At 34.6% G+C, this 72089-nt stretch overlaps 4 protein-coding genes across 5 annotated transcripts; 2 read left to right on the forward strand and 2 right to left on the reverse strand.

Moving 5' to 3' along the window:
- The first annotated feature begins 20672 nt into the window (after positions 1–20672).
- LOC115724461 (glutamate receptor 3.3) lies at positions 20673–25683 on the forward strand. The gene is made up of 7 exons (XM_030653754.2): positions 20673–21071; positions 21677–22133; positions 22277–23622; positions 23729–24006; positions 24266–24297; positions 24400–24806; positions 25014–25683. Exons 2-7 carry the CDS (start codon positions 21821–21823, stop codon positions 25473–25475), a joined length of 2838 nt encoding a protein of 945 aa, XP_030509614.1. The 5' UTR covers positions 20673–21071; positions 21677–21820; the 3' UTR covers positions 25476–25683.
- Positions 25684–35537: 9854 nt separating this feature from the next.
- Positions 35538–36876, reverse strand: LOC133032809 (uncharacterized). Its single transcript, XM_061107326.1, has 2 exons — positions 35960–36876; positions 35538–35808 (listed from the first exon to the last, which is right to left on the reverse strand). Exons 1-2 carry the CDS (start codon positions 36237–36239, stop codon positions 35726–35728), a joined length of 363 nt encoding a protein of 120 aa, XP_060963309.1. The 5' UTR covers positions 36240–36876; the 3' UTR covers positions 35538–35725.
- On the reverse strand, positions 36543–37115 carry LOC133032253 (uncharacterized). Its single transcript, XM_061106133.1, has 2 exons — positions 37050–37115; positions 36543–36968 (listed from the first exon to the last, which is right to left on the reverse strand). Exons 1-2 carry the CDS (start codon positions 37113–37115, stop codon positions 36543–36545), a joined length of 492 nt encoding a protein of 163 aa, XP_060962116.1.
- A 947-nt stretch (positions 37116–38062) lies between these two features.
- Positions 38063–49225, forward strand: LOC115724500 (flowering time control protein FY). Of its 2 annotated transcripts, XM_030653801.2 has the most exons (19): positions 38122–38458; positions 38956–39047; positions 40602–40670; positions 40838–40942; positions 41715–41810; positions 41904–41986; positions 42107–42178; positions 42250–42347; positions 43441–43500; positions 43595–43655; positions 43733–43820; positions 43953–44016; positions 44588–44666; positions 45161–45250; positions 45427–45518; positions 45692–46221; positions 47708–47953; positions 48470–48538; positions 48781–49225. In XM_030653801.2, the coding sequence occupies exons 1-18, from the start codon at positions 38275–38277 to the stop codon at positions 48491–48493; spliced, it is 2133 nt and encodes a 710-aa protein (XP_030509661.1). In that variant the 5' UTR covers positions 38122–38274; the 3' UTR covers positions 48494–48538; positions 48781–49225. The 2 variants fall into 2 exon arrangements, with proteins under 2 accessions (XP_030509654.1, XP_030509661.1); XM_030653794.2 differs by lacking the exon at positions 48470–48538 and having other exon boundaries at positions 38063–38458.
- The last annotated feature ends 22864 nt before the right edge of the window (positions 49226–72089 follow it).

Here is a 72089-nt window from a genome sequence, read left to right on the forward strand (position 1 = left end):
GAGGAGGTGACCTTTTGGTTGTCCCATCGAGGGTTTCGAAAAATGACGGCTGTAATAATTAATTTTTATTATCTCTAGGATGCCACGTCACAAAACCCTTCGGTTTTCGTGTAGGCGTGGCCATAATTGGCCGTTAGATTGGGCGACCTTAGGCATTCTGACTGCCACGTGTCATAATCCCAATTAATAAGGGATATGGGTATTTAAACGCTTTGATACGAATCAAATTTCCCCATTTTCCCTCTTTTCTCTTAACTTTCCTCTAGTTCATACACTTTAGAAAAAAGTTCATCCCCAGATTTCTGCCAGCTTTCACAACATTTCCAATCTCAGACGTGATCGAGAGCAGTTCGCAGGAATCAAAACTAAAGGTTAGTTTTCTGAATTTTTCGTTTTTGTTTTTAGAGAAATTGCGCTTTACTTTCTGGGTTTGGATGTTTTCGAAGGCTTTTTAGGAGTGTATGCTAGTGGGTATTTATGTGTTTTGGGTCAATGAAACTGGGTAATATTCATAGTATAGGGCCTGTAAATTGACATAACCGCATACAATTCATAGGCACTGATTCACGTCTCGAATACTCGCGGATATTCGGATGAACAATTTGAATGTTCGCGGGTGTTCATATGAACAATTTGAATAATCGCATGTTTCCAAGACTTATTTCCGCTTAACTATTAGCTAGATCTTTTAGGATCTTTACATGTCGCGGGCTGAGTGGTGAGAGTATTAATTGCCATTCCAAATGGTGGGTGTATCACAGTATTCTAATGGCCATATATGCGATTATATGCCCCTTGAGATACTGAGATACGCCCAGCCATTTGTTGACGTGCGTTAATGCTCGAATGATCGTACTCTTTGGTTGATAGGTAGTCTCGAAACGGTGGGAGTCTCCCAGTAACTTCAGGGTTATGCTCGAAAATGCATACCTCTTGAGTCACTGGGATACGCCCAGCCGTTTCTGGAGGTATACCGCACAACCGAGGATGCGTGAATTACTTGCCCAAAGATAGCTATATTTCTTCTCGCATGTTGATAGGAGGGTCAGTTTTCGCATAGAGCTTGACTTTCCTGTCGAATGCGACTTTTATAATCTACTGCGGGTGAGATCACTTACCTTTATTTTTCACACATCCATCACGCTGAAAAGATCTTCTATCTTTCAGATGAGCGATCTATCGGATAGCCAGCAGCTCGGCTCAGGAGGTCGCGCCTTTGACGGGGAGTCGGACCAAGAGAGAGACAGTTTTCTCCCTACGGACATCTCCGAAATGGAGGCTGCGGAAATAGAGTTAGGTCTGATGTCTTCCGTAGACATCGAGAGGATGGTACAGGAGCTCGCTGAACCTGGGACAATCGATATCCGAGATAGCGAATCCACAGTGTCAGCACGCGACTACCTCATACATACGAGACATGCTCCCGACATCGAGGTCGAGGAGGTGGAGGAGGAATGGACCACTCCGGTCCGCGAGTCAGGTGGGGAAGAAGAGGAAGCGGAAGGGAGTGAGACGGATTCGGTCGACGACTCCCAATTGAACGAGCCCTTCTCATGCGAAGATTTAGTCTCGAGGGTCGCCAAATCTGACTTCACCACCTTTGTGAGGTTGAATTTGTTGCGACTCGCGTTTCAACGTCCTAAACCATCTCAGAGAGCGCATCTTCCGTTCACCAACCCTGCGATCATCCCTACAGAGGACGTGGTCATCTCAATACCCATCCTTCGATGTGGTGTATCGGTCCCATTTCATCCTTTCGTCGCAGCCATTCTCAGGCGATATGACGTATCGCCCTTTCAGCTAACACCCAACAGTTATCGCACTGTACTAACTTTCTATGCGATGTACATGGAGTATGCCCATAGGGCTCCGTCAGTAGAGGAGTTTAGTTACTTCTACGACATAAAGAGCGTGGGTCTTCATAACGGCTTCTATTGCTTTAGTAAATGGGCGACTTCTGAAATAAACGGTGTCGAGGGGATGGTATCGAACATGGGTGACTGGAAGTCGAAGTGGTTTTACGTTTTTAAGGTTCCTGGGATTAGAACTGACTTTAATCGCAGACCCAGTATGTCGCGTATTTGTTGACTTAGATATAATTTTTACTTTGTTCTCTGAGATCTTTTGCTAACTCGCTTTTTGTTGTCATCGCAGATAGACCAGCTCGACCAACTCTTGACGCGACTAGAAAGGAGACAGCTGAAATTCTCGGGAGTCTTCCGGTACAAGATCGCGACTGGCGATTACTGTGCACAACTGCGAAGTTGCGAGAACACCAGCTGATTCCTGAGAACGCGAGTCTTCAACGGGAGCCAGTATATAAAGAACCATCTGAGAAGCAGCAAGAGCGGATTGACAAACGTCTTTCTAAGCAAACTCCTCGGCAAATTTCAGGTAACTCGTCTTTTTGCTATAAACTGACGGGTAGGATTGTGATTTTTTACTTATCTGTCCTTTATGCTTGTAGACATGACTTTTTTGAAGTCTGCCCCCGTCCTGAAAATCAAGCAAAAGGGTGGAACACCGGGGACTTCGCCGGTCGTCGCCCAAAAGAGGAAGAGTGATGTGATGGCTTCGCTTGTCGCAGACTCTTCCAAGAAGTTGGCCAAGACTACTCAGGATAAGGGGAAGAAAGTCGTCATCGACTCTCCAGTTCGTGCTCGCGACTTCCTGGCCATGCAGGAAAAATTCCTGACTGAGATCCCTTATGAGGATCTCGTTGCTCGATCCACTGAACTGGCCGCGCAATCCATGGCTTTGTTCATAAAAGCCGCGGCTACTCCTTCTAAGGAAGCCGACTCGCTGAAGAGGCAGAACGCCCATTTTCAAGAAAATATAAAGAAGGCCGAAGCGGGGAGGTGGCGAGGATTGAGGAACTTAACAAGGCCAAGGAGAAAGAGCTCGAGGAACTCAGCAGGGCAAAAGAACAGGCGGAGCTCGAGGTGAAGAAGTCGCAGACAACGATCGCCGAGATGGCTCGCGACTTGGAGGCTGAGAAAGAGAATGGGAAGAAACAGTACGATCAGGCTGTGTCTGATTATATTTATACCACTCTTTCTAAAGTCCCCGACTTTGACTTCTCGCTTCTTGGAGCTGAAGCTGCTGAGATGGCTGAAGCCTTTCGTGCCATGTCGCCTACCCAGACTCAAGGTGGGGGAGGCAACCTTCCGGACGAGGTCGAGGGCGTACAGGCTGAAGAGGTCGAGAATGAGGTCGTCAGCAAGGTCGTGGACGAGGCTGCTCCTGATGAGACTACTACTGCTGCTCCAGATGCTTGATTCTCTTCCAATTTATGTTGTTGTTTAATTTCACTCTTCTCTTTTTTTTTATATATGCGGTACATGGGTACTCGCACTTATGTACTTGAACAAATTTATTTTACCTTTTGAACAAATTTCTATCCTCGCGGGGATAGCTTACACTTTAATATTTACGCAGTACACGGGTACTTGCGATTTTATATATTTTTAACTTTGATTACAGCTTGGTGTAATCGCAATTTTATATACATATGCGACTTTAATTACAGCTTGGTGTAATAAAGTAGGAAAAACTTTAAAGTTGGTAAAGTAAATTTAAATCACTCGAAAAACTTAGTAAGTAATTTTATTCATGCAATCAGTAGTACATGCGGGCATACATCCCCCTATACTTAGGATTTTTTTTTTTTTTTGAACAAAAAATATCTAAGTATAAGTACTCGAATTAACATAATCGAATAACGCGAATATTACTGATAATAAAATTTCAAGCTCTCGCTATTCCATGCTCGTGGAATCGCGGTTCCATCGAGTGTTGCGAGTCGATAAGTGGCATCACCAATTTGATCTGTGATTATGTATGGTCCTTCCCAATTATCCCCAAAGACCCCATGAGATGGGATTTTGGTGTTTGGCATTACCCTTCTAAGGACCAAATCTCCTACTCGCAGAGTTTTTATCTTTACTTTGGAGTTAAAGTACCTTGCTGTTCGTTGTTGATAAGCCGCGTTTTGTAGTTGCGCTTTATCACGCTTTTCTTCCAAAAGATCAAGGCAAAACAACTGATTCTCGTTGTTCTGCGAGATATTGAAAGTATCTCTGCGTAAGGAACCTGCCCCAACTTCTACCGGCAACATGGCCTCGCACCCGTAAGAAAGCGAGAAGGGTGTTTCGCCAGTTGTAGATCGAGGGGTTGTATTATAAGACCATAGGACTTGCGATAATTCATCTGGCCATGCCCCTTTGCGATCTTCTAATTTTCCCTTTATGGTGTGCTTAATTATTTTATTGATCGTCTACCGTCCATTACTCTGCGGGTAAGCGACTGCGGAAAAGGCTTTTTTAATCCCTAAATCATCGCATAGCTGTCGCATTTCTTTACAGTCAAACTGTTTTCCATTATCTGAAATGAGTTTGTGCGGAATGCCAAAACGACAAATGATGGAAGTGTAGACGAACTCGCGTAACTTCGTTGCAGTGATGGTCGCGAGTGCTTTCGCTTCAGCCCACTTCGTGAAATAGTCAACCGCGACTACAGCATATTTGACTCCGCCTTTTCCCTTGGGTAACTCACCAATTAAATCAATTCCCCATATTGCAAAGGGCCAGGGACTCGTGATAGAATGGAGGTTACTCGGGGGCTGGTGTGTGTAAGTGGCTATTCGCTGGCATCTATCACACCTTTTTGCAAATGCGAGGGCATCTTGTCGCAATGTTGGCCAGTAATACCCTTGCCGCATAATTTTTAAGGCAAGGGAATTACCTCCAGTATGATTGCCACAAATTCCCTCGTGCACTTCACGCAGTATGTAACCGCAACCTTCTCCACTGATACATTTGAGAAGTGGTTGACTAAAACTTCGGCGATACAAACTCTGGTCATATATCACATAACGGGCTGCTCGTTGTCGCAATTTCCTTGCTTCTATTTTATCATCAGGTAGGAGCCCCTTGTCAAGGTATGTGAGGATAGGAGTCATCCAGGTAATCTCCTGAACGTCATTGATCTCCATGATTGTTTCTCGATCTATGGTTGGATGAGACAATACATCTACCGGAATTACATCGAGTAATTCGGCTTCTCTGGTGGAGGCCAGTCGGGCCAATGCGTCTGCGTGGGCATTTTGAGTACGCGGTACTCGAGACACAACTACATGTTTGAACTTCTGCATTATTTCACGAACGATGGCTAGGTATTTAACCAATCTTCCGCCTCTTGCTAGGTATTCTCCACTCACTTGACATACCACGATTTGAGAGTCGCTAAATGCTTGTAGATACTCGACTTTCATCTCGAGAGCCAATTTCAAACCTGCGATTAAAGCCTCATACTCGGCTTCATTGTTAGATGCAGAGAATTCAAAACGCAGAGCAGCGTGTACCTTGAAATTATTGGGACTGATTAACAAGATCCCGCTGCCAGAACCTTCATTATTTGAGGCTCCATCGACATACAATGTCCATACCTCTTTGCCTGCCACGGCGATGTCATTTCCACCCTCTACAACTGCCACCTCCGTGCTTGGGAACTCAAGTATAAAATCTGCCAAGGCTTGCCCCTTGATCGCAGTTCTTGGTTTATACCTGATGTCGAACTGACTTAACTCCATCGCCCACTTTAACAATCTCCCCGATGCCTCTGGCTTTGCCAAAACCTGTCTTAAGGGGAAGTTTGTCAAAACTTCAATGCTGTGAGCCTGGAAATAAGGTCGCAATTTTCTTGAGGATATTATCAAGGCAAAAGCCAGTTTCTCCATTTGAGGATAACGCATCTCGGCGTCTAATAATCGCTTACTGACGTAGTACACCGGGTGTTGACGTCCTTGGTCCTCGCGGACTAGTACTGAACTGATCGCGTACTCGGAGACGGCTAAATAAATAGACAAAACTTCTCCGGGCAATGGTTTTGATAGAACTGGAGGTTGCCCCAGATGCGTTTTTAACGCTTGAAAAGCCTGCTCGCATTTCTCATCCCATTGAAACCTTTTGTTACCTTTCAAAGTCTGAAAAAACTCTTTACACTTGTCAGAGGATCTGGATATGAAGCGGTTTAAAGCCGCGACTTTGCCTGTGAGGCTCTGAACCTCCTTTGGCTTAGTCGGTGACGGCATTTCTACCAACGCTCTAATCTTCGCAGGATTGGCCTCTATTCCTCGCTGATTTACCATAAAACCAAGGAATTTTCCGGAACCCACTCCAAAGACGCATTTTAAGGGGTTTAGACGCATCTTGTATCGTCGCAATATGTCGAACATGGCCTGTAAGTGCGTAATATGATCCTCCGCATGTCGCGATTTTACGAGCATATCGTCAACATATACCTCCATTGTCTTTCCAATAAGATCTGCGAACATCATATTCACTAGCCTTTGATAAGTCGCACCTGCGTTTATCAAACCAAAAGGCATTACTTTGTAGCAGTATAATCCTCGATCGCAATGAACGAGGTATGTTCTTGGTCTGGTTCGTACATCGGGATTTGATTGTATCCCGAGTATGCATCCATGAAGCTTAAAAGTGCGTGACCTGCAGTGGCATCGACAAGCTGGTCAATGCTAGGAAGAGGAAAGCTGTCTTTGGGACAGGCTTTGTTCAGATCTGTAAAGTCAACGCATGTACGCCATGAGCCATTGGGCTTTGGCACGAGTACTGGGTTAGCTAACCAGTCGGGGTAAAATGACTCCCGTATAAAGCCGCAGGCAAGGAGGCGGTCAACTTCTTCTTTCAGCGCTTGGTACCTCGCGGGGTCCATTTTGCGGCGCTTTTGTCGGACACCTCGCACTTCTGGGTCAATGTTCAAGCGATGACACATGACCTGTGGAGATATCCCGACCATATCTGAATGTTTCCAGGCAAAAATGTCAAGATTTTGTTTTAGAAAAGTCGTCAAGCGTTCTCGCAACTGTATATTTAATCTAGAACCAATCTTTAAAACCTTATTATTGTCTATAGGATCTATAGGTACCTCGATTGTGTCTTCCGCGGCTTGGGCTGCGGCGGTGTGATCAAGGATTCTTGGGTCCAAGTCTGGTTTGTCCACGTGCGGTACCTCCTCGATCCTGAGGATCTCCTGGCGAGGTGGTGGTGCATCCAAAAGGTAAATAACATTAACTGTCCTTTTTTCTGCGAGCTTGACAGCTGCATTGTAACATTCTCGAGAGTCAGATTGGACTCCCCTCACTGATCCTACTCCAGAGGGAGTGGGGAACTTCATTGTTAGATGATAGATCGAGGTTATGATCTTCATCTCCTTCAGAATTGGTCGTCCAATCACGGCGTTATACGCTGAGTATTGGTCGATTACTGCGAAGTCTGCCATCGACTTGGCGCTATCGGGGCGATCCCAAAGTGATTGGGAGTTTGATCATTCCTTTGATTGTTATGACATCTCCCGAGAAGCCATAGATGCTCGATGTCATAGGCCGCAAATCCTTTTCTTGTAACCCCATTTGCTTGAAGGCTTGGAAGTTCAGTAAATTCACCGAACTTCCATTGTCGACCAATATGCGATGGACGTTGTCTCCACCTATATTGGCGACTATCACGAGTGCGTCAGAGTGCGGGTGGTGGACTCATCTCACATCGCTCTCCATAAAGACAATGTCCTCGCATTCTTTCTTGAAGAGCTTCTCTGGCCGTTCACCAAGATTGTTTACATTGGTTAACGGCCTCTCCTTAGCTTCTCTAGCATACCTTTCTTGTGACTTGCGAGAGTCGCCTGCGATGTGCGGTCCTCCGATTATGGTTAAAATGTTGCGAGGCGTTCTCGAGCCACTCGCGTTCTGACTATCTTCTTTGCCATCCGCTTGGGGATGTCTCTCCTCATTTCTCTTATACTTGTCGAACTTTCCTCTTCTGATCAGTTCCTCAATCTCGTCCTGCAAGACCCAACACTCAAGGGTAGTGTGACCAATGTCTTTGTGGTACTTACAGAACTTTTTGGGATCTCTTCGGTCGCGATTTCCCCTGATGGGGGGCGGCTTCTTGAAGACGCCGTTCCTTTCCTCAATCGCATAGATATGGTCTCGAGGTACGGCAAGTTCGGTATAATTGACGAAGCGAGGTCCCCCTTTTCTTTTTGGCGAGGACTCCCTTTTTGGGGGTGACTTAGCCAACTTCGGGCTCCGCGGTCTGCGTGGACTGCGTCTTCTTGGGCTTCGGCCCCTGGAATTCTTTCCTCGCGGACTGCGGGACCGCGACCGCGGTATGGGCGATCGCCGTTTGTTCTTGCCCTTCTCTAACTCTGCCAAGGAATTCTCGATTCTCTTATGAGGTTCGGCCATGGCGAAGAACTCTACCAAGGATTCTGGCCTTCGGACCTGTAGCTCTTTCCAGAAGTCGGTACTTGGCAAGATACCTGTTATTAGCATGCAAACAAGCGAAGACTCGGGGGCCTTCTCAACCTTTGTTACTTCGGCGTTAAAACGCTTGAAATAATTTTGCAAAGACACACCAGGCTCTTGTTTGATATTGGCCAAAGTCGTATAGGGTGGCCTATACGTCATCGTGGCCTGGAAATGTGTGAGGAATAAGTCGACGAAGTTTTCCCACGTCGATATCGATGCCTCTGGTAATTGGGTGAACCAATCATGGGCATTCTCCTCGAGTGTGGCCGCGAGAATGCGACACTTCGCAAGTTGCGGTACCTGGTCCACTTCCATTATAGTGTTAAACTTTTCTAGGTAATCTAACGGGTTAGAAGTACCTTTATATTTGAGGGATTCGGATAAACGAAACCCCTTTGGAAGTTGGGCTGCGCCGCACTTCGCGGTAAAAGGCGAGGTGCCGTGCGGCTTGTATATGGGCTTACGCCGCCGCTCGAGCATCTTCAAGGCTTGCGAAGCATGCTTTGATCGATTCCTCCTTTCGCAGGGGTTGGAGTCGCTACAACTGCGGGGCTTGCGACCCCGCGGCAAGGTTCGAGGGGATATTAATCCCAGTGGTCGCGATCGGCGCGATAGGCGGGTTGTTAACTGTATTGACACCCTGATCGCCCGTATGGGGATCATGGAGCGTCTCCGTGTTATGCGGCCCGCGGGAGCGCGCCCTAAAGACTGCGTTGAGGTGATCACGCAGATCACCTCGGTGTACACGATAGTGTCCTCCTTGCTGTGTCTGTACAGAGCCAGACCTCGTATACCTGCTCGGAGTGCGGCCATGCGAGGATGAAGAGGCTGACTCTGCGTCGTTATCTCGAGGTGGACGACTGCGAGGGTTGCGGCGCTCAGGATCCTCGTCGATTTGCGCGCTCTGGTTAGGCAACCTTGGAGATTGGTCTCTTGACGTCGGGTGATTCAAGTCCAAGATTTCAGGATCAGTTCTTCGTTCCCTGCGTGCACGGTTAGTTTGACGTCTGGAAACTGTTACCTGAGGGTTTTTGTTGCGAATGGCAGGAACCCGAGGAGGGCGTCGAGCTCGGCTCTGTCCATCTACTTCGGCTTGTAGTGCTCGCAGCTGATCCTGGATTGCAGCGTATTGATCAGTCGTGAGCTGGACCACTCCTTCGGACACGACCGCCGGGGTGACAGGGGGAAAGTGCATGGTTGCTGGTGGTGTGGACGTGCCTCCGACTTGAGGACCAGTTGTTTCTGGAAATAGGTTGAGAGGTCTGATGTTGCTCCTCCCTACCCCGCCGTTGATGACGTCTACAGGTGGCACTCCGGCTCCAGGCAATGGTACGCTCATCATTCCAATATTGATGGATCCGTTGTTAGCTCCATTAGCGTGATTTCCAGCCATGATGAGTGGTGTTCTTTGAAGTGAATAAAATCTTACAGTCGATTCCCACAGACGGCGCCAAATGTTGTCGAGCAAATTTCGCAACACCAAAAAGTATAATTTAATCGATAAGAAAGAGAATTATTTGAGAAATGACAAGTGCGAGTATTCACCCTAAAATGGCGAGTACTCGGAGGGGAATGCAAGAACAAACAACAAGGCTGGAAAAAGTAAACAAGACGATGAATTATAGTGGTTCAGTCAGATTTTGTTCTGCTTAGTCCACTGTAGCAAGGGATTCGTAGGTCCATTTTCATGGTGGATCACCCCTTTATATACAAAGTAGGTGTCCAATCGGTTACATGAGGATCACATTTATTGTTAATCTATTATTTACACATTGAATTGCAATGACTAAGCTCAAACAACGTTAACATTAATAAATGTATGACAGTTACTAAATTCATCAACGTATGCGTCTTCCGCATCTGCGAGTTGACCGTTCATGTTCCGTCTGTTGAGCTCGCAGGGTCGCCAATACGTTTGGAACGTCTGCGTCCTTAGGTAATCGCTCTTTGTAGACGTCGCATGTTGGAGCTAGTAAAGTCTGGACATGCAAACTTATATTGGTCTGTTAGGGCTATTGGGTCGCTGGGACCAAAACCGCATCATAGGGAATCGGTCTCTATACTTGTCGCGGAAATATAGAGGGGACACTCGCACATGTTCTGACATATGCGAATTAGATCTACCCTGCATGATGAGAATTATGGTTATGCGGTGTGACTTAAGTCGCACCTACAGTATCTCTCTATTTTTATCCTGAGCGAGGTCTAAACTTCGAGAAATCTCTCACGGACATTCAGCCTTCATTGGAAATCTGAATACACGTGTCCTTTAAAGAGGAGTCTGGTCTCGAGTTTCTAGGTGAGAGAAATCTCACTATAACAGCAAGAACCCCCTCGACCTTGGACACAAACTCATCGCTCACGAACTTGTCTTGGAGGGTTATGAAGTTGCGAGCCCTAACAGCAGGGTCGATCATGACTTTCTTCCCCTTGTCTTGGGCAATTTTTACCTACTTAGAGGAGTCAGCCATTGGAGTCACAATAACCTCGCTTTTCTCTTTTGCAAGATGACAGGAGAAGTTGTCACAGTTCTAACCTTAGGCTTTCAGTTGAGAATGGGGGCCTGCTTCAGGAACGTCATTTCTACGAGAAAGCCATAAGATAAGTATACCTTTATTATATGAAATAACCTGTACATATTCGATGTACTACCTGATGTTGGTTTTGAGGTTTGTTTAGATAGACGCTTGTCTATTTTTTCCTTTTGTTTTTCAGAAGGCTCCTTGTACACTGGTTCTCGCTGAAGGCTAGCTTTCTCAGGTATAAGCTTGTGTTCTCGCAATTTTATAGTAGTACATAACAATCGCCAATCGCGATCTTAAACGGGCAAGCTACCTAGAACTTCGGCAATTTCCTTGTGAGCAGAATCCAGTACAGGTCGAGTCGGCCTATCTGCGATCAATAAAAAGCAAACATTAGCGACTATGCAAGGTAAAACAATATATACTAAATGTTGAGATATGTGACGTACTAGGTCGACGATTGAAGTCAGTCTTAACTCCTAGTACTTTAAACGCGTAGAACCACTTAGATTTCCAATCTCCCATATTGGAAACCATACCTTCTACCCTGCTAATCTCAAAATTGACCCATTTACTAAAACAGTAAAAGTCCTTGTCGTGGCCAACATTTTTTATGTCATAGAAGTAGTTAAAATCCTCCATCGTTGGTTCCCCTTAGACATACTCCATATACATCGCATAAAGCTCCAGAATTATGTGATAGCTATTCGGGCTTAATTGGAAGGGAGAGACATCGTAATGTTTGAGGATAGCCTTGACAAATGGATGAAAGGGTAAAGTTACCCCACATCGAAGAATAGGGATCGAAACCACCATGTCTTGTGTGGGGATAATCGCAGGGTTGGTAAAAGGAAAGTGAGGTCTTTGAGATGCTAAAGGACGTAAGGTCCCTATTGGATCCAAATTCTACCGTGCAAATGTATGCAGGTCAGATTTGGTGACTCGCGAGACTAGATCCTCGCATGAAAAGGGTTCATTCAGTTGAGCGTCGTCAACTGAATCCATCTCACTACCCTCAACACCTTCTTCCTCCTCCGACTCGCGATTAGGAACCTCGAAGTCTTCTCCCATTTCTTTGACTTCGATGACAGGGGCATGTCTCGAATGAGTGAGATGCTCTTGAGCTGACGCCATAGATTTGCTATCGTGAATTTCAACCGTCACTGTTTCAGCGAGTTCCTAAACCATCCTATCTATCTCATTAGTAGATAGCAAGCTCTGACGAGCTCGGGCAGCAGGGGCCTCTTCCTCAGAAATCGAGGTGGGTATGAAGTTGTCGCTCTTCTCCAGCTCTTCAGCAAAGGCCCCACCTCCAGAGTCGAGCATTTAGCTATCCGACAAGTCGCTTATCTGAAAGATAGAAGATTTTTTCAATGTGGTGAAAGTGCGAGAATAACAAAGTGCCCTCACTCGCATAAAAAAGATTCAAAAGGATTAACCAAACATCTCAAGAAATGGTTGGGTGTATCTCAATAACATAATGATCATGTCGCTACATGAGAATTAAGATAATGAGACACACCCACCATTTCGAGAACTCAGCCAATCCTCGCAAGATATAAGTTGCACATGTACAACTAATGGTGTACCTCAAGAAATGGCTGGGGGTTTCCCAGTATCCCAAGTGGCATGCACTTCTTGCATAACCATTGAGTTAATGAGACACCCCCACCATTTCGAGAAACCTGGTTAGTCCTAACATGCGACTATAAAGTAAAAAAAAAGTGAAAGTTGGCCGCATGTCTCAAATGGTTGACCCAAGGAACATGCGTATGCCTGCATGAACATTAAGTTACTGTGACACACCCACCATTTCAAAGACTTAGACAGTTTTCACGACAAAAGCACATATAATCTGAAGGATAAAAAATAAACCCTAAATTTTAATAGGGATTAAAATAGCCAAAGTACATATTTACTAAGTTATTTCTGGTGTTCAGAAGTGTTTATGAATATTCAAGATGTTCATCACGAACCTCACGAGTATTCAGAATACTCAACGAGAAATGTGCAAACACTCGAGGTGTTCTTCCTAAAACTCGTGATTATTCAAGTTTCAGGTCTATATTTCCCAAAGAAATGCATAGTTTGTCAAAAAGCAAATAAAGTCTCATATATATATATCCTATTGTCTCATGTATTTTCTACCTCTTGAAACACAAAATACAGATTGATTTTCAAAATAAAAGGAAATAGTAGCAAAAACTTTTCCACTAACCTTGAAAATGTAGATCTTCTTCAAACAATTCTGTAAAAGTCAAACACTTCTAATTTCTTTTCTGGAAAAAGAAAAGTGAAAAAGAATGTAAAGGAAAACTTTTAAGGATTTGAAGATCAAAGAAGGAGAAGGAAAATGAAATGAGAGGGAAAAGAAATGAAAGATCATTTTGTATCAGGAGTTTTAAATACAATTATCCCTCATTAATTGGGATGGAGACACATGGCAAGAGAATGCCTAAGGTCTCACAATCCAACGGTTATCCATAACCATGCCTACACGGACTCCGAAGAGTTTTGGTGACATGGCACCCCAAATGGGTTAAGTATAATGATTACAGTCGTCTTTTTGAAACCCTCGATTAAACAACCAAAAGTCACCATCTCATGACAACCTCTCGCCTGCCTCTCGCTTATAGTTTCCCTCATGACATAGCTATCAATTGTGAAACTAGGGGCGTGTGTTATAGCGAGAATTTCTTACCTAGAAACTCGAGACCAGGCTCCCATAAAAATGACACGTGGACTCGCTCTCCTCGAGGAGGGCTGAGATGTCAGCAGGAGACCTCTTGAGTGTAAACCTCGTCTAAACTAGACTCGGCGGGATGATTTGACCTTGACAGAGTCTAGTCGCATTCGAATAGCTCGCACGAAGCAGGACTGAAGATCGGGTGAAGACTCACATATACCAAGATATCAAGAACTATAAAGATCTCCCTACGAGGTGGTAAAGATCGCTTCTATACTCAACGAGCTGGTCCGGATGACCCAACAACCCGATAAGGACTCGCATGTCTTAGGTTATCGACTTATTGCAGGATGTCCGTATAAGCGACTCGAACAGGACGAAGACATCTCAAAGTTGAATAGTCTTGTGCGAATCTTAAGCCTGGGAGCTTATGCGAGAATATGAACAGAAAACTCTTACTATAGAAGTCGCATACGTTGCTGTATTTAGTGAATTGCGCCGAAACTGTTCTTCATTTATTGTATTTACATTTTTTATTGATTTAAATGTTATATTGAATGTACAAATGGGTTGATAATGAAATCAATCTCTGTGTAATCAAAGGACACTTGTTTTGTATATAAAGGAGTGATCCAACATGAAATGGACAAGACAGAAAACCCTTGCAACAGTGGACTAAGCAAACAGTGATCTGACTAAACCACTATACTTCCTTTGTGTTCTTTATATTTCCAGAATGTTCATGTATCCATAGTTTGAATACTCGCCATTCGCGTAATTCTATTTATATTTTAAATATATTATTTTATTTGGTGTTGTTTAAATTCCTCCAACAACAAAGAGTGTTATTTCAGGTAATCCACTCCATTAAAGAAAAAATCATAATTAAATCCTCAATTGGGCCCATATTAGTCTGCCTGAAGATGCATGACTGCCTATGAATAAAGTCATTACATCTCTTCAAAAGGATTCTAGTGTTGGATACTTATTTTACTAGGATTTATATTTACTAACATGTATGTTAATTATAAATCTATAATCTAACTACCTAAATATGAATAAATCTAAAACGATAAATAAACACATATAAAGTTTAGAAAACCTCACATTGGTTGCAGCAAAATACAATATCTTCTTCTGTTCAGTTCTTTAACCCTTGATCCTTTCTGTTGCAGAGTATGATAAAAAATTGAACCTAGATTCTCCTTCTCCTTTGATTGTGGTCATCATAATCTTCCACAAATGTCTGAGTATCACCTTGAATAGTGTGGGTTGGTACTCAATTTACCTTTGAACAATTTAGAGATAGAGTAATTCTATAATGAATTCGAAAATCAAAAGAAAGAAGAGAAGATAGATGTCTGACATTGAAATTAGTCAGACTAGAATTGTGAGACTTAGGTTAGATCTCTCTTCTCATCACTTTCTTTATATAAGCTTCACTTAGGGCTACGGTTTTTTTTATTGAGAGAACTTAGGGCTAGGTTTAGATGAAATGAGCTTAAAATAAAGACTTGTGCTGAAATTAGCTCTAGGATCGGATTCCTCATGAGCTTTAGAGTTAGATTTTTGCTACTTTATTTCAACTAATGAAACTAAAGTGTCTTTTCTAATTTTAGCATTTATCTTATCTAATTATTCAAATACTAATTTTATTTTAATAATCACCCTTATAAATAATTTTTAAATAAAATACAATTTAAATATATTTATTTATTAGACCCGCAAAGAGTACTAATTAACAAATAAACCCCTATATCTCTTTTCTTCCCAAAATTTCCCAAACTTAGTGAAATTTTCAAAGAAGACATAGTCTTTTTTTAATTCTATTTGACTTGTTAAATTAATTAATTGAGTCTACAAGATAATAATATCTCAGACAATATGGGGACCATGGGCCTATGTAACCAAGCTCCTAAGAAGCAAATCTTGAAATTTACTCGATAAATTTCCTACCTTATTAATTTTTTCTAACCCCACTATAGATTCAGAATTGTACTCCAGATTACATAGAGCACTCTATACACCAAGTATAGATACACTATAACTTATATATTGTTTCAATCACTACAATCATTGATCCTCTATTGACTGTTTACATTGAATGGGGACAAAATTACTATTTTACCCTTCAATGCATTTTATTCTTAAAATGTTTACCTACTTGTAAATGATATTTTGAGAAACTAATATAATTATCGAAATGAACGTTCAACCATTTAACGCCTTTAGTCAAGTTCAAAGGAAACTATTGTTTCACTTCTAATAAACATAAAAGTTATAGATGTCCATATCAATGATTAACGCGTCCACTCAATTGCACTACCAAGTTCTCCAGATGTAAGTATGGGCTAGTCCTACGCGTAAGCTGGTAACGAACAAGTCAAAAAACCCATGCAATTTAATTAAGCTAGAGCTCAACCATCTTAGGATTGAGATCAAATAATCTATGATCAACTAAGTGACATTGACTTAGAAAAGATATAACAGTAAGTTTATGATATTATTTTCACTGTCAATATCTGTCCAGTCTGATGTATACCCAATATATCCAATCTTGGTTTACTTTACTAGTGTTGTGGAAAAGATATTTCACTTATCCAAGTGTAATCGAATCTCATCGTTAGTTATCACGTCAGTGTAAATTTAGTGCACTAATAAATCGTGGGACTAAATAATTTGAAGCATATAATTACAATAACTTTCTACTGTGATGACATCACTGTAATTGTGAATAACTATATATTCGAGATTAAATAGAACTTATATATTAAACTTATAATCACATAATAAACATGTGAGCAAAGCATATGACAAGCTCAAGATATGATTTCTAATCTTTATTGAAAGTAAATAATATTACAATAAAATTAGATTTATTTAGAGCATAAAATCCAAATACCTAGAATTGAAGAGGAAAAACTTTGCCAAAATCTATAATAAACCACCATTATTGGTGAAGCTCAAGAGCTCAATATAGTTGACTTGTGGAATAAGGCTTGTTAATGCCCCAATCACATAAAAATATTTGTCTTAAATCATCTCTAATCTTTCTTTTCTTTCTCTATATCATTATTTATTTATAGTTTCCAAAAAACAGTTACTATAGTAAATTAATTTGTTCAAACATTGCCTGCTTTTTCCTAATGATTCATTAATAGGCAAGAAAAATATTTTCTTTTTAAAAATACAAATATTCATGTTATGTTAAATAAAGTAAACAATTGATGCCTGGCAACATTGGCAATATCTCCCAAAATATTCTATTGACCATTAGAGTTGATTTAGCTCCACGAAGCATAATAATATGTAGGCCATATAGCTCCTCTCATCCAATTTTGAACATGTTGAACAACTTTCTTAGAATAAGAACATTGAAAGAAGAAGTGTTCATGATTATCTATGCCATCATCATAAACTGCAACGTCTAAGAAATCTACATTAACTTCCTAATCTTTAGGCAGAAGATGAGCATTTTCCGCTTGCCAAAGAATAAATCTATGCTTAGGCATAGACACCAAATAGCTCGAGAATCATTAACCATGACACAATGAGCTTGGAAGGTACCATACATTTTGTTAATTTTGAGTTTTCCACTCTTGCTTGCTTCTAAGATTTCCTCTCGAGAGAACTTTTTTTAGTGGTTAAAAACTTCCTCCAATACCAACTAACATCAAGCTTTAGCTCATGCTCCCAAAATTCTTGAATTCTCAAATAAATTGCATTAACCCACTTTATCCAGAGATCTTCTTGCTTTGTTGTGATGACCTAAACATACTTGGCGAGAGATGCTTTGTTCCATTTAACTCCTTCCTGAAAGCCCATTCCACCAAACACTTGGGTTTACACACCATCTCCCAAGAAGTAATTTGAAGCTTGCTCAAGTTACCTTTAACTTCCCATATAATGTTTCTACATAATCTATCGATCTCTTTAATTATCTTTTGAGGTAACAGAAAGATACTCATCCAATAGCACCTTATACTAATCAAAACATAATGAATCAAATGAGCACGCCCAACAAAAGAGAGTTGCCTACTAGACTAGTTGTGCAGATACATAATGATATTTTAATTTATTGGGCTACAATCACTTTCCTTCTATTTGGTAGGCCTCAAGGTGACCCTTAACTATTTTTAGAGGAAGTCTACCTTCATCGAACTTGCTTATCTCAATGATACTCTTCTTCTCAATCTTCTCAACGCCTCCAAAGAAGATTTGAGACTTACTGTGGTTAGCTAGCTAACCTGATCAACTATTGAATATAATGAAAGCTTTTTTTAATTATTTGAACAGATTTGCTCTCTCCTTTGCAGAGAATGATTAAATCATCACCAAAGTAAAGGTTTACTGACTTTAGTCTTTTGCATAAAGGTTTACAAATAATAGATTTTCTTATATTTTTCAAATTTTATGTATTTTTTTATTTATTTCAAATAAGAGAATATAAGACAGGAGGGTTATATTATCATAAAAAAATTTGAAAAATATAAATACTAATCGATAAATATAGAGAAGAGAAAATAAAAGTCAACGATATTAGTTCAGTGGTGAGGGAGGAGTAGAAAAAAGTAAGAAGGCATAAGTTTAATGTTGGATTAAAATCTTATTGTGGGCACATATGTATAATGTATATGCTATTATAAAGTGTGATACAATATTAAGTGACCAATTATGTTATGTGTATCAAAAAAGTATTAAATTGTCATGAAAATAATGTGTAGATACCATAAGTTAATTTATAATTTATTGAGGGGCCAAATTATAAATACCCAAAACTCAATATATAATGAGCTTATAAATAGGCAGTGGTCTCCAAGAAACACTATGATTTATGTATTCTCTTTTTCTTAGGGGTGTTCATTAAACTTCTCAAACCGCCCGCACTGCACCACACCGCAAAAAAAAATGCAGTTTGAAATTTTTTGCGGTGCGGTCGCGGTTTGAATTTTTCCTAAACTGTGCGCAGTGCGATTTGCAGTGTTGAATTGTAAATATGAGGTTCAAACTGCACCGCACATTATAAAAATACCAATTTTTATATTTATTTAGGTCCAATAGGTGAATGTTCAACTCAAGGCCCACTAATTATTGTATTGTTAAAACTTTTTTTTTTTATATTTATTTTCAAACCTTATGGTATTTTTGATAAGTGTTGCTCAAGCTTATTGTATTTGTGATAGTTTAATTATTTGGTGATAGTCCAAACCGCAAAATCCGTACCGCACCATTTTTTGTGGTGCAGTTTTTGCGGTTTTTTAGTTTCGTGGTGCGGGTGCAGTTTGAAAAATTAGAAAAACTGCATGTGAGGGTTGGTTTGAAAAAATTGTCAAAAACTGCACCACCTGCACCGCGAACACCCCTACTCCTTTTCCATCAGAGAAAATACTTTAGAAATAGTATATTCTTGTAAGATCAAAGCCTTCTCTGCAATCTCCAACAATGGCTTCAGGTTAGTGCTTCCGCTCATCTTTTATCATCTTCGTCTTCTTTAATTTAGCAAAGGTTCTATAGATTTATGATTTAGAGTTTTCTATATTAAAGCACTTTTAAGAATATGTTTAGATCTGATATATATATATATATATATATATATATATCTTGAATGTTTTTTAAATCCTAACATTTGAACCAAAAATTTCTTACTATTACGCTACACTAAGGAAAAGGAAAATAAAATAGAATGCTTTTTTCTAATCATTTTTGAGTAGTCTTCAACTCTTTTACTTCTACTTAAATTTTTTAGATAATTTCAAAAAAATACAAAAACAACATAAAAATTACAAAAATACACTGTGAATGGAATTTTTAATATTTTTACGGGTTTTTAAATTTTATTACATAAATACGGTTTTTTATGTTGTATTTTTGTTATTTTTTTTTTGTTTATTTTTTGTTATTTGTATATTATTTTTTATATTGTTTTGATGTTGTGTTCTTGTTATTTTCATTTGATTTTTTTATTGTTTTCTTATATTTTTATAAAATACCGTAAAAATATATAAAAAAAAAAATTAAACATAAACATGTAAAAAAAAATTATAAAAATTGATATTTTACGTAATTGTCACTAAATTTTTTATTTCAGTTTTATTGTAAATAAGCATGAAAAAGAGATTAATATAGTACAAATAGAATAATCATCTGATAAATGAGAACGGACTCAATGGCATATGGTTCCTCTCTGAAGTGGTGTTGGAATTTTGGTTAAAATTAGAGACAAAAAGAAATGGCATAAAAAAAGTATGTTGAAAATGTGAGTTGGTGGGGTTGTAAGAAATGTAATAATGTCATGTTATGCATTATTCTAAAGCTAACTTTATTCTTTTCTTGGCGTATGTATATCCATATAGTACTTAAACATAACCCCTTTGACTGTGTATTATATTGGAGAGGAGTATTTACCAAATTTGATCCCTACTATTTTGTTTATGGTGCATTTGATCTCATTAAATGTGGATATTAATTTTTAAATTCAATCAAATTCACACAATAGCTTAAATTTAATCTAGTCCAATCTATAAAAGTGTAAATTAGATCGGTTACTTTAAATTAGTTATTTTTTAATATTAAGTTATTTAATATTCATTAAAAAATATTTTTTTTACATAATTAATAATAAAATAAAATAAATTATTATTGTTTGATATCTCCGATAAAAAATTAAAATAAATAAAATAATAGATAACGAAGTTAAAAAAAAATTATATGTAGAAAAAAATATTTAATTTTGTTTTAAATTATATTTTCATTATATAAAGATAAAATAGACATTTAAATTATTAAATTTTGAAATATATTTATATTATATGTTTCAAAATTTTAATTTATTAATTTTTTACATTAAAATATTTAGTTTTGAGATATGTATGAATTTATTGTTTATTTTTATATATCAATCAATATTCCATCTACAATTTTTTATTTTTCAATCCAATCAAGTTCGTATGTATATATATCAGTATTTTGTTAATTGAATTGGATATTTTGTGAAGATGTTATTATGTTATTTTGCCTATATTACAAGTCATCCATCCATGTGACCCCGCATCCTATATGCTATGCTTTGAATGACATGATTTGACACTATTACACTATATGGAATTGTAAAGTAACTTACATTATTCTCTCTTGTCTTAATTAAGATAATAATGTTCCTAATCCCATAGCATATATTAGTATTTAGTAGTACAGAAGTGTGATTTAAAGTTTTGATCTTTACGTATGTAGACACACATATATATCTTTTTCTCCAACAAAGAAGCATATTTATTATGCTATTACCTACTAAAATTCCCAGTACCCACTTGTGTTTGGAGTTTGAAGCACGTGATTTTTAGATTCTTTGGTGTTTTCCGAGTGTTTTCATCTGTAACAATTGAGCAAGGGGACCAGGGGTTTTACCATTTATGGACTTTTTTCTCTTAAACCCACATCCCATTTATTGTTTCTCTGCCAATCTTTCTTTGTTTTTTTTCAGATAGGGAGGGAAGGAAGAGGAATGGGATGCCTCCACTCAATTACTTGAGTTTCTGGGGTAAGGTCTTTTTTTTTTAGTTTCATTTCATTTGGGTTGAATTGAATATTAATTCTATTTGATGCTGATGCATCATCTTATCTGGGTTTTCAAACCAAAGTTGCTATCTTTGTGGCTTAGAGCTTTATAACAGCAAGAGAATCTAATCCCTTCTTTGTTTTTTTTTTCTGGGCTGTGTTTGTGTTGTGTTTTGATGCTAGCTGTATTTCTGGATTCTTATAGCTTTTGCTCTTAATGATGTGAAACCCATCAAAGAAATGTAACTATAATGTTTATCACGTGTGGAGTAAATGCTATGTCATTGCCAGAATGGGTAAAATTGAAGTCAACTTTGCCAATTATTAGATGAGAGAGCTCCTTCTTGTTTTTTAATATTACTTTATTAGAGAAGACCAAGAGCAAGAACCTTGGCTTAACTTCTCTAGGAATAATTTTCTCATTCCCCAATCAATCTTTTGGTTTATAACAAAAAGAAAAATATGTATGCTCTTTTGGTTGAGCAAGAAGATAGTTTTGATGCTTAATTTGCTAATAAATTATTCTTTTGGCTGAGCAAGAAGATAGTTTTGGTGCTTAATATGTTAACAAACTTTTTCTCTGTCCAGCTTTCTGTCAAGAATGAGAGGGTTTGGGATTGACATCTCTAAACTGATTGGACACATTAGAGGAGTAGTGGTCTGCATATAAATTTTATAGGCAATATTGTATACTCATGAATCAATTTCTGAACCAAATTTGTCTTGGAGGATATGGATCTGTGTCATATTGTATCAGAAAGAAAGTTTTGTTGGCAGCTGAAGATGAGTTTGATTTGGTTTCCACTTTTGTTTATATGCCTTGGGGGTTTTCCATTTGGGCATGCTCAAAAATTTTCTACAAGGCCTGCTGTTGTGAATATTGGGGCTATCTTCACTTTTGATTCCACAATTGGCCGAGTTGCCAAGATTGCTATTGAGGAAGCAGTGAAAGATGTGAACTCAAATTCCAGCATTCTTCAAGGGACTAAACTTCTTGTAACCATGCAAAACTCCAACTGCAGTGGGTTTCTTGGCATGGTTGAAGGTACTTTCTTTTAACTTGTGCTAGTTTGCTTGCTTGCGCAGCTTTTTGTTGTTTTATCTCGTGTTTGTTCTTCTTGACTATCATGGCTGGAAATTTGTGAAGAGAGTCCAATAAAATAAGCTTAATAACTGTGTTTTTTACAGCTTTGAAACTCATGGAGAAAGACATCATTGCCATTGTTGGCCCGCAGTCATCGGTAGTTGCACATATAGTATCCCATGTTGCTAAGGAACTTCAAGTTCCCTTACTATCCTTCGCAGCCACAGACCCTACTCTTACTTCCCTTCAGTTCCCATATTTTGTTAGGACAATACAGAGTGATTTGTATCAAATGACCGCTGTGGCTGATGTAATTGATTACTATGGTTGGAAGGAGATAATTACCATTTATATAGATGATGATTATGGACGGAATGGTATCTCAGCTTTAGGTGATCAACTTGCACAGAGACGCTGCAAAATCTCGTACAAGGTGCCAATTCCCCCAGGCTTGGAAGTTAGCCGGAGTGAAATCCTGGATCGACTTGTAAATGTTGCATTGATGGAATCTCGAGTTATAGTTCTTCATGTAAATCCAGATTCGGGTTTCATGGTTTTCAGAGTGGCGCAATATCTTAGAATGATGGGAAATGGATTTGTATGGATAGCCACAGATTGGCTTTCATCTGTGTTAGATTCTCGTTCTCCACTTCCCTCAGACATCATGCAGTCAATGCAAGGAGTGCTTGTTTTGCGCCATCACACACCTGAATCAGATAAAAAGAGAGCCTTTGCCTCTAGGTGGGCCAAGTTGACTGGTGGTTCTCTGGGATTAAGTTCTTATGGACTTTATGCTTATGATTCAGTATGGTTGGTTGCTCATGCTATTGATGCATTTTTCAATCAGGGTGGGGTTATTTCATTCTCTAATGATTCCAACATAAAAAATTTAGAAGGTGGTCAACTTCGCCTTGATGCATTGAGCATTTTTGATGGCGGTGATCTTCTCTTGGACAACATATTGCATAGCAACCTTGTTGGCTTAACAGGCCCCATCAGGTTTAATTCAGAAAGATCTCTTGTTCTTCCTGCCTTTGATGTTATTAACGTGATTGGAACTGGATTTCGACGAATTGGTTACTGGTCCAACTATTCTGGTTTATCAACCATTCCTCCCGAGGCACTCTACGATAGACCACCTAATCGGTCAATGGCAAACCAGAAGTTATATGCTGTTATCTGGCCGGGGGAGACAACTGTAAAGCCTCGTGGTTGGGTATTCCCAAACAATGGGAAACAGCTGAGAATTGGTGTGCCAAATAGGGTCAGTTTCAAAGAATTTGTGTCAAAAGTTCAAGGAACTGAGAATTTGTTCAAGGGTTTCTGCATAGATGTTTTTGTTGCTGCTGTGGGTTTATTGCCTTATGCAGTTCCATATCGATTTATCCCATTTGGAGATGGCCATGAAAATCCAAGCTACACAGAACTTGTGACTAAGATCACCACCGGTGTATGTTCTCCATTGTGAATATATTATGTCATTCAAATGTCTACAACTTTATGCAGATGGCTGATTTTTTTTTTTTTTTTTTTTTTTGTTAACCTTTGATTATCAGTTCTTTGATGCTGCTGTTGGTGATATTGCAATTGTCACAAACAGGACAAGGATAGTAGATTTCACTCAGCCATATGTTGCATCTGGCCTTGTTGTGGTAGCTCCATTTAAAAAGCTGAATACTGGTGCGTGGGCATTCCTGCGACCATTTAATGGACTTATGTGGGCTGTCACTGCCACCTTCTTCATTGTTGTGGGAATAGTTGTGTGGATTTTGGAACATAGAATAAACGATGAGTTCCGGGGCCCTCCTAAAAGGCAGCTTATAACCATTCTCTGGTGTGTTCTTAAGTTGAATAATACGTATTTAGACACACCTAATTTGTATGAAACATTTTATATAACTCATTTACTCTTGTACATGCTGATGTGATTGATAGAGCTTATGTTTTGTATGGTCATGCAAAATCTTACCATTTGAGTCTAGAGCTTGCTATAGAATCAAATGGTAAGATTTCTTAGCAATTAGTTCGTTGCTGATAACTTTCTTAATGATTAGTTCATTTCTGATAAATCTCTTGTTTGTGAATCTCAACAGGTTTAGCCTCTCAACTATGTTTTTTGCTCACAGTAAGTGTTCATGTCTGTCTACAGTAAAGTTTCATAAAATGAGGTAATTGCTCAAGCAAAAGTTGATCTGATTGAGTTCGTTTTGCGCTATCCTTCTTGCAGGAGAGAACACCGTGAGCACTCTTGGCCGTTTTGTGCTGATCATATGGCTCTTTGTGGTTTTGATCATAAACTCGAGTTACACTGCGAGTTTGACATCAATCCTTACAGTGCAGCAACTATCTTCTCCCATTAAAGGGATTGAAAGCTTGAAATCCACTGATGAGCCCATTGGGTATCAAGTGGGATCTTTTGCTGAACATTACCTTAGTGAGGAGCTAAACATACCTAAGTCTAGGCTTGTTCCCCTTGGTTCACCGGAAGCCTATGCTAAAGCACTTCAGGACGGTCCTAAGAAAGGCGGCGTGGCAGCTGTGGTTGATGAACGCGCTTACATTGAACTCTTCCTCTCAACACAATGCAAATTTAGAGTTGTTGGCCAGGAGTTCACTAAAAGCGGCTGGGGTTTCGTGAGGATCTGATTTACAGTCATCATTCTGTTAAAACATTTTATTTTTTTTTAATCTAAATATTTAGGGACCAGAAAACTATATTAATTGCTAATGTTGGTACCCAAAGGGACTTGAAACTCAGACCTTGTGGGAGGACTATTTGAGCTAAGATTTTAGCCTTTTATCTGAATTCATGACATCTCTTTTTTCCTCTCATTGTGACAGGCATTTCCAAGAGACTCTCCACTAGCGATTGACATGTCAACCGCGATTCTCCAGCTATCTGAAAACGGGGATCTTCAGAGAATCCATGACAAGTGGTTGATGAGAAGCGCGTGCCAAATGGAAAGTGCTGAACTTGAATCTGATCAGCTTCACCTCAAGAGTTTCTGGGGCCTCTTTCTTATATGTGGTGTTGCTTGCTTCCTTGCTCTTCTCATATACTTCTTCCAAATTATGAACAAACTATGGCGCGGTTCTGCACCAGATTCTGTTACAGGTGGTTCAAGTGATATGAAATCAGGGCGGCTTAGGCGATTTATATCATTGATTGATGAGAAATCAGACAACTCCAATAAGAGGAGGAAAGTGGAGAGATCACTATCTGAAAATGATAAGCAGAAGCAATGGGGGAATGATCCACAAACAGAAATAACTAACAGAAATAGCATTCACAACATCAATTAACTTATGTTACTTGTAAGGTAATTGGTGGTCAAAACTCTATTTGTTAATATTTTGTATTTATTCAGAAAATGTATACACGTGTATGTATGCAGCAGGAAAGTGGAAGCAACATGAGAAGTAGAACCCCATTTGTATTCGATCCATTTCTTGTCTAATACATAATCAAATTAAAATATTATAATAGTAGCAAAGATTTGAGTGTTAGAAACAACAACATTTGTGTATTAGATATTATATATATATATGCTTATGTTAGCTCATCTTCTTTTTCTTTTTCCACAAGTTGAGAGTTTCCCAAATAGGTAAGGAAATTTTTAGGAAGGGCATGTGTGGGTGCATTGGATATGTAAGGATATGCATTGGAAACTTGATACTTTATGATTATTTATTTGTTTATTTATTTTTGAAAGAGTTATGATTCTTACTTGGTAGTTAGTACTTAGTATACGCTCATTAGAACATAATTAACCATCATCAAAATGTCATTTTTAACAAAAAGACTATAACAATCTCTCTCTCTCTCTCTCTCTCTCTCTCTCTCTCTCTCTCTCTCTCTCTCTCTCTCTCTCTACCATGATGGCACTGCCTCCACCACCACCTCCCCACGATGCCACCACTATTGACGCCGCAACCTTCCATCACCATTGACGCCGCAACCTCTCATCACCATTGAAGCAACTCATCGAAGCTCTATATTTCTCTTTTTTTCTTAATATTTTAATAATTCAAAATCAAATCAAAAACCTGAAACATCCAAGGAGATTCACTTAAACACTAATTTATACGTTTCAAACACAGTAATATATGATTTTTTAGGTTTAGCATTACTTTTTTTATTTATTGCTTTAATTAAAAAATCTACATATTTTTTAGCAAAACTATGTGTTTGTGATGCCCCTAGTGAAGAATTTAGCCAAAATAAAATGACGTTTAATGATAGTTTCATGAAAATTTAATTTTAGGCTAAAAATGATACATTTGTAATGGTGTCATAAAAACATAATTTTTGACGCAAGAATAATACATTTGCGATGATCTGCGATGAAATTTGATAAAACTTATAAAATTTACTTTTCACTCAGTTATCAATTCTTGTAATTTTTTTTTTTAAATGGTAATTTGGAGATCTACACATTTATAATATGTATAACATTAAATTCTAAGTGTAAAACAATAAATTTCTAGATCTGCTTGTTTGATACCATAACGAAGTTTGAAACTTAAATAATTTGAAGTTTAGGTTATACACCCTCTTAGTTTAAGGTTATACTCAAAAAAAAAACAAAAAAAAAATCACCTAAAGTGGACAAACAAGTAAAAAGTTATACCTCACCAAAGCTTTTATAAAATTTTATCACAAACGATTGTTAAATAATATTTTTGGCATAAAATCACATTTTTATGAGACTATTGTTAAACATTAGTTTTAAATCATATTTTTCTATTAAATTTTCAAAAGAAGAAGAAGAAGAAATTGCTACCAAACCAATAAATCATGCAAATATGTGTTCGAAACCATAAAATTAGTGTCCTTAGTGAATATTTTTATGGGGTTAAGTCTTGGATTGAATTTTCAATCATTAAAAGTGAAAAATAAATTGAAGGATATGGTCATTGGTGGGTAAACATGTCGTTAATGGTGGTTGGCGCACGAAGGATGTGTTAGAATTGTAAGATGCATAAGGTTCTATTTCAAAACCAATTGGCAATGAGAGGAGAAATAGCCTATGCATCTTATGTATGGTATTTAGTTTCCACACATTATCAATGTGTGACTCCCTAATATCCCTCCTCAATATGGTAGCTATTTTTGTTGTTCACCAATCTTGCACAACTCGACCACAAGTGGCTTTTTTGGCTCACAGCGACTCTATTTGGCTCACTATCCCCAGATCACAAACGGCTCTTTTTGGTTCACTATCATCGGATCACAAGCGGCTCCTTTGGCTTTCTTTTTAGACCGATTTTTGGATTTTGATCGAATACTCATTAGAGTATAGTTTAGCTCTGATACCATGCTAAAATTGTAAGATGCACGGGGTTCCATCTCAAAGTCAATTTATTAAAACATATTACCGCTACTGCTTTAGTTAGTTAGTCATTTGCAGAGATAGTTTAGGTTAGTTAGTTAGTTATAACTAACTCAACTAGCTAAGTAAGGATGAATGTGTACATAAAGGGTTTTCCATTTTCTCATATACAACAGATTGCATTTTACCAAGTACTGAATCAATTCTCACCTCTATTATGGTATCAGACGTAAACTAGATCTTTCGCTTATACTCTGTTCATGGCACGCACTCAGTCCTCTGGTTCATCTTCTTCACAAGATCCCTTTCTAATTGTTGATTCACCCATAACTCTGGCCAATGATTTGCCCATAGCTTCGCCATAATTCTTGCCAATACATCAGAATCACGGCATGCAACGTCCCGCTCCAATGGTTGTTCCTCTTTTGCAAGCTTCTGCAATTGATAATGATGGCCATGGCGTTGGTTCTCACAATTTGCATCGACCTAGATTTGATGGTAATGAACCATATTATGCTTCGATCGAACAATCTCAACCTATTGATCACAAAATCCCTTTCCATCTCAACAATTGTGATCAACCAGCTTATATCATCGTTCCTACACCTCTCAGTGGTCAAGAAAACTTCCTTTCTTAGAAGGGTACTCATCTATCTCCATTGTACCAAAAAACAAAACTCGATTCATCGACAGTACGTTACCTCGACCTCCTCCCACTTATCCTAATATGAGTTTTTGGATTACTTGCAACAATATGGTCATGTCTTGGATTCTCCAATCTGTTTCCCCTGATATTGCTAAAAGCATCATGTTTCGAGATAAGGTTATTGATATGTGGAACGAACTTCATGAACACTTCAATTAAAGCAGTGGCACCAGGATATTTGAGCTCCAAATCTCTCTTTCCAATCTCAAACAACGTGATTCCAATGTCAGTTCGTATTTCACTTGACTCAAAGCCATTTGGGATGAACTTTGTGAGTTTCAATCCTTCTCTCCTTGCATATGTGGCTGCACTTATGGCACCATGAAGAAAATATAAGATTGCTTTCCTAATGGGTCTTAATGAGTCATATGTCCAGGTTCGTGCTCAAATGCTGCTCAATAATCCTATTCCTCCTCTATTTACTATTTCCTCTGTGATTTCTCAAGCAGAATACCAAAGAGGACTCAGAATCAATCTTGTCATTGCTGCCACATCTACCTTTAAGTCGTTTGCTCCTAAAGCCAAGAAACCACACCCTACATGTTCCAATTGCAAGAAATCATGTCATTGGGTCGATAAATTTTATTTCCTTGATGGTTTTCTCCCTGTAGATGAAGATAAGAAGAATTTGAAGACTCTTCCAAACTAGGAGTTAACAATGTTGCATCTACAAGACTCTTCCAAACCAAGAGTTAACAATGTTGCATCTACTTCCTCTCCAGCTCCCCCTCTCTCCTCGATGAATGTAAATCAAGTTCACGAGTTGATCAGTCTTCTTAGTCAGTCTCCCAAACAATCTACACAAGTTGAAATGACTCCAATGGTCTCCAACTTCTCTGGTAACATGCATCCACTCATTTTTGGATTGTGGACAATGGTGCTACATAGCATGTCTGCAACATTCCAAACTTTCTTCAATCTTTTTTAACAAAACATTTATCCCTAATGTTACCTTGCCAAATGGAGACCAAATTCATGTCATTGACACTGGGACTGTTCAAATTAATGAACACATTACTCTTAAGGATGTTCTTTTCATTCCTGAATTTTAGCTAAACATTTTTTATGTTAGTGCACTTCTTGATTATTTGATTGACTTACTGTTGTTTAACAACAATGCTTGTTTTCTTTAGGCACATTCAAAGATTAGGATTGCTAAACGGCTTCACAATCTCTACATGTTGCCTCGTACTCAATCTACTCATCATTATTTTTTTGACATTGCTTGTAATAACCTTTGGCACGATCGCCTAGGACAACTTACTACGCAAATTACACAAACAATGAATAAAGAAATTTCATTTCCCAATAATAAATATCATTCTTGTTTTTGTCCAGTATGTCCATTGCAAAAACAAAAACGTTTATTATTTTCCTCATCAAATGATATGTTTGCTCATATTTGGGGACCTTTTCACTTTATGAGCATTGACGGATACACATACTTCTTAACAATTATTAATAATCACTCTAGACATACATGGATTTATTTTTTAAAAAATAAATCTAATGTTGCTCAGCTCATTTCTCAATTTTATAATTATGTAGCCAAGCAATACCACACTACCATTGAGATCATCCGTTGTGACAATGCAAAAGAATTAAACTTGCCTCTATTTTATACTTCCAAAGGCATTAAAGTTCATAGATGTGTAGAAAAAAATATTTTAGTTGAAAGAAAACACTAGCATATTCTTAATGTTGCAAGGGCCTTACTATTCCAATCTCATTTCAACCTTGTTTACCAGTCCTATATCATACATACTGTAGTTTACCCCATACACTGCACCCCATCTCGCTTATTAAAGTTCAAAACACCTCTTGAACTACTCAATAAAACTTCACCAAACTATACACATCTCAGGGTATTTGGTCGCCTAGCTTATGCTTTCACCTTGTTACCAACGAGGCATAAGTTCTCTCCTGGAGCTTCTCCTTGTATCTCCATAGGCTATCCTATTGGGATGAAGGCTTATACACTCTTAAACATTAAAACAAAAAAAAATCTTTCGTTTTGACAAACCGTGTGGTGCAGTGCAGTTTGCAGTTTTGAATTTAATAATCGCGGTTCAAACTGCACCGCACTATATATTACAAAATTATCACTTTTTACAATATAATTTTTATTCTGTAACAAATATATGTAATATAAGTGTATATTGCATTATTTTTTAAAGATAATTCAATATAATGGCTTGATGATTAGTATGTATATTATGATGTTAAAACTTTAATAATTTTTTGTTTGTATTGTACAACTTTATTAGATTGATTTTTAAATTTTCATTACACTATTTGATAATTATGACAGTGTAAACCGCTTAAACTGCATCGTACCACACCGTATTTTTGTAGTGTAATTTTGCGATTTTAAGATCTCGCGATGCGGTTGCAGTTTGAGACATTATAAAAATCGCATATGCGGTTTGGTTTGAAAAAAATGCTACAATATGCACTACCTGCATCGCGAACACCCCTAGTTGATGCTGCTATTTCTGCAACACCGATCATGCAACTACCCTTACAAATAACACCACTCACAAAGCTGGCATTCCCACATCTATGGCTCCCCAATCACCTCTGCCACTCTTGTTGAGAAATTACCACTCCTACCAGTTGTGTCAAAAGTTTTCAAATCTGGCAGGGTCATCAACGAATTTCCTCACATTAAAGATTATGATTGTTCCACTACTCATTCCATTCATTCCTTCTTGTCTTATGACAGATTATCTAATCAGTTTTGTGCTGCCATACTTCCAGTCTATCTCAGTGAACCATCCAGTTATAAGCAAGCTTATAAATACAAATAATGGCTCAATACCATGGATACTGAGCTCACAACCTCGGAGCAACAACATACCTGGGAGGTTATTCCTTTGCCCATGGCCAACACACTATAGGTAATAAATGAATTTACAAACATAAATATGATGTTTATGGTGTAATTGTTTATTTTAAAGCATGTCTAGTAGCTAAAGGATAATCACAAAAAAAAGGTATTAATTACCTTGACACTTTTGCCCCAGAGGCTAAATTTAATACTCTCAAAGTACTCCTAGCTCTAGCTGTCAAAAAAAAAAAAAAATTGGTCACTCCACCAATTAGACATCAATAATGCATTCCTCCATAGGGACTTGCATGAAACTATATACATGACCTTGCCTTAAGGGTACAAAACAAAGGCCCATTCCCCCTAATGTTGTTTACAGACTCAAAAAGAGCTTGTACGGCTTGAAACAAGCCTCTCACCAATGGTTTACCAAACTCAACTCCACACTCTTGCAATCTAGTTTTAAATAGTCATACTATGACTGTTCATTGTTCATCAAAAACCAAGACAACATGTTTTTGACTGTTTTATTCTATGTTGATGACATAGTCATTGCCACCAACAATGATAAAGCTGCTATCAATTTCAAAAAATACCTCAACTCTGTGTTCAAATTAAAATATCTTACCCCCTGAAATTTGTCAAGGCCTTGAAATAGCTTGATCCACTAATGGAATTTCAATCTCCTAAAGACCTTTTGCACTACAAGTACTAATTGACACAAGATTCTCGGTAGCCAAACCGGCTTCCACCCCATGGAGTCTAACAACAAACTCAACAAGGACTTAGGAGATTTACTCCCTGACCCTATAACTTATAGAAGCATCATAGGAAAATTGATCTATCTTACAACCACCAAGTAGGGATGCACATTTTCCCCACGGGGATAGGGCTTTGTGGGGATCTGCCCCTAATGGGGTGGGGGATTCCTCGTCTAAATGAAGAACGGGGCGGGAACGAGGATTACTTTTTGTCCCCGAATGTTAAAGGGGCGAGGACGGGGATCACACTCCCCGCCCTAACGGGGACCCGTTTAGTATTTTATCTTATATTTCTAGTAATACTTTATAGTTTATAATTTATGTTTGTATTTTTTTAGTATATTACTATCTTGTTTATGAATTTTAAGTTGTGTTTTAGATAATAATTAGTTTATTGAATAATAATTAATGTGTAATATTTTAATTTTAATGTAGTTTAATATTTTTGTATATTAAAAATTTTATTATAAACTTTATTTTTTTAAGGGATTCCCCTCCTCGTCCCCGCCCCCGCCCTTATTAACGAATTCCCTGCCAATAAACGGTGATGGAGATTAAATTCTTAACGGGAATGGGGACGGGGGGAGCACTCCCCGCCAATTTCCCACTCCGTGTACATCCCTACCACCAAGCTTGATCTCTCCTATGTTATGAACAAGCTTAGTCAATTCATGATTGCTCCTCGAAAGCCACATCTCCTTGTTGCTCAGTCAATTATTAGCATATTAATTATAACAAATAAAATAATATTAAAAGTTTAATAAAATAAGATATTTATTTATTTAAATATTAAATAATAATATTTAAATATTTGAATAAAAATCAATAAATGATTCTGTTATAGATATTATTTTTAAATTTAAATATCTAATTTAAACTAAATATCTAATAAGTAATAACCAATTAAGGGAATATCTCAATCACTTTAAGGGAATACCTTAGTCATAAATAATTATCTATAACTATTTTTTAAATTTAAATTTAAATAAATATTTATCTTTTTTAAAAATAATTAACAAACTTTCATTGCAATATAAATGTTTATCTTTTGAATTAAGTAATTAATTAATTCAAAAACAAACCCAGTGGGCCCACCATTTGTCATAGACGCCTATAACTGTGCAGGAACACAGTGCTAGGTGCCACCTTGTAAGGTTATTACAAGATGGTATCTTGTCGTGATAAATCTTTGTCTTCCCAATTTATTTCAGTAATAAATTTAAAAATAATTTATTTATTAAAAAAATAAAGAATTACTATTTTTCTATAGATTTTTTTCAATATAATTATTTTGTGTCATCCATACCCTTGACAAATGTTATATACTGGCAATCCAAGGACTATGAATCTATAATACTAAGCTCTAATAAATTAGATTATTTATTGAATATCATCAACCAAATAATCCTATTTACTAATTCTATTATTAATTCATTAAAAAAATAGAATTGAATTCTTAGTAATTATAGAATTATATTTACTAAATTTAACTATAGTGATCATTAATATAATCAATACCAGTGATTAGCCCTTCATGTATCAGTTCATAGTTAATTTTGGTTAAATTATAGTTTTACCCTTCTAATTAACTTTTTATCTTTTAGTATCATTAATTCACTAGTGAAAATATAATTTAGATCCAATATAAATTATGCACAACTTTGAGTTCCAGAATTAACATTTAAAGGGAACTAATATTCGATCCGTTAGAAAAGTCAGAATTCCACATTATAGATCAAGTTCCCAACCATCCACATTATTAGCTTTCCAAAATAGAAGTTGTAAGAAACATCTTCTCTGAAAAACTTTAGCGAGTGAATCAAAGAAATTAATAACATGAACAAGAGTTCATGATTTCTCAAGATTTAGGTCGATCTACTAATTGATCATCATTGTGGTATAAATTAGGTATTTATTAAAAACGACTAGTTTGATAAAGACAACTTAATTACATATCATTCATATCATATATATATATATTTTATATTATATACAAGACATTCACCAAGATGTCTATTTACATCAGCGATCCGAATCAAGATTACTTACACTGAATAACAGGGATCAGTGAACTATACTAGCAATCATTGATTAAATATTCTATAACTTTAATATATTGCTGATTATTTTATTCAAGGCTTGTGATCTTAATTATCCGTACAATACAAGTCACAACCTCATAAATGAATAAAGAATTTGATGGTAGTTATATATATATATAAATTATTAATAAATAACTCAACATTTAATATTCTACACCATACCACAACATGAACCCATCCCACCTTGGATCAAGCCTCGGGCCAAGACTCGGACCCGGACTTAGGACTTAAATCTGGACCAAGGACACGAATTTAGACCCAGACCTTAGACTTTAGACCTAGACCCCAAACTTGGACCTTGACCCCAGACCTAGACCCCAAACCTGGACCTTGACCCCAGACACAGACCCCAAACTCAGACTCGGACCTCGATCCGAATCTCGAATCTGGACTCGAACCCGAACCTGAACCCCAAACCCAAACCTTGGACCCCAAACACGGACACGGACGTTAGACCTGGACCTCGAACACGGACACGAAGCTCGAACCCCAACTCAAACTCGGACCCTGACCCATACCTCAGACTTGGACCCAAATCTAAACCTGACTGAGTTTAAGGTCTGGGGTCCGAGTTCGGGTATGAGGTCTAGGGCTTGGTCCGGTCTTTGGGCTCTGAGTACGAATCTAGGTATGAGTTTAGGGTTTAAGGTTCAGGTCCAGGTTTTGGGTTTTGGGTTTCAGGTTTGGGTCTGGGGTCTGGGTTTAAGGTCAGGAGTTAGGGTCTAGGGTCTAGGGTCTGGGGCGAGGTTTCGGGTTCAGGTACAGGTCTAGGTTCTGGGTTCGAGTCTGAGTGAGGGTCAGGATCTGAGTCCGGGTCGAGGTCCTGGTCTAGGGTTTGATTAAGAGATGAGATAGGTACGGGCGTCAGTGACATATGAGTACCGGGCATAGGTACAGGCTCATCTGATTAGGCGATGTGATATATTGGTGCCAGGTTATGGCATGGGCCCACTTGATTAGGTAGTGCAATTATCTATTTCTATGTATATGGATGGTTATATTACCTACTGTTAAATGTTATGGTTTAATCATGTTATGATAATAAAATGTATAATTAATTATTTAATGTATCCTTCTTTATTACTTTTCTTGTTGAGTCTATGTGACTCACAGGTGCTCTGTGGTGCGGGTAAGGGCAAAGAAAAGTTAGAACAACCATGAGATGACAGTCTTCTCAAGCAATGTACATATTGACCTTACTAGCCATTTTGTAAAACTTTCATATCAGGGATCCCCAGAATACCTTTTTACTGCCGTTATAATGTCTATTTTTAGTATTTTATTTTAGTCAAGTTTTTTTTTTTTAATATTATCACAGTTTTTAATAATTAATTATTCTATTAGTATTAAACTAGTTTATAAAATCACACATGTGGCGTCCCTATAGATTAGGGCGTTACAAATTCTAAAGGTTAGGAGGCCTTAGACTTAGAGAGAGAATATTGTAGTTTATGGCTTTTGCTTTTTTTGCATGCTTCACAGAACTTTAGATTTCTTAGGTTGCTTGGAATATGTAAAGTAGATAAAATCTTAGCTAAGATTTCAGGAGCAGGATACCCAAGTTTTGAGTACTATAATTTTATATTAGATTTTTTAGCAGGAAATAGTGCAGAATTATGAACAATAGGCAATGTGCAAACATCATTTTTATCAATTGGAATAACAATACAAGGTGGAGAAGTTGTATTAGCAGTACTCTTATTACGTTGAGATGAAAGAGAAAGAGAATTGTTTACAGACTCTTGATTGTTTACAGAGGAAAAAGTAGAATTTGACTCAAACTTGGATTGCTTGGTGACAAGATGACACTCAAGCTGGACCTTAGAAGGAAAGAACTGTGAGACAACATGTATAGATCATTTTTAAGCCTCCCCTTAAGTAGCACTCTCCCTGTGATTTTGTTCCTAACAAAACAACATTTGGAATGAAATTCCAAGAAATTATTATTATTTGTTGTTAACTTAGAGACACTAATAAGATTTTTGGTTATGGTATGAGCTTTACAGACATTGTTTAGATGTAAAGATGAACTAGAAGAGGGGAGAGAGTAGTTACCAATATGACTGATAGCAAGTCTTTTGCCATTTCTAACTACAAGAGTATCAAATCTTGAATATGGAATTTCAGATTCAAGATGTTCCATGCCTTGTGCTATATGATTGGTTGCACCTATGTCAGCATACCAGTCATAATCTTCCACAAATTCTGGTAGTGTTGAATTGGAGCAAACCTGTTGATCTTCTTGGTCATCAATTTTAGCAAGAAAGACCTTAGATTCATTGATCTTGGGTGTGACAAACCCTTTGTCGAATCTGTAATGACAGACAACAGCCATGTGCCCTGCTTTGTGGCAAACTTGACAGAGTAATCGTGGAATGGATGGATTTCCTCTACCATAGGGACGACCCTGAGCACGATTGATGGAGGGATAGCCACGACCTTGATTGGCATATGTCCGATATCCATTACCAGTGTTGGAGCAAGTATAATGTATGCTGAGATTTGTTGAAATGTTAGAATTAGAGTCTCCAACAGAGTAATGTCTTTCAAGCCTGCTCTCATGGGTTAGTAATAAAGATTGGATAGATTCTAACGAAAGATTATCCACAAGACTTATGACATGAACAACCACAAGATCCTACTCAGGTCCTAATCCATTAAGCATGTGCATTATGAGATCATTGTCATCAAGAGAATGACCAACCGTGGACAAAGAATCAACAAGAAGTTTCACTTTGTCACAGTAATCAGTGATTGAAAGATTACATTTCTTAATTGTCGAGATCTGAGATTTAATTTGAAGCAATCTAGCCTTGGATTGACTGGCAAATCTTTGTTCTAGGGCACGCCAAGCATCGAAGGAGGAGTTGTATTGAGCCAGAGATCCAAGAATTGTCTCGGTCATTGAAGATCGGAGCCAATTCAATAAGAGTTGATCTTTTCGTTTCCAAGTGGTGAATTCTAGATTGAAAGCTCCATTGACGAGAGTTCGAACAGGGGCAACACCAGTGAGAAGAATGTCATCAAAGCCATGACCGATGACAGTGGGAATTACTGGCGATTTCTACGCAAGAAAGTTTGTTTGATCTAATCGAACAATGAGAGATGAATTCAGAGAATTTTGAAATGGATTCCATTGCTGAACTGGCAAAGCAGCCTGAGTTGCAGCAATAGAGGTTTGAGTAATGGGTTCAGGGTGACGAGGATCCATGATCAACGTTAGTCAAGAGCTTCCTGAAACCATGTAAAATTAGAGGAACTTATCTATGCAAATCTAAAAGGACACAAACAGAGAATAAATCACAAGACTTTGCAAAAGTTACCAAATCTTGAATGGAGCTCATTATTTATAGAGAGATGATTACAGAGTTAGTTACAAAGTTTCAATCAAGAAAAGAATAACAAAAAATAAGACATCTAATATAAGTGACACAACTAAAAACCTTGAGTTGTTACAACTAATTAAGTACACTATTTATCAGTATGCCTCTAACAACATCTCTAATGAGGGTTATCCATTAGAATGGTAATGCTATATATGTAATGTAGTTCAATTTTTATGACTAATTTTAGTAGAGTTACCTCATATACTATTTTTTTTTTTCAAGTTTATGATTTAGGTTGCTCCGGTGATTTTTATGTGAGTTGCTATGTGGATTTTAGTTGCAATTTATGTTGCTTCGTTGGTTGTTATATAGACCGTAAAAATTCAAAAAAATTGTTTTGAAGTGTATAAATGAAAAGGTCTCATAATTTTATGTAAAATGTTGCTTAATATGTACCATAGTCACATGACATTTTTTTTTTCTTCTTTTTCTGTTTATTTTTTTACGAAAAAAATTACTTTTTACCAAAAAATCATTAATTTAATATGATGTGGGATCATAGTAGACAACTTTTAGACTTTCAACTATTGAAATATTTTTTTTAGGAAGAAGTGACAAATCTTATGGGATGAGAGATAAAATAAAAAAAATATATTTTAAGATGATATGTGTACTTTTGACAACTATAAATGTTGTTCTATTAGAATAGTCTTGCTACACATACAATGTGATCTAATTTTCAAAATCAATTTTATGTAAAGTGTTGCTTAATATGATAGATCATATTAGAATTAGAATTAGAAAACAAACCAAATAATCATCAATCTAATTTCCAAAATTGTTGATAGATCATAAGAGAATGGGTGGTTGCTTCTCCTTTTGATTTTGCATTTTAATATATTACTCCTTACTCCTTAGGCTATATTTCTAGTATAATAGGGTTTTACAAACATCCTGTGACTGTGACTGACTCTGTGACTTTGTCTTCGCCCTTGTCCTCACTTACTTAGGGTTGCCGTTAGGGTTTCGTTTTTCTAGGCGATAATGATGTATGGCGATCCTCAGCAGCAGCAGCAACAGCAACAACAACAACATGGTGGTGGTGGAGATTTTAACAGGGGGCCTCCAAACCCAATGATGCGTCAGCCTTCTGCTTCTTCTACTAATCTCGCTCCTCCTGAGTATCACCATCCTTCTACCCCTGGTCCTCCCATGCCTTCTTATGACGGTATTCCTCTTTAATTTTCCTTTTTTTTTTATGGTAACTTAGAAGTAGAGTGTTAATCGAAAGCAAAAATTGAGCAACATACAGAGATTATAAATAAAGTGTTTTTCTTTTTGTAAGCAATTGTAGAAATTTATAGGCAAAACTGGTTGGAAATTGTTTTTGTTAAACCTCTTGAATCCTTGGTCCATTGATTGTGACTATGATTGTAATTCGTTCCTTCATAAGGATGGTACTCGGAGGACATGTTAATTTTTTGAAGTTTGAACTCCATATGAGGCAGGAGTCAATTGTAAAACTGACTGTGATGGAAACTATTTATTGGTAAAACAAATTCTTCAACAATTTTATTTTTTTTTGCAATAAGTTAATAACTTTAGCAGTCATTCAACTACAATAAGTTTGTATTAAGCGACTGTAAATTACAAGCATTTTTCATTATTTTTGAAAAATATTTTCCTTATCTGTTATAAAAAAAAAACAAAAACTGTTGGTTGCAGCTCATGCTGATGGCTTTGCCGCAAAAAGGATGAGAAAACTTACACAGAGGAGGGCCGTGGACTACACTAGCACTGTCGTTCGGTATATGCAGGTATTGGTTGCTCTTTTAATCCTTTCCTTTTTGTTATGTCAGGGTTCTGTTTTTTGTTTAGATACCTTTACAATTGGCAGTTTCATTTTCTTTTTTTAAAAGCTTTTGTGAAGCAGCATTTTCTTTCTTCTTTTTCTTTTGAGATTCTTAGCTTTCTCTTGTAATGCACCACACCCTTTGAATCATTTCATCTTTGTAATACATAGTGTGAAAGTTGGGGAGGAGGGACAGATGATGCATCGTTTACTTTTTCCCTTTTGTCTCTTTCCAGTGTTTCATTTAAATGTATTGTCACATTTTGTTTGAATTTTAAAATACAAATTTTGTCTCCATTCTATGATTCTATAGACTACCCTTACCACTTGAAAGAAAAGATTCTATACCTCCATTCCATAATCTTCTTGCATATCTTTCTTTTTTTCTTTTTTTTTTTCCTGGAGGGGGTGGTAAGTCGGGCGTGGATTACAGTTTCCATTTTGTTAATTCATGTGGGTTTACTATCTCTATTCTTTGAAAGGTACTATATCAGATCTCATGACAACTAATACTAGATACTCCCTTTAACCCATCATTGATTGGCTTGGATCAGCTGTTATGTGATGGTTCTAATTAAAACTGTCACCACCGTAGTGCTAGGTTGGCACTTTGGGCTGTGTGGTTAGAAAAGAACAGCATAATTTTGAAGAAAAAGAAGCAACGGAAGAAATGCCTTGGGAAAAGAAAACATTCTGGGTGGAAACATAGGGTTGTAAAGTTAAAGGTTCTGAGGGACCCGTTTTCTTATATTTAGTTAGAGATTTGAACAATTTTTTGTACGGTTGCTACCTTTTCTTCTGTTTTATTGGTATGATTTGTAGCTGTTTCTATGTCTCAAAGTTTTCATCAATATGATGTTAACAAGGAACCTCATACTTTGTATTTTATTCAGTTGATTAATACAAAGATTATTACCCTAGAGGATGCCTTAGTTGTTATTATGATATTTATGGATAACATCATGGAGTATCTGCTAGTCCGGTCGTAATTTTGTTTTGATAGGAAATGCCTAAACATAGGGTTATATTTAATAACATCATGGAGTATCTGCAATTCTGGGTGGAAATATAGCGTTTTAAGAAATGTGGGTCATATTTTGGATATAATTGAACATTATAAAAGATGAGGAGCTATCATCCTGAATTATTTTGTGGAACTCCAATCTTTACTTAAATCAGAAAACAGAACATTTTTCCTTTTTTTGAAACAAAGCTTCTTGTGTTATGAAATAAAAGTTAAGTAAAACAAGAAAGGGTAGAAAAAATATCCCCAAAAATAACTCCTGAAGATACACAAAAAATTTCATTAACAAAACTTCAGTTTCTTAACCAATCTGAGAAAGGAACTTTTTTAAATTCCATCGCATTATGATTTATGAACCCATAATGCAACATCTTTAGATTTATCTCATAACCTTTCTAAATCAACATTGTGTTTTAAATGATTGGAGATCCTGTGCGGATGTCTTTTATGGTTGTTTGATTTATACTTCAACTTTTTATGTTACTATTTCTGCAGATTCGTATGTGGCAACGGGATTCAAGAGATAGGACAATATTGCAGCCAACTCCAGCAGCGGCTATAGATGTCTGCAATCTTTCTCCTCTTTATAAATATTATATAACGTTTAGTCATTTTTGTTATGGATGGAATAAACGTTGGAACAACTTGGAAGCAGCTTTTTCTTTGTTTGTCTTTGTTTAATTATTATTCTAATATGGTTTGTCGATGTCTTACTTTTTCCTGTGGTGTAGATGTTGCCAACGGGGGCCTATGCAGACAATCCTTCTACTAGTTTCGCTGCAAAGTTTGTACATACTTCTCTAAACAAAAATCGTTGCTCCATTAACCGCGTTCTTGTAAGTTTAAATTAAGATTTTTTCTCACATCATGTTAGCTGAATAGGTCTCATTGTGTAATCTTTGTAAAATGTTGGACTTGTATGCAGTAGTTCAGCTGATGTATGTTTTCTCGATTATGATGATTTGAGCTTGCGTTGACTTGTATATCATGTTTAAACTGCTGTATGTGCTATTGAGTGATAATTTGGTCTTTTAGAGCATATCTCCAATGCAAGAGCTAATGACAATGCCAAATTTAGAATAAAAAGAGATTAAATGCTATATTTAACACAATATTTAGCATTATGCTCAGATGAAAGATGCAATATGCAAATATTATTTGAGACTAAAAGCCATAAAAGTCAGTAATGTTTCTATTTTTTTTGAAATGGAATAATTATCAATAAATGCACTATAGAATATATTGAAAATGAGTTTTAATTAGTGAATAAAGAAAAAAGAAGAAATTTGATTGGTCAACTTTAATGAACATTTATTAAAAGTGTACTATGTATTGATATGCCAAATTTGGCACTATGTTATACTTTGGGTTAAATTTTGCACACCTTTTAGTATTGCATTGGAGCAAGTTTTTCTCTTATTATGCTAAATATCATTGCCACAAAGATCTGGCACTGCATTGAAGATGCTCTGAACATGAAATAACTTTATTGTTGTTTCTATTTTTTTGTTCATTTGTTGAGTTGTTGAGTTGTTTTGATCCACGTGACACGTACACGGGAGCTTGGTATTCGCCGATCTTTCATATTTTTCTTTTCTTTTCAAAAAGTGGACTCCTACAGGAAGGCGGCTGATCACTGGATCTCAAAGTGGGGAATTCACTCTTTGGAATGGACAGTCATTTAATTTTGAAATGATTCTTCAGGTACTCAACTTCATAGTGTTAAGATATTACATTTTTCATCGAGTACCAAAATGTTGGCCTTTTTGTTCACTCTTCATTTTAAAAATAATGTAGGCCCATGACCAAGCAATCAGATCAATGGTATGGAGTCACAATGATAACTGGATGGTCTCAGGTGATGATGGAGGCGCAATAAAGTAATTGTATTTTCATGCTAAAGCCTTACAGTTAGTAATATCAATTTCTTTTTCATTCTTAGCATCTGTTTCCTGAAACAAAGAACATCCTTAATGCTCTTGTATTGGATTACCTTGTAGATATTGGCAGAACAACATGAATAATGTGAAGGCAAATAAAACTGCTCATAAAGAGTCAGTTCGGGACTTAAGGTACATTTCTACATGTTATATCTGTTTGAGCATTGTTCATGATCATTTTACGATGACCTTTTTTTAAACAGCTTTTGTAGGACAGACTTGAAATTCTGCTCCTGTTCAGATGACACTACTGTGAAAGTGTGGGACTTTGCTCGGTGTCAAGAAGAACGCTCGTTAACTGGTAAAGTGCTTAGAGTACTAACATGCATGACCATGATATTGTCAACCGGAATCGGGTGTTTTTTCTAAGATGGTTGAGTAATATTTTACTGGTGCCACTATATGTTATTTCTGCCACATTTTAAGATTAAATTATTGAGTTACACGAATCACTTTGATTTTGATTTATTACTATTATAATTTTAAATGTGCATTCTGAAAATCACTTCATTGTAAGATTATATCTGTGGTTTGCTGGTTATTGATACTGGTGTCTTTTATTTAGAAAACATGATCTAATAAGATTTTTTATATATATTTTTTAAGTTATTAAAAACTTATAAATATATATATCTTTAAGTTATTAAAAGCTCTTGTTTGACTGTTCTACTTTTGATTCTTAAAGGAAATGATCTCGTATCTTATGGTCTCTGCACTTGTGTGATTACGATTTACTGTGTCAGGTCACACTTTTATTGAATAGAATAAATTAGGAATGAACTAATTCTTTTTTCTACATTGAAACGAGTAATCTCTAAATTATTTATGTGTAAAATTTAGAGCTAATCAGGATAATGATGTACCATAAAAACACAAATGAAATTAAATCAGGGAATCTGACTTTTCTTGGTGTTACAAATCTGCTCAATCATCCCTGTGGATTTGATTACTAGAATCATCATAGTTCTAATTTCCAACAGTTATTATGATGAAATGAGCACTTTGATATCTATCAGTATATTAACAGTTGATATCTACGATAATACCAAACATATCCTCTCCAACAATTAACTCATTATACTCTGTTTCCACAAGTCCAAAGGTTGCACCTTCTATTGTGAAAATGATGAAAAACTAATCAAATAAAATATCTTAAATGCCTTTAAACACTATCTAGTTTACACTAAGCAAACAATAGATCAGAAGTTATTACTGCATTTTGTTTGACTGGGATACTAGTATGTAAATGTCCACTTTAAATATTTGAGTCATGATTGCATGGACACAATTTAGAGTAAGGAAGTTTTTTTTTTCCTCTCTATGCTTTTCTCTCTGTTAAGTGTGCACTGTGCATGAAGTAACCTTAGAAATTCTATGGGTTTGAACTCAGGCAGGCCATGGTTGGGATGTGAAGAGTGTTGACTGGCACCCTACGAAGTCTTTACTCGTCTCAGGTGCGTACAACAATTTTCTTGTGAAAGTATATGTACAGGTCTAAGTTCTAACTGTAAGTCCAAATAACATCATTGTTAACTTTCCTGTACCCAGGTGGGAAAGACAGTCTAGTCAAACTATGGGATGCTAAATCAGGGAGGGAGCTCTGCTCTTTGTAAGTAAACAATTTATACTTTAGCATGAGATATTTTGATGTTGAATTTCTTAAGCAGTGAATAATTTTTGTTGCAGTCACGGTCATAAAAATGTTGTCCTTTGTGTCAAATGGAACCAAAATGGTAACTGGGTACTGACTGCTTCGAAGGATCAGATTATAAAGGTGACAATTTATCTTTACCCTAGCTTATATTCAAGACTTTAGAAAAGACTTGATTATACTTTCTCTTTCCATTTTTAAATCTTTTTGTATTGACACCACTTTCTTGTTCTTTTATCTCCCCTCTTTTTGTAGCTTTATGACATAAGGGCTATGAAGGAGCTTCAATCTTTCCGTGGACATCGAAAGGATGTGACTAGTTAGTGACATTTTTCTTCTGAGCATTATATAGCATTATTATGAGAATACCACTTACTACCCACTTTCCTACTGCCAAATGAGATGCTTGGTGCTCTAGACTTGGCTAATGATCTAGTAATCACCCCATCATGGTCACAGCTACAATTTAGACCCGTGTGTGTGTCATGCGGAAGCACGCCACACAATGCATTATTTGAGAACTTAAGAAAAAGAACTTATTTTAGTTCATGTGATGGCAGTCATCAAAGCATTAGTTTTGACCTTTATTAAAGGAAGCCTTGTTGGGTGTAGTAAGGACAAAGGATCAAGCATCCCATTTGCTCTAAAAATTATATGTTTCATAATGGAAATTATCTTTATAAAGTTGAAGTTGCATATTGGATTTTCATAGCATATTTTCATAATGTCTTAGCCTCTCTAAGGGTGAACATTGACCAACATAGTCAGTCCTTTATTTGCTAATACTTCCCCAGGTGTTAAAATTAACATAATTTTCCATTAGGAAGAAATACTGCTAATTCTTATATGTGTATATATGATTTAATGTGGTTGTTTTGTTATATTTCTAGCTTTGGCTTGGCATCCGTTTCATGAAGAATACTTTGTCAGTGGAAGTTACGATGGATCCATGTTTCATTGGCTTGTGGGGTAAAGTCATTTTCTTGTCAAAATTTGTTCAGAAATCTCACTGTATTGTTAAACGTTTTAATTCAAAAATGGTTTTGTTACTTTATAGTAGTTTCCTGAGTAATATATTTGAACAAACAGCCTACTGTCTGCATTGGTTTCCTTATAAGGTATTATATACCCGTTTAGCTAGTTGAATGTGATTTTTTTAGGGTGCGTGCTTGCATGTGTGTTAGTGTGGCATTGGCTAGTTGAATGTTAAAACTGCTAGATAAGCAGTAAATACTATAAATTAAAAGATGGTGAATGCTTAATGAACTATCAGTTTTTTTGAGATTCTAAAATATGTTTGAGACAGAATAATTAATTGACTCATTTAGTTTATACCCTCTAGTTGTATGATCAGATATCCAAAGTTTTCACTGTGATATTCTGAGAATGAGTCCGACACATTTTGGGTAGCAAATTTAGGCGGCCTTTTCATGTAATGACTCAAAACTTATTCTGATCCACAGGCATGAAACCCCACAGATTGAAATTCCTAGTGCACATGATAACAGTGTGTGGGATCTTGCGTGGCATCCTATTGGATATCTTCTTTGCAGGTAAATTCTGTCTTTCATTTTGTTTGCTTTAATACGCTGTTAGTGTCGCTTGCCCATCTCTGCAGCACTGTTGAAATACTCTATCACCTTACATTGACATGCTTTATACACGCTAGTAATTTATCATGTACTAACTTTTAATGTATTTAATTGTCAACATATTTGGTTGTGTGCAGTGGCAGCAATGATCATACAACAAAGTTCTGGTGCCGAAATCGGCCAGGAGATACAGCTCGTGATAATAAATTTAATATGGGTCAAAATCAAGGTTTTGCACACCCTACCAAGTCATACATAAATTCTTCATGTTTAACTACTCTTGAGTTTAATTTGTGCAATAATCTGAAGATTCTGAACCAATTGGGAGATGAAGGCTTTTTAAAGGGTCTGCTGATTTTGGACCAGTCAAATATAATATTTACCTTTTCATGTGTTTTACAGGTTATGGGGAGCAAAATCCTGCTCTTGCTGGACGCTTTCCTGGTAACTTCCCAGTTTCTGATGGTCCAACAACACCTGGACCATTTCCTCCGGGGTTGACTAGAAATGAGGGAACCATTCCGGGTGTTGGAGTTGCTATGCCATTATCCATTCCATCACTTGATCCATCAGCACAGGGAGATCAAAAGCATCACCCAATTTCAATGCCTCTTGGGGCTCCTCCTCTTCCACCCGGACCTCATCCGTCCCTTATGGCTGCAAATCAGCAACAATCGTACCAACAAAATCTTCAACATATGCCTCAACAACAACATCAGCAACACCACCAAGCACTCCCTCAGCAAATGCCCCCTATGCCCATGCCACCTAATATGCAACAACTGCAACCTCCTTCTCATTTACCTTTACTCCCACATCCCCATTTAACTCGTCCACCACCTCAAATGCCCCCTCATGGTATGTCATCCTCAATACCTGGATCCTTGCCAATGCCATCCTCGGTCCCCTCACATTCGATGCCTGGTCCCATGGTAAGCATTTTTGTGCAAAAAGAAGTTTGTTATTTATAATATTGTTTGCTTTAGTTTTCTAAGGGCGCTTTTGGAAAGTCACCTTGTAATTGGGATTCAGTGTAATTCCGAGTAATTACAAGATTCGGTGTGTTAGTTAATTAGGTACACAGTAGCCATGTAATTGGAGGGTAATTGAGGGGTCCTCGTTACACTCTTCAATTCTCATAACCCTTTGAGAAATGGGTGTAGTTACACTATTACCATTTTTAGATAATTAATGTTATTTAACTATATGATTACTAACTCATTTGCCAAACATGAAAATAAGAATTCATATGCAGAGAATATAGTGGAATCTTGATTTATGTATGGTCTCTCTTGCATTATGATCGATATTGCATAATAGGGCAATTTTTATGCCTTTGCCTTTTTAATTAAGTCATCTGTCCTTCAGTGTAGAAGAGAATGAACTTTCCACTTTCTTTGATTAGTTTTTGTTTTCCAATGTGTAATTCAGTGTTTTCTCTACATTAAAAGTTTGATTCTTACATAAAATATATATATATATATATATATGTATCTGTATGTAGTATAAAAATAAAGCAAAGAATTCAAGAATTAAGGTGGCGTTTAGTTGGAGGTAATGAAATGGAAAGAGAATAATTTACATTCCATTCTTTTGTTTGGTTGCATATTAAAGTATTGGAATGTTATTCCAATAGAATGACCTTTCTACCATTTTGGTGGAATGACTATTCTATTTTGAAATGGAAGGAAAGACTATTTCAATGTGTGATGAGAAAAAATTTAATAGTTTTTTTTATCAATTTTTTTTTTATGTATTTTAAATTTTATTCCATTCCTATTCTTTTTCCCATTCTCATTCCTATTTTTATGTTTTCATTCCTCCCAATCAAACGCAACTTAAGCTCTTTATCTGATCTAATTGGTTCTAGCTGTTTTTTTTTCCCTTCCCATTGCTTGTCCTGTTTTTCTTGTCACTTTTCTACTCATTTCAACACACTGTCAAAGAAAGAAAAGGTTCTTCTTACTTTTCTACTCATTTTTCGTTTCTACATGAATGAAGTTTTTCCATTTCTTGTCCTATACAAGAAACATTGTGATTAGCACTCCCCTCCATTGCCATTAATTTTGCGATGAAGTGGTAGGCCTTAGAATATTAAATATAGGGGGCAAATGGGTAATTGTAAGGGGTATTAGTATTATATATATGAGTGAGTAGGGAAGGGAAAAGGGGCGAAGGAATTCATATTGAGCAGTAGCTCTTGACATTACCACTGGTTCTCTCAATACTCGTATTTCTGTCCTACTTTCTTGCTGTTCTAGATAATTTGATAGGAAATTCCTATCATAAAGCTGCATAGAGATACAATCTAAAAATGCTGACGTTCATATTTTGTAGCTGAAGTTAATCCTGCTATAACTAGATAAACACCAGTTTCATGACACTAATATATTAGTGATATTTTTTAATGGATTTTAGGGAATGCAAGGTACGATGAATCAGATGGTACCTATGCCACAAGGGCATTATATGGGCATGAACCAGATGCACTCTGGATCCTTGCCTACAAATGGTCCTCAACAGGTTGGTGGCTTCCCAAATGGGATGCCAAACATGCAGGGCCCATCAAATGCAAGTGGCGGCCCAATGTATCCACAGGGTGGTGCTTTTAATCGAGCGCAAGGTGGGCAAATGCATATGATGCAGGGGTATAATCCTTACCAGGTAATACAATCTGTTCACTGTTTTGTGATTCTGCTTTTTAATTTATCGTTTGCTTTAGAGATCTTATTTTAGCATCATTGTTTTATAACCTTTCTAGTTGACATTTATGATGTTCTTGTAGTTTCCTTCAAATTGAAACTACAATCATGTATCATACAAATACTAGTACTTGTGGTTTGTGCAAATATTACATCACATAAGTATACTGAAATTTCAGTGTATTTCATAACCAGAGTTAATACTTATACAATTGGGTGTTAATCTTGTGTCTTTTTGCTGTTACGTATCAATATGTTTCTGGACAGTAGTTCTTCTGTTGACGAGAAGAACTACAATCGATTACGTTTCTACTCTTGATGCATGCATTTCAGGTATACGTTTGAATTTTAAATGCCAATGACATAAGGTGGTCAGAGTTGGAATTTAATTATAAGATCATAAATCATAAATTTTTCTGGACTAAAAGATCTAGTTTGCTATCCGTTCGCTTAAAAGGTAGCTGGCTCTGTCTTTCAGGAAAGCTTTGTTTGCAGTGTTTGAAGTGTAGAACAGAACTGCATATATACATGGCTCGTTAATTATATGGTATATAACAAGCACAAGCCATTGCATACTTTACTTCTATGAACAGAGTACAAATAAGTCAAGTCTATAATGGTGTTTTTTTGATTTTTTTTTTGTTTATGAGTAATGAGAGATGTCACTTTGAATCACTGTTGTTGTTGTTGCTGCTGGGTCTGGGATTTTTGTCTCGGGCTGTATTTTCTTCATTTACTTATATATGTTTGGGACTCTCTACATCATAACAAGTTAAGTTTTCTTTGCAGTCTGGGAATCAATCTGGTATGCCACAATCTCAACAAGGTCCACCCCCTCATGGCCAACCCCCTCCTCAATAGTGTTTTCAACTCTTTTCCCCTTTTTTCTTTATATCATATGGAATGATAGGGGGGGGTTCACATCCAAGTGTCAGAATGGACTTAAAGTATCCTTCTAGATTCAATTCATGTACATTTTGACATTTTTCCCCCATTGTTGTAGTTTGTAGGATGTAGCCTCTTTGACAAAATATATGGATATTTTGTACTTTAATTTTTTAAATTATTATTATTATTATTATTATTATTATTATTATTTATTTCTGGCTGAACCTGGAGATATAATGCTGTTGTTACTGTGATAGTTGAAGGAATATTTTGTGATTTTTACACAGAATACCTAAATTAGCACTTTGTATGCATTTTTACTATTGGGTGGAGAATTTAATATTTATACGGTTGTCTTTTTTTTTTTTTTTTTTTTTTTTTTTATATAGGTTTATTTGTCCTGCTGTAGGTTCTTAAACTATATGAGTTTTAATAAGTTGGTCTTCAAACTTTATATTTTGGCAAATTGGTTTTTAAATTATTTAAGTTTAGCAAATTGGTCTTCAAATTTTATTTTTTGGTAGATTGGTTCTTAAATTTTTACTTTTTCAGCAACATTAAGTCTCTATCATTAGATATTAACATTTTTTTATTTATTTTATATACTTTAATTTATTTATTTTTTTTGTTAAATTTAAATATATATTTTTTAATTTTAATACTTTGATAAAAATATTATATTAATATTTCTTTAAGTACTCATGTAATATATATTGGATAATTATAATATTTAATTTTTTTTTAAAAAATATTTAAATTATACTTTATTCATTCGCATATATTATTAGTAGTTTCATATAATGATTAGAGAGAATTTTAGTCTCACATTTCTATATTTTAGCATTTATAATATATTTTATTGTTTATTTATGAATATATAGTATTATAATTTTAATAATTTTTATAATTATATATATATTTATTGATTATTTAAATTTTGCTTTAATAATGGTAAAATTTCATGAGTTTGTTGCGGAGCATAAGTTAAAAGTAAATTTTAAGATATAATTTACTTTCGGTAGTTTATAAGAAAATAATAATATTATTATTTAAGCCTTTTCAATATTTCTTTTATGCTTTTTTTTGACATATTTGAAAAAAATAAATATAATGTAAAAAAATATATTATGTAGCTTAGGGACTAACTTGTAAATATTTATATAGTTTAAAAATTTGTGGTACAAATAAGTCAATTATATTTACTAATATAAAAATAAGAAGAAAAACTTTAAAAAAAAATGAGCAAATAAAATTGGAAAATAAAAAAATACAAGAGAAAAAAGAATGATAAAAAAGTGCACAAAAAACTTAAAAAATATTTTTAAAAAGAGAATGATGTAAGAAAATGAGATTTTTTAAGAAAAAGAAAAAGGGGTTTTTTCATTTTTACACTTCAAAATAGTTTTTTTTTGCATCTTTACGAAATTCTACATAGAAATCCCTATTGCAACTTACGGAACAACCTAAATCGTAACCAAAAATCGTATAACAACCCACATAAAAACCACCGGAGAAACCACTTTAGAAACTCAAACCGTAAATTTGAAAAAAAAGTTAAAAAAAAAAATAGTATATGGGGTAATTTCCCTAAAAAATAGTAAAATTAAAAAAAATAAAAAGGAAAATAACAAAACACATACTCCGAACATGACAAACCAAAAAAAAAAAAAAAAAAAAAGAAGAAAATATAAGAACTAAGAAAATAAATATAAAATTAGAGTTATCATAAATGGGAAGCTAAAATTTTGGTATCAATTTTTATTTTATTACATTTAAAATTCTACACTAGGTTTTTAACAAATGAAAAATAACTCAAAATTTTGAATATATTTTAGATAACCAAATATTTGTATGTATAGATAAAATTATATTTTCTCTTTAAGTTTTTAAAATAAGTAAAAGCAATAATTATACATACATAAAATTAAAAAAAAATTATTTTTTCATATATTTAAAAATAAAAATAAACATAAAATATTTACAAAAAATATTATTTATTCAAGTGGTGTCAATCAAGATCTCGCATACATTTTACTACATAAAATTACTTATAATTTTGAACAAACTCTAATATATAATTGTCTAACCAATTAAATATTTTATTTGTTTAAACAAAAATAACATATTTAATTAAAGTTTTAATAATAAAGAATAATTAAATTATGTATGTACATATACAAAAGATATTTATATATATTTTATGGTGCATTGGTAATAATTTTTATTTATTTATTTATTTATTTTTTAATTAAAAAAGTAGAAATATTTTCTAAAAACATGTTCTATAAGATTGTTTGCACTTTTTAATTTTTTAATTGAGAATGAAATTTTGAAAACAAACAAAAAGTCACTTTTAAAATTCTTTTCAACATTTTTTTTTCTTAATCAATATTTTGGACTAGGACCCTAACCTGGATCTTGGGCGTGGACTTAGATCCAAACCCAAATTCTTGCCTCGACCCTAGACCCAGACCAGTATCCCGATTTCGGCCACTGACCCAGACCCCAACCCGGACCTGGACCCAAACTCTTACCTTAGAAGCAGCCCCAGAACGAGATCCAGACCCGAACCCCGACCCCGACCCAAATCCAGACCCGACTTAAATAAAATAAAATATTGAAAAAGAAAATAAAATTTATAGAACACACGTTTGTTTTCAGTTTTTAAAACTAAAAACCTAAAATGGTTATATATTTTCAGTTTTTAAATTAGGGGGTTATTTTAACCAAATTTAATGCGAAACTTATCTACATATTCACGTCTTAGTAGTACAAATTTATTGTGCCTAACAAGAAAAAATATTTCGAGATGGGTCCACGTCACATTTCACAAGGGGGTACCACTATCTGAAAAGTGAGATTTTCACTATTTCGATAATATTATTATTAGTGCTTGAAAATTATGTTTTCTCTCCACGTGTCAAATAGAAAAGTGACAGACAACGATCTTGGCTTCTCTCTTGGAAAATTTCACGATTTTTCGAGATATGTAGGGTGAGATTTTAAGAGAACAATAATGGTGTGAGTGTAAGGAAAAAACTTGTTAAAATTTACACTAAAAAAAGAACATTTTTAATTTTTTAATTAGGGGGTCATTTTAAACAATTTTAACGCTAAACTTATCTACATATTCACGTCTTAGTAATACGAATTCATTGTGAGTAGAGGAAAAATATTCTGAGATGGGTCAGGACCACATTTCACAAAGGGGTATCACTATTAGAAAAGTGAGATTTTTATTACTTCGATAAAATTAATTATTAGTACTTGAAAAGTATATTTTCTCTCCATGTGTCCAATAGAAAAGTAATAGACAATGGTCTTAGATTCCTCCCTATGAAATTTAACGATTTTTCGAGATGTGTAGGGTGAGATTATAAGACAACACTAACGAGTGTAAGAGTAAGGAAAGAACTTATTAAAATTTACCCTTGAAAAAGGACATTTTCAATTTTTGAACTAAGGGGCCATTTTAAACAAATTTAACACGAAACATATCTACATATTCACGTATAGTACAAATTCAATGTACCTAGCAGGAAAATATTTCGAGATGGGTCCAAGCCACATTTCACAAAGGGATACCATAATCAGAAAAGTGAAAATTTCACTATTTCGATAAAAATATTTATTAGTGCTTGAATACTACGTTTTCTCTCCACGTGTCCCATAAAAAAATGATGGAAAACGGTCTTTCCTGCCTCCCTATGAAATTTCAATATTTTTAGAGATGTGTAGGGTGAGATTCTAAGAGAACACTAACGAGTGTAAGAGTAAGGAAAAATATTATTAAAATTTATCCTGAAAAGAATAACATTTAAAATTTTAAAATTAGGGGCCACTTTAAACAAATATAACGTGACACTTCTTAGTAGTACGAATTCATTATGCCTAGCGCAGAAAAATACTCCAAGATGGGTTCGGGCCACATTTCATAATGGGATACCACTATTAAAAAAGTGTGATTTTCACTATTTTGATAAAAATAATTATTAGTGCTTGAAAACTACGTTTTCTCTCAATGTGTCCAATAGAAAAGTGATAGACGATGGTCTTGGCTTTCTCATTTTGAAATTTCACGATAATTCGAGATGTGTAGGATAAGATTTTAAGAGAACTAACAAGTGTAAGAGTAAGAAAAACACTTATTAAAATTTACACTGAAAAGAAGAACATTTTAAAATTTCAAATTAGGGGGACCTTTTAGACAAATTTAATGTTAAACCTTTCTACATCTTCACGTCTTAGTTGTATAAATTCGTTGCGCCTAGTGTGAAAAAATATTTCAAGATTGGTACAAACCATATTTAACAAAGGGGTACCACTATCAGAAAAGTAAGATTTTTACTATTTCGATAAAAATAATTATTAGTGCTTAAAAACTATATTTTCTCACAACGTGTCCAAAAAAAAAAGTGATGGAAAACAGTCTTGGCTTTCTTCTTGTGAAATTTCATGATTTTTCAAGATATGTAGGGTGAGATTTTAAGAGAACACTAACGAGTGTAAGAGTAAGGAAAAAAGTTGTCAAAACGTACCTTGAAAAGAATAATATTTTCAATTTTTGAAATAGTGGGCAATTTTAAACAAATTTAATTGTAAGCCTATCTATTTATTCACGTCTTAGTATTATGAATTCATTGTGCCTAGTAGGTAAAAATCTTCCTAGATTGGTCTGGACCATATTTTAGGGGTACCACTATTAGAAAAGTGAGATTTTTACTTTTTTGATAAAAATGATTATTAGTGCTTGAAAACTATGTTTTCTCTCCATGTGTCCAATAAAAAAGTGATGGACAGTCTTGGACTTCACTCTGTGAAATTTCTAGATTTTTCGAGATGTGTAGGGTGATATTTTAAGAGAACACCAATGAGTGTAAGAGTAAGGAAAAAAATTATTAAAATTTACCCTGAAAAGAATAACATTTTCAATTTTTGAATTAGGGAGCTATTTTAAACAAATATAACACGAAACCTATTTACATATTCACGTTTTAGTAGTATAAATTTATTGTTCCTAGCGAGAAAAAATATTCTAAGATGTGTCCGCACCACATTTCACAAAGGGGTACCACTATCAGAAAGGCGAGATTTTAACTATTTTGATAAAAATAATTATTAGTGCTTGAAAACTACATATCCTCTCCATGTGTCCAAATAGAAAAGTGATAGACAACGATCTTGTCTTCCTCCCTGTGAAATTTCACGATTTTTTGAGATGTGTAGGGTGAGATTTTGAAAGGAAAATAACGAGTGTAAGAGTAAGGAAAAAACTTGTCAAAAGTTACACAGAAAAGTAGAACATTTTAATTTTTGAATTAGGGGGCCATTTTTAACCAAATTTAATGCGAAACTTATCTACATCTTCATGTCTTAGCAGTACGAATTCATTGTGCCTATCAGGAAAAAAATTCTGAGATGGGTCCACATCACATTTCACAAAGACGTACCACGATCAGAAAAGTGAGATTTTTACTATTTTGATAAAAAATGATTATTAATGCTTGAAAACTATATTTCATCTCCACGCGTTTGATAGAAAAGTGATATACAATAGTCTTGGCTTCCTCCTTATTAAATTTCATGATTTTTCAAGATGTGTAAGGTGAGATTTTAAGAGAACACTAACGAGTGTAAGAGTAAAGAAAAAACTTGTTAAAATTTACCTTGAAAAGAATAATATTTTTAATTTTTGTATTAAGTGACCATTTTAAACAAATATAACGTGAAACCTATATACATATTTACGTTTTAGTAGTATGAATTTATTGTGCCTATCGAGGAAAAATATATCGAGATACATTTCACAAAGGGGTACCACTACCAGAAAGGTAAGTTTTCTCTCCATGTGTCCAATATAAAAGTGATATACAACGGTCTTGGCTTCCTCTCTATGAAATTTCACAATTTCTTAAGATGTATATGGTGAGATTTAAAGAGTAAGCTAATGAGTGTAAGAATATGGAAAAAAACTTGTCAAAATTTACCTTGAAAAGAAGAGCCTTTTAAATTTTTGAATTAGGAGGCTATTTTAACCAAATTTAACGTAAAACTTATCTACATCTTCATGTTTTAGTAGTACGAATTCATTGTGCCTAGTGAGAAAAAATATTCTGAAAAAGGAGTACCACTATCAAAAAATTGAGATTTTTACTTTTTCGGTAAAAATGATTATTAGTGCTTGAAAACTACGTTTTCTCTCCACGTGTCTAATAGAAAAGTGATGGAAAACGGTCTTGGCTTCCTCCAAGTGAAATTTCAAGATTTTCGAGATGTGTAGGGTGAGATTTTAAGAGAACAGTAACAAGTGTAAGAGTAAGGAAAATGCTTGTTAAAATTTACCCTGAAAATGATAATATTTTCAATTTTTGAATAAGATGGGAATTTTAAACAAATATAACGCAAAACCTATCTACATATACACGTCTTAGTAGGACAAATTCATTTTTCCTATCGATGAAAAATATTTCGCGATGGCTTTAGGCCACATTTGACAAAGATGTACCACTATAAGAAAAGTAAGGTTTTCACTATTTTGATAAAAATGATTATTTGTGGTTGAAAACTACGTTTCCTCTCCACGTGTCCAAAATAAAAAAGTGATAGACATTGGTCTTGACTTCCTACGTGTTTAATTTTAAGATTTTTTGAGATGTGTAGGGTGAGATTTTAAGAGTAAACTAACACGTGTAAGAGTATGGAAAAAACTTGTCCAAATTTACCTTAAAAAGAAGAACATTTTCAATTTTTGAATTAGGGGGCTATTTTAACCAAATTTAACGTGAAACTTATCTACATCTTCATGTCTTAGTAGTAAGAATTTATTGTGTCTAGCGGGTTTCATTTCACAAAGGAGTACCACTATCAAAAAATTGAGATTTTTACTTTTTTGATAAAAATGATTATTTGTGTTTGAAAATACGTTTTCTCTCCACGTGTCCAATAGAAAAGTGATGGATAACAGTCTTGGCTTCCTCTCGGTGAAATTTGTGATTTTTTGAGATGTGTAGGGTGAGATTTTAAGAGAACTGTAACGAGTGTAAGAGTAAGGGAAAAACTTGTTAAAATTTACCCTAAAAAGAATAACATTTTTTATTTTTGAATAAGGGGGCAATTTAAAAAATATAACGCGAAACCTATCCACATATACACATCTTCGTAGGAAGAATTTATTGTGCCTAGAGAAGAAAAATATTCCGAGATGGCTCTGGGCCACATTTCACAAAGGGTTACCACTATAAAAAAAGTGAGATTTTAACTATTTCGATAAAAAAGATTATTAGTGCTTGAAAACTACATTTGCTCTCCACGTGTCCAATAGAAAAGTGATATGCAACAATCTTGCCTTCCTCCCGATTAAATTTCATGATTTTTCGAGATGTGTAGGGTGAGATTTTAAGAGAACACTAAAGAGTGTAAGAGTAAGGAAAAAACTTATTAAAATTTACCATGAAAGAGTAACATTTTCAATTTTTGAATTGGGTGGGCCATTTTAAAAAAATATAATGCGAAACCTATCTACATATTCACGTTTTAGTAGTAAAATTCATTGTGCCTATTGAGGAGAAATATTTCGAGATGAGTTTTGACCACATTTAACAAAAGGGTACCACTATCAGAAAAGTGAAATTTTTACTATTTCGATAAAATAATTATTAGTGCTTAAAAACTACATTTTCTATCCACGTCTCCAAAGGAAAAGTGATGGACAACGGTCTTGGCTTCCTCCCTATGTTATTTCACGAATTTTTTGAGATATGTAGGGTGAGATTATCAAAGAGCACTAACAAGTGTAAGAGTAAAAAAAACTTGTTAAAATTTATCCTGAAAAGAATAACACTTTTAATTTTTGAATAAGGTGGCCATTTTAAACAAATTGAATGAGAAACCTAGTTACATAGTCACATCTTAGTAGTATGAATTTGTTGTGCCTAGCGAAGAAAAATATTCCGAGATGGCTTCGGGTCACATTTCACAAAGGGTTACCACTATAAGAAAAGTGTGATTTTAACTATTTCGATAAAAATGATTATTAGTGCTTGAAAAATACGTTTGCTCTCCACGTGTCCAATAGAAAAGTGATATGCAACAATCTCGCCTTCCTCCCGGTTAAATTTCAAGATTTTTCGAGATGTGTAATGAGTGTAAGAGTAAGGAAAAAACTTATTAAAATTTACCATGAAAAGAATAACATTTTCAATTTTTGAATTTGGCTGGCCATTTTATACAAATATAATGCGAAACCTATCTACATATTCACGTTTTAGTAGTAAAATTCATTGTGCCTATCGAGGAGAATTATTTCGGGATAGGTTTGGGCCACATTTCACAAAAGGGTACCACTATCAGAAAAGTAAAATTTTTACTATTTCGATAAAAACGATTATTAGTGCTTGAAAACTACATTTTCTCTCCTCGTCTCCAAAAGAAAAGTGATGGACAATGGTCTCGGTTTCCTCCCTGTGTAATTTCAAGATTTTTCGAGATGTGTAGGGTGAGCTTATCAGAGAACACTAACAACTGTAAGAGTAAGAAAAAAATTTGTTAAATTTACCCTAAAAAGAATGATATTTTTAATTTTTAATAAGGGGGCCATTTTAAACAAATAGAATGAGAAACCTATTTACATATTCACGTCTTAGTAGTACGAAGTTATTGTGCCTATAAAGAAGAAATATTTCGAGATGGCTTCGGGCCACATTTCACTAAGGGGTACCATTATCAGAAAAGGGAGATTTTCACTATTTTGATAAAAATGATTATTAGTGCTTTAAATCTACGTTTCCTCTCTACTTGTCCAAAATAAAAAAGTGATAGACAACGGTCTTGGCTCCCTCCTTGTGAAATTTCACGTTTTTTCCGAGTTGTGTACGGTGAGATTTTAAGAGGAAACTAATTAGTGTAAGAGTATGAAAAAAACTTGTAAAAATTTACCCTAAAAAGAAGAACATTTTTAATTTTTGAATTAGGGGGCTATTTTAACCAAATTTAACGCAAAACTTATCTCCATCTTCAGGTCTTAGTAGTACGAATTCATTGTGCTTAGCGGGACAAAATATTTCGAGATGGGTCCGGGCTATAGTTCATAAAGAGGTACCACTAACTAGTAAAGTGAGACTTTTACTTTTCTAATAAAATGATTATTTGAAAACTACATTTCCTCTCCACTTGTCTAATAGAAAGTGATGGACAACAGTCTTGGATTTCTCCCTGTGAAATTTCTAAATTTTTCGAGATGTGTAGGGTGAGATTTTAAGAGAACACTAACAAGTGTAAGAGTAAGGAAAAAATTGTTAAAATTTACCCTAAAAAGAATATTATTTTCAATTTTTGAATTAGGGGGCCATTTTAAACAAATATAACACGGAACTTATCTACATGTTCACGTCTTAGTAGTACAAATTCATTGTGCCTACGAAGAAAAAATATTCCAAGATGACTCCGGGCCAAATTTCGTAAAGTGATCCACTATTAGAAAGTGAGATTTTAACTATTTCTATGAAAATGATTATTAGTGCTTGAAAACTACGTTTCCTCTCCACGTGTCAAAATAAAAAAGTAATAGACAATAGTCTTGGCTTTCTCGCTGTGAAATTTTACGATTTTTCGAAAGGTGTAGGATGAGATTTTAAGAGGAAACTATAGAGTGTAAGAGTAAAGAAAACACTTGTTAAAATTTACCCTGAAAAGAAGAACATTTTTAATTTTTGAATTACGGGGCCATTTTAACCAAATTTAATGCAAAATTTATCTACATCTTCACGTCTTAGTAGTACGAATTCATTTCACCTAGCAGGGAAAAATATTTCAAGATGGCTCTGGGCCACATTTCACAAAGGGGTACCACTATCAGAAAAGTGAGCTTTTTACTTTTTTGATAAAAATGATTATTAGTGCTTCAAAACTACTTTTTCTCACCACGTGTCCAATAGAAAATGATGGACAACGGTCTTGGCTTTCTCCGTGTAAAATTTTGAGATTTTTCGAGATGTGTAGGGTGAGATTATAAGATAATACTAACGAGTGTAAGAGTAAGAAAAAAACTTGTTAAAATTTACACTGAAAGGAAGAACATTTTCAATTTTTCAATTAGGGAGCCATTTTAGACAAATTTAATGCAAAACGTATCTACATATGCACGTCTTAGTTGTATGAATTCATTTTGCCTTGTGGATAAAAATATTTCTAGATTGGTTCGGACCATATTTCACAAAGGGGTACCACTATCAAAAAAGTGAGATTTTTACTATTTCGATAGAAATGATTATCAGTGCTTGAAAACTACGTTTTCTCTAAACATTTCCTATAAAAAAGTGATTGACAATGGTCTTGGCTTCCTCCCAGTGAAATTTCACATTAATTCGAGATGTGTAGGGTGAGATTTTAAGAGAAAACTAACGAGTGTAAGAGTAAAAAAAAACTTGTTAAAAATTTACACTAAAAAGAAGAATATTTTTCAATTTGCCATTTTAGACAAATTTAATGCTAAACCTATCTACATATCCATATCTTAGTAGTATGAATTCATTGTTCCTTGTGGCTAAAAATATTCCTAGATTGGTCCAGATCATATATCACAAAAGGGTTCCATGATCAGAAAAGTGAGATTTAACTATTTCGATAAAAATGGTTATTAGTGCTTGAAAAGTACGTTTCCTCTCCACGTGATAGATGACGGTCTTGGATTCCACCATGTGAAATTTTATGATTTTTCAAGATGTGTAGAGTGAGATTTTAAGAGAAAATCAGTGAGTGAAATAGTAAGGAAAAAACTTGTCAAAATTTACCCTAAACGGAAGAACATTTTCAATTTTTGAATTAGGGGGCCATTTTAACCAAATTTAGCCCGAAACCTATATACATCTTCATGTCTTAGTAATATGAATTTATTGCACCTAGCGGGGAAAAATATTCCGAGATGGGTCCACACCATATTTCATAATGGGATACCACTATCAGAAAAGTGAGATTTTTGTTATTTCGATAAAAATGAATATAAGTGCTTGAAAAGTATGTTTCATCCCCATGTGTCTAATGGAAAATTGATATACAACAGTCTTGACTTCCTTCCTGTTAAATTTTACGATTTTTCAATATGTGTAGGGTGAGATTTTAAAAGGATACTAACGAGTGTAAGATTAAAGAAAAAACTTGTCAAAATTTACATTGAAAAGAAGAATATTTTCAATTTTTGAATCAGGGGGCCATTTTAACCAAATTTAACATAAAACGTATCCACATCTTCATGTCTTAGTAGTACGCATTCATTGCGTCTAGCGGGGAAATATATTCCAAGATTAGTCCACACCATATTTTATAAAGGAGTACCACTATCAGAAAAGTGAGATTTTTACTATTTCGATAAAAATAATTATTAGTGCTTGAAAAGTACGTTGCTTCTCCACGTGTCCAATAGAAAATTGACATTCAATAATCTTGACTTCCTCCCTGTTAAATTTCATGATTTTTTAAGATGTGTAGGGTGAGAGTTTAAGAGAATACTAACGAGTGTAAGAGTAAGGAAAAAACTTGTTAATATTTACCATGAAAAGAAGAATATTTTTAATTTTTGAATTAGGGGTCATTTTAAACAAATTTAAAGTAAAATCTATCTACATATTCATATCTTAGTAGTACGAATTCATTGTGCCTTGCGGGAAAAATATTCTGAGATGGGTCTGAGCCACATTTCATAAAGGGGTACCACCATTAGAAGAGTGAGATTTTCACTATCTCGATAAAAATGAATATTAGTGCTTGAAAACTATGTTTTGTCTTAATGCGTCTAATAAAAAAGTGATGGATGACAGTCATGGCTTCCTCCCTGTGAAATTTCATGATAATTCGAAATGTGTAGGGTGAGATTTTAAGAGAAAACTAACGAGTGTAAGAGTAAGAAAAAAACTTGTTAAAATTTACAATGAAAAGAAAAAAAATTAATTTTTGAGAGGCTATTTAAGACAGATTTAATGCTAAACCTATCAACATATTCATATCTTAGCAGTATGAATTCATTGTGCCTATAGTGGGTAAAAATATTTCTAGATTGGTCCGTATCTTATTTCACAAATGGGTTCCACTATTAAAAAAGTGAGATTTTTACTATTTCTATAAAAGTGATTATTAGTGCTTGAAAAATAAGTTTCCTCTCCACATGTCATAGAAAAGCGACGGTCTTGGATTCCTCCTTGTAGAATTTCATGATTTTTCGAGATGTGTAGGGTGAGATTTTTAGAGAAAATTAACGAGTGTAAGAGTAAGGAAAAAACCGTCAAAATTTACCCTTAAAAGAAGAATATTTTCAGTTTTTGAATTAGGGGGCCCTTTTAACCAAATTTATTGCAAAACTTATCTACATCTTCATGTATAGTAGTACGAATTTATTGTGCCTAGTGGGAAAAAATATTTCGAGATGGGTCCACACCACATTTCATAAAAGAGTACCACTATTAGAAATGTGAGATTTTTACTATTCTGATCTTGAAAAGTATGTTTTCTCTCCACGTGTCCAATAGAAAAGTAATTGGCAACAGTTTTGGTTTTCTCCCTATTGAATTTTTAATATTTTTTGAGATCTGTAGGGTGAGATTTTAAGAGAACACTAACGAGTGTAAGAGTATGAAAAAAACTTGTTAAAATTTATCATGAAAAAGAAGAACATTTTCTATTTTTAAATTAGAAGTTCATTTTTTAAAAAAAAAATCAATGCAAAAACTATGTACATATTCACGTCTTAGTAGTACAAGTTTATTGTGCGTAGCTGAGAAAAATATTTCGAGATGAGTCCGGGCCACATTTCACAAAGGGGGTACCACTGTAAGAAAAGTAAGATTTTTCACTATTCGATAAATATGATTATTAATGCTTGAAAACTACGTTTTCTGTCCACGTGTGCAAATAAAAAAGATGTAGACAACAGTCTTGACTTCATTCCTGTAAAATTTTACAATTATTCGAGATGTGTAGGCTAAGATTTTAAGATAAAACAAATGAGTGTAAGAGTAAGGAAAAAACTTATTAAAATTTATCCTGAAAAATAATAATATTTTTAAATTTTTAATTAGGTTGCTATTTTAAACAAATATAACATGAAACCTATCTATATATTCACATCTTATTAGTAGTATGAATTCATTCTGTCTACCAAGGAAAAATATTCCAAGATGATTCCGGGCCACATTTCATAAAGGAGTACCACTATAAAAAATGTGAGATTTTTACTATTTCGATAAAAATAATTATTGGTGCTTGAAAAGTACGTTGTCTCTCCACATGTCCAATAGAAAAGTGATAGACAACGGTCTGGACTTCCTCTATCAAATTTCACGATTTTTCAAGATGTATATAGCGAGATATTAAGAGGAAACTAATGAGTATAAGAGTAAGGAAAAAAATTATTAAAATTTACCCTAATAAAGAAGATTATTTTCAATTATTAAATTAGGAGCCATTTTAATAAAATTTAATGCATAAACTATCTAAATATTTACATTTTAGTAGTACAAATTCATTGTGCCTAGCTGGGAAACATATTTCGAGATTGGTCCGAACCACATTTCATAAATGAGTACCACTGTTAGAAAAGTTAGATTTTCACTATTTCAATAAATATGGTTGTTAGTGCTTGAAAACTATATTTCCTCTCCATGTGTGCAATAGAAAAGATATGGACAACGATCTTGACTTCATTCCTGTGAAGTTTCACGATTTTTCAAGATGTATATGGTGCGATTTAAGATAAAACAAACTAGTGTAAGGGGAAAATTTAATGCTTAACCTATCTACATATTCATGTCTTAGTAGTATGAATTCATTGTGCCTAGTGGATATAAATATTTCTAGATTGGTCCAAACCATATTTCACAAAGGGGTACCACTATTAGAAAAGTAAAATTTTAACTATTTCGATAAAAATATTTATTAGTGCTTGAAAACTACGTTTTCTCTATATGTGTCAAATAAAAAAGTGATAGAAAATGGTCTTGGCTTCCTTTCTGTGAAATTTTACGATTTTTCGAGATGTGTAGGTGTAAATTTAAGAGAACACTAACAAGTGTAAAAGTAAGTAAAAAGCTTGTTACAATTTACCCTGAAAAGAAGAACATTTTCGATTTTTTAATTAGGGGCCATTTTAAATAAATTTAATGCGAAACCTATCTACATTTAGTAGTACAAATTCATTGTGCCTACCGTGTAAAAATATTCTGAGATGGGTCTAGACCACATTTCACAGAGGTGTACCACTATCTAAAAAGTGAGATTTTCACTATTTCGATAAAAATGATTATTAGTGCTTGAAAACTATGTTTCCACTCCACGGGTCCAAATAAAAAATGATGGACAACAATCTTGACTTCCTCCCTATGAAATTTCACGATTTTTCGAGATGTGTAAGGTGAGATTTTAAGACAACAATAACGAGTGTAAGAGTAAAGAAAAACTTATTAAAATTTTATCCTGAAATGCTCCAAGTTTCCTTACAAACTTTATTTAGATACATATTTAAAGGTCTTTACTACATTAATTTGAAAAATGATATCACTCATAAAGATATGCATGTTCAATCTAGCAATAAGAAGTGTGTTATTAATAAGAATTCCTCTACATTATGATACCAAAAATTATAGAACATACCTCCATAAATATAATAAATATTAGTAAATAGTGAGAATACTCATTACACTTAATTGTACTAAATTTATTAGAGCTTATTTGGATTGTATTAAGGAAAAGTATACCAACAAGCTGAAATGGTGCACATTAAAATTCTATCATATTTGAAATCATACAAGTCAATTAACACATGTAGATCTAGACTCGTATTTCACTAAAAGTTTTATCTCATTTATTAATGATTACTCACATAAATTATATCTCTACAAAAGTAAAGATTTATATGTTTCAAAGACATTTAAATCTTAAGTAGAAAAATAATGTCATTTTACATATAAATATAGTGAGATCAAATATACATAGAGAATACTATATTAATTTCATGAGGATGGATAAACTCCAAGTCCATTTGCAAAGTTTCTTAAAAAACATGGGATCGATGCCCAATATGTTATGTTTGGTACACCGAAATAATAGTGTGTGACAATATTACGAATCTAAGTATTATTGAACTTGAGGTGGAGTCTGAATAGCAAACTTTAAACTTTCCTAAATCTTTGTCGGTTGATGCTTTTCTACAGTAGTGTACATATCAAATCGTATTCTAATCAAATTTATTTCTCAAACATATTTGAGCTGTGATGAGGTTGGAAACTGACTTTATGATATTTATATATTTTAGAAAAACTCGTATACCGTTAAAGTACAATTGTCAAAGCAAAGAAATGAGCCCAAATACCATAAATGAGCCTTTCATCAAAAATGTTATAAGGTCTAAGGGTTACATATTTTATTATCCATCCCACAACACTGGAATTGTAAAATTAAGAATTGACTTGACCGGTGAGAGCGATCGATATAGGAAACTAATTTCTAAAAATGATCATTCATTTTCTTAAACTTCCACTTTAAGTATTAGATTATTTGTGATTTTCAACAACCCTCAGGTTTAAATGGTTATTGAGAATACATAATTAATCATTAATAATCCATAAGCCATTGATAAAATTCTAATAAGTCATGTTATTTAGTAATTGCTTACAATTGCTAAACAACATACATGTTGAACTATTTGATCTTTTATGAGTATGTTAGTCCATCCTTAAGATGACTTATTAGAATAATAAGATCAATAGTTTCTAGTAATTACATTATGTATAATGAGAGTTCAATTACAATATTAACTTAAGATATAAATTAAAATGCAGAATGCAAAGAATTGAAATTATGGTACAATATATCATGAATGAATAAATAAATTTCATAAAGAGTAATGAAGTCTATCTTTAGTAAAGTTTCTTAATAGGGTGGAGGACAATAATCGTGATTTTTCACCAATAAATACTCATTAGGAAATATGGAAAAACATAAAGATATAAAACAAGATCCACTACTAAGAAGTTTCTTTTGAACTAAGATTCAATAACAAAGAAGATTTACATTCTCACATAACCTTGGCATTCATTGCTCGTTTCAACTCATTAAACAAATATGATGTGTTGAGTGTGTGAATCCTTAGTGTGATCACCTAAACACTATATAAAAGAATCTAAAGTGCTCATTTTGGACATGAAATTTTCTGTCAACAAGCACTTGGTACTTGATAGAAAATATAAGGTTTGATAATTCTTAAAGTTATTTTTTGGAAAAATCCTTTAGTGTTTAAAGATAGGGAAATAAATTTTTGGACAAAGGTATAAACTTTGTTCAAGTCATGGTAATTCTCACTATTTTATACTTAAGGTTGTGAGTCACATTCTTCTCTTATTATATTATATGTGCTATATAACATATGTGTAATCTAACTTTCTAGCTTTTACGTATATACATATATATTGTGTAAAAATATTGTAACACTTATGGTATTAATTTTTTTTTGAATCTTTGTATTATTTTATAATTGAGTTGTAATTATCTTAATTTTCTTCAATGATATAATAAATCTCTAACATTTAGAACACAAAATATTATTGAGAAATTAAAATTAGTATATATTTATTACTTTATAGTTTCAAACTAAACAAACTATTGACTTAGAAAATTGGCTAATATTGTCTTGCTAGATTGGCAAGATAAGTAATGAGTTAAGTAAATATAAATAGAGAGACACAAGAGTTTATAGTAGTTCATTCTCTATATCGCGATGATAATAGAGCTACGTCTATTTTGAGAATTTTTTTCTCACGAGAATTACAAAAAAATTAGCTAAGCAACAGATCTCAGATTCTAGATAAAGAAACTAGAGAGAGATGCTTTCACTTTATGGAGACACAGCAAAATATGAAAAATGAGCTTGTGAAGCTCTCCTTTTATAGGCAAAGAGGTCCATTAAAATCATAATAAAATATTAAAAACACTGAAATATTTCATCTAAGGTGATCTTAATCATTGATTGTGATCTAATGTCTGAGATGCTCAAATTTAACTTCAGATGATGTTTGATAAATTTAGTACGTAAGTATACGCAATCGAATCAAGTAATATAATGACAAAGTAGAGTATCATTCCTACAAGGACTTCTTATTAATTACCAAGCAATTAATTCTTTATTTCTATTTGATTAATAAAAATATTGGAGAAAAGTAAATAAAGCAAAGCAAATAATTAAAAATTAGAGAAATAAACAATGAGAAAAATAAGGATTATTATGATCCCTAACTATCCTTTATTTTACTTCTTAATGTATTTACCCAATTTTTCTTCTTTCTATTCAATTGACAAGTTGAATTAAGTAGTTCATAATCTAGTTAAGACTTACAAACCCAATCTATGTGAAAACTTCCTATATTCATTTGGTAAAGTTTAATCACAAAGAAAATATTAAACAAAGCAACTCATAAAATCATACAAATAATCTAGATACTTTCGTCATAAATCAATTTGCATCCATAAAAATTAAAGCATATTCAAATTTCACATTTCTAAATTTTAATTCGAATTCATAGATAATAATTATCAGTCAATAATTACAAAATTAAATCAAATTGCATGGAATTAAAATAAGAGAAGATAGTTTAAAAAAATGTTACAACTTGCACCACTCGCACTACAAACACTCCTACCCAGCACCCAGGTTGGAAATCTTGTGATTGAGAAGTTGTCTAATGTCAACTTGGGTGCTAGACAATTGGGAAATCATGCAAGAACCATATTTTTTGAAGTCTAGGTGATATATTGACACCACTTATCTAATTTCTTGGTTCTGGTGAAGTCGTTCACTAGCTCTTGGGTGTTTTGTATTTTTGCAAAATTTGGAGACTCGGAACTTCCTAATTTGCGACTAGTTGACTAATATTTCACTTTTTTGAATAGGTGAAATATCAAAGTGTGAATCTTAATTGTCACGTCGTATGTCTTGTTCACTACAGAAAATAGCTCGATGCTTGAAATAGATCAAGAATCAGATAAGAGAACCCAACGCACTAGGCCCATATGTCAACCATGGCACTCGGGTTCTGTTTCCAGGTCTCTGGGATGTTGTTTTGGTACTCCCATGATACTTGAATTAGCAAACGAGGGCTCCTCCCCCATTTTGGACTAAGAAAGCTTGTAGCGAAGTTTGAGTTAGAGTAGCAGAACCATGCGCACCAGGTTGAATATCAACCTAGATGCTAAGACCAATCCCAGTGTCAACCTAGGCATTGGTCAGATCTTTTGGCCCCCAAATGCTCTCGTTTGCTCTCCGAGAACACTTGTATCTTCGTTATTAATGAAAACAAAGAAAATTTCTAGGAGACTTCCCGGGAAAAATCCTTGGAAATGGCCTAGGTTGACAAAGTGTCAACCTAGGCGCTAGAGCCCAGCCCTAGGTCAACATGGGTGCTGGGTCGACTTCTTGGCCACCAAACGAATCTATTTATCTCCCGAAAGCACTCGTATCTTATTTTTTGATGGACTTTTATCTTCATTTTGGATGAAGAAGGAGAATTTTTTTGAGAAACATCTCTAGGAAAGTGACTTGAAGTGTTCCAGCCTGGGCGCTGGGTGCGCCACCAGGTCAACCTGGGCTTTGGGTGCCCAGGTGCTTCAAACGTGAAGTGTTCCGAAAGTGATTCTGATGCCTCTATCATGCAAATGATAGGTCTTATTCATGTATAAGTACAAATTTTGAGCTATCTACACTAAGACGGAGCAGAAAACTATAACCCTAGCTCCAGATGTCAACTTGGACGCTGGGCATACAAGGGCAGAGACACTTTATAGGGTGGAATGGCCCTGGCCCTCCCTTAAAGTTTTAAGAAAATAAATCCATAATATATATGTACATCTAATCTTTTTAACTAATTGTTATGTATATAGTTTGATATGTATAATAAAATATGATTATATATATACACATAGTTTTAGGGCCCGTTTGGCACAGCTTTTGGAAAAGCTAAAAGTTGCTTTTTGAAAAAGCTGTGATAAAAGTGTGTTTGGTAAACAGTCAAAAAACAGCTTTTTGAAGAATTTTTGGAAAAGCAACAGCTAAAAGCTGAAGCTGCTGTAACCCAACTTTTAGAAAAAGTTCTTTTGATTAAAAGACTATAATAATTGTTTTATACTAAAACCATATTTACTTATTTATTTCATATTAAATTTTTTTTAAATAAACTAATTATAATAAAATAAATAATTATTAAATCTCTTTTTTTTTTTTTAAAAAAAATAATAATTTATATTTTATTTTATTATTAACAAACAACATCAACTTACAATTTTTCTTATAAACTTGAGTTTCTATATTTTTTTTACATTTGATAAAACATAATAAAAAAATACTATAAATTATTTTTATCAAATGCATATAAATTTATATTTTAAAATATATATATATAAAAAATAAAATATTATATAAAATAAATTTTTACATATTTGTCATTATAAGAAACTAGATTATAACATTATCATTATCATTATAATAGATCTTAACAACTCACAGTACTTTGAAATTTATAATTTACCAAACACTCAGCTCAGCTGTTTTCTACAGTTTTGCTACAGCTGCTTTTTCTCACAACATAGCTACAGCTGCTTTTTCCCACAGCACAGCTGTGCCAAACTGGCCCTTAGTAATTTACTATTATTTTTTGATGTGATGAAAATATATTTATGGCAATATAATTAAGATAAATATTAGTATTTTTTTTATTGAGATATATAATTAAATGGAAAAGGTTTCAATGGTTACATTTTTATTGTAACCATCATGGTTACATTTTTTTAAGCCATTGGATTAATATTAAATGGTTGTGATTAATTTGGAAATTAAATAAAAATAAATAATAAATAAGTTGTAACCTGAAAGTAACCTAATAATTTATTTTCTTATAAAAATTTAATTAAGATTAATTATATTTTAAAATTAAATAAATTATAATTATTAATTGATTTTTTGTAATTTATTACTATATAAGGATCTTTTAGCAATTTATTTTTTTGCACTTAAATTTTAAAATTTTATAGCAAAACTTTTTATAATTTAGAATTATACACATATAATTTCATAATTTAAATTTTATTATACTTGTAATCTTAATTTTAAATTATTACAGTTAATTATTTTATTTTTTTTATTTAAATATTTAAAAAGTAAAAAGTGAAATAAGTTGAAGAATTTTTTAGAAAAAAAATGGCTACACTTGTTATCGATTGAGTATGAGGCCTCATATTTAGTTCATCTAATTGTAACAAAATAATTAGATATCATTTAAAAATAATTAATTATTTAAAAATTTATTATAAGAAGAAAATTTAATTTGTGTAAAAAGAAATTTAATTTTTGTAAAAAAATAAATTTTATTGTAAATATTTTAACTAAATGGCTTAATTGTTAAAATAATTAGAGTAAGGATTTAAATATAAATAAAAAAAATTATTTATAAATATTAATTGCTAAAAGAGATCTTGTTAAATATTTAATAAATTATTTTAAGAAAAAATAATTAATTAATTCTAAAAAAGGAATGTTTACCTATTAGTAACCTGCTATTACATCTCAAAGAAAAATGTAACCATGATGGTTACAATAAAAATGTAACTATTGAATAGTCACCCATAATTAAATACTTAATTTATCAAATTAAAAATAGATCAATTAAATTATATATTTTTTTTATCGAAATTAAAAATTTTATTCTGTAATTTCTATTATAACTACAAAATATATTTTTTTTTTTTATAATTATGTACATTGTACTTATTTAAGATCGCCATTAAATTTTAATTTTTTTTTGAATAATTTACAATACTGAAAATAAAGTTTAAACAACTTATTATCAAGTATATAGGAGAAAAATATTATGAGTGCAGCATAATATTATAATCTTTTTTTGTGACATTGTAATTTGATTTTTTTTAAGATGATGTTAAATAATTAAAAACTTACACTAACATAAATATAAAATAGAATAAAAAATTCTTTTAGATATACCGAAACAGATAGTGATACGCCAGAATAACTATTTAAGAGGTGTATTAAAAAAATATTTTAAAATTTATTACATGTTACACAAACTATTGGGTAATTCTATATTTTTTTTTGGTGAATCAGAAATTTCATTGCTCTAACAAACTTTTCAATACAATCAAAGACCATAAAAGGTATGTAAATCTGTAAAGTGTCTATACACTTGTATCTACATACTAATTACAAAGAGTCAAACCAGTCATAATCTATTTGGGCTACTGTTTTAGGCATCACACAAGTGATCCTAGTTTTTATTTGCCATTTCACTTCTTGAATCGTCTGCTACACTTGGGTGTTGCTTCCCTGCCATAAAATGCAGTTCCTCGTTCGCCAAATATGATAGACTATAGCTGCAGTAGCAGCCGCATATACAGCCCTCCTGAACTTGGATTTCTTGGCTCTATTTGTCCACCTAATGATCTCTTGCAGTGATCTGGTTTTAACTCCCCAGCCAAGCCATATCTTCACTTGATCAAGACACTCCGTTGAAAACTTGCAGTAGAAAAATAAATGCTCAGTTGTTTCATCAGATTCATTGCAAGGAATGCATTATGCATCTATTGCAATCTAAAATCTGACAAGCCTTTGCCTGGTTTTTAACCTGTCTTGCATAGTTAGCCAAATTAAAAAGCTATGCTTTAGGATGTTCATTCTTGACCATACCTGTTTACTCCAGTGACACACTTGATTTTCTGCCTTCATCTGATTATATACCAGATATTTTGAACTTTCCAGCAACCAACTGAGTTAGGTTGATCTGATCTTTCCATTCATTTTTGAGCTCTACAATTTTCTTCTAGTACCAACTGCTATGGGTAGGGGCCTCATAGTCCCACCAAGATTCTTTGCTGAGATAAACATTATGCACCCACTTTACCCACAAGTTATCTTTCTTTGATGCAATTGCCCATATATTTTTAAACACAGCAGCTTTGTTCCAGTCATGTATACTCAGGAACCCTATACCTCCAGCTTTCTTTGGCTTGCAAATATTCCTCCATGCAATACTCCCAGCACCAGCCATAACACTCTGCCCTTTCAACAAAAAACTTCTGCACATGGCTTCAATATCAGCAACTACTCTCTTGGGGAGTATCATTACTTGACTCCAATAGGCATGAATAGTGAGAAGATTTGAATTAATCAAAACAGCCCTCCCAGCATATGACAGATTTCGAGTGCTCCAGACCTTAATTCGGGCAATCATCTTGTCCACTAACAGCTTTCATTCCTCCTTAGAGATCCTTTTTGCACAAATTGGAAGACCAAGATATTTGAATGGAAGCTCTGCTCTCGTGAAGCCAGACATGTCATCTACTCTCTTGATTTCATTTTCTTCCATGCCACTACAGTAAATGGCAGATTTAGACTTATTTCGCACCAAACCAGAGGAGTTTGAAAACAATTTCAGGCCTTGAAGCATTCGGTAGATGCTTTTATAATCACCCCTGCAGAATAAGAGTACATCATCCGCAAAACTGAGATGATTGAGTTTGAGCTCGCTGCATCTGTCATGAAAAAAGAAATCATGCTTTTCACCAACTTTGCTCATGATTCTACTAAGGTACTCCATTCCCAGGGCAAAGAGCAACGGAGACATTGGGTCTCCTTGCCTTAGTCCTCTGCTAGTTTGGAAATAACCATTCATGGAGCCATTAAACATGAGTGAGAACCTTGGCGTTGATATGCAAGTCATGATAATAGCTATAAACTGTGGGGGAAATTTAAAGGCAACCAGAACTTCCTCCAGGAATTCCCAGCTCATGGTATCATAGGCCTTTTGAAGATCTAACTTGATCATACAATTGGCTTTGGTTGATTTTCTCCCATAGTGCCTTATGAGATCTTGACAAATCATAATATTATGGGCAATAAACCTTCCTTGGATGAATCCTCCTTGGTTTGAAGCAACTAAATCCGACAGAATACTTTTGAGCCTACTACAAATGAGCTTAGTAGCAACCTTGTAAAGAAAATTGCAACAAGCAATTGGACGATAGTCACTTACCAAGTTAGGGCACTTACTCTTGGGGATAAGAGTGAGGACTGTAGAATTAATTTCTTTTAATAATTGGCCAGAATGAAGGAAGTATAAGATTGCATCAGCAACATCATCTCCCACAAGCTCCCAGTTGTCTTGAAAAAAGTA

The sequence above is a fragment of the Cannabis sativa genome, chromosome X (assembly GCF_029168945.1).
Source record: "Cannabis sativa cultivar Pink pepper isolate KNU-18-1 chromosome X, ASM2916894v1, whole genome shotgun sequence".
Lineage (NCBI taxonomy): Eukaryota > Viridiplantae > Streptophyta > Magnoliopsida > Rosales > Cannabaceae > Cannabis > Cannabis sativa.

Coding starts and splice junctions, on each gene's coding strand:
- LOC115724461 (XM_030653754.2), top strand. CDS start 21,821: ATGGATCTGTGTCATATTGTATCAGAAAGAAAGTTTTGTTGGCAGCTG. Junction 24,007..24,265: donor CAGCTTATAACCATTCTCTG/GTGTGTTCTTAA, acceptor GAATCTCAACAG/GTTTAGCCTCTCAACTATGT. Junction 24,807..25,013: donor CTAAAAGCGGCTGGGGTTTC/GTGAGGATCTGA, acceptor TCATTGTGACAG/GCATTTCCAAGAGACTCTCC.
- LOC133032809 (XM_061107326.1), bottom strand. CDS start 36,239: ATGGCTGTTGTCTGTCATTACAGATTCGACAAAGGGTTTGTCACACCC. Junction 35,809..35,959: donor ACTTGCTATCAGTCATATTG/GTAACTACTCTC, acceptor TTGTTTTGTTAG/GAACAAAATCACAGGGAGAG.
- LOC133032253 (XM_061106133.1), bottom strand. CDS start 37,115: ATGGATCCTCGTCACCCTGAACCCATTACTCAAACCTCTATTGCTGCA. Junction 36,969..37,049: donor CAACTCAGGCTGCTTTGCCA/GTTCAGCAATGG, acceptor TTTCTTGCGTAG/AAATCGCCAGTAATTCCCAC.
- LOC115724500 (XM_030653794.2), top strand. CDS start 38,275: ATGATGTATGGCGATCCTCAGCAGCAGCAGCAACAGCAACAACAACAA. Junction 38,459..38,955: donor TCCCATGCCTTCTTATGACG/GTATTCCTCTTT, acceptor TGTTGGTTGCAG/CTCATGCTGATGGCTTTGCC. Junction 46,222..47,707: donor ATTCGATGCCTGGTCCCATG/GTAAGCATTTTT, acceptor AATGGATTTTAG/GGAATGCAAGGTACGATGAA.